General features: G+C 45.7%; 22 non-coding genes across 22 annotated transcripts; 14 read left to right on the forward strand and 8 right to left on the reverse strand.

Annotated features, from left to right (window-relative positions):
• Positions 1-542: 542 nt before the first annotated feature.
• Positions 543-624, forward strand: trnas-aga (transfer RNA serine (anticodon AGA)). Its single transcript has one exon. It is a non-coding gene; the product is annotated as a tRNA-Ser (tRNA).
• Positions 625-9,835: 9,211 nt separating this feature from the next.
• On the forward strand, positions 9,836-9,908 carry trnav-cac (transfer RNA valine (anticodon CAC)). The gene has a single exon. It is a non-coding gene; the product is annotated as a tRNA-Val (tRNA).
• A 271-nt stretch (positions 9,909-10,179) lies between these two features.
• trnad-guc (transfer RNA aspartic acid (anticodon GUC)) lies at positions 10,180-10,251 on the reverse strand. The gene has a single exon. It is a non-coding gene; the product is annotated as a tRNA-Asp (tRNA).
• Positions 10,252-11,427: 1,176 nt separating this feature from the next.
• trnav-aac (transfer RNA valine (anticodon AAC)) lies at positions 11,428-11,500 on the forward strand. The gene has a single exon. It is a non-coding gene; the product is annotated as a tRNA-Val (tRNA).
• Positions 11,501-12,074: 574 nt separating this feature from the next.
• trnah-gug (transfer RNA histidin (anticodon GUG)) lies at positions 12,075-12,146 on the reverse strand. The gene has a single exon. It is a non-coding gene; the product is annotated as a tRNA-His (tRNA).
• Positions 12,147-12,344: 198 nt separating this feature from the next.
• trnae-uuc (transfer RNA glutamic acid (anticodon UUC)) lies at positions 12,345-12,416 on the forward strand. Its single transcript has one exon. It is a non-coding gene; the product is annotated as a tRNA-Glu (tRNA).
• A 442-nt stretch (positions 12,417-12,858) lies between these two features.
• trnav-cac (transfer RNA valine (anticodon CAC)) lies at positions 12,859-12,931 on the forward strand. The gene has a single exon. It is a non-coding gene; the product is annotated as a tRNA-Val (tRNA).
• A 4,779-nt stretch (positions 12,932-17,710) lies between these two features.
• trnat-agu (transfer RNA threonine (anticodon AGU)) lies at positions 17,711-17,784 on the reverse strand. The gene has a single exon. It is a non-coding gene; the product is annotated as a tRNA-Thr (tRNA).
• A 3,599-nt stretch (positions 17,785-21,383) lies between these two features.
• Positions 21,384-21,465, forward strand: trnas-cga (transfer RNA serine (anticodon CGA)). The gene has a single exon. It is a non-coding gene; the product is annotated as a tRNA-Ser (tRNA).
• Positions 21,466-24,413: 2,948 nt separating this feature from the next.
• trnar-ucg (transfer RNA arginine (anticodon UCG)) lies at positions 24,414-24,486 on the reverse strand. Its single transcript has one exon. It is a non-coding gene; the product is annotated as a tRNA-Arg (tRNA).
• Positions 24,487-25,656: 1,170 nt separating this feature from the next.
• Positions 25,657-25,730, forward strand: trnan-auu (transfer RNA asparagine (anticodon AUU)). Its single transcript has one exon. It is a non-coding gene; the product is annotated as a tRNA-Asn (tRNA).
• A 6,251-nt stretch (positions 25,731-31,981) lies between these two features.
• LOC138231491 (U5 spliceosomal RNA) lies at positions 31,982-32,098 on the forward strand. The gene has a single exon (XR_011186742.1). It is a non-coding gene; the product is annotated as a U5 spliceosomal RNA (small nuclear RNA).
• A 230-nt stretch (positions 32,099-32,328) lies between these two features.
• On the forward strand, positions 32,329-32,470 carry LOC138231424 (U4 spliceosomal RNA). Its single transcript, XR_011186677.1, has one exon. It is a non-coding gene; the product is annotated as a U4 spliceosomal RNA (small nuclear RNA).
• A 7,428-nt stretch (positions 32,471-39,898) lies between these two features.
• On the reverse strand, positions 39,899-39,970 carry trnag-ucc (transfer RNA glycine (anticodon UCC)). The gene has a single exon. It is a non-coding gene; the product is annotated as a tRNA-Gly (tRNA).
• A 2,245-nt stretch (positions 39,971-42,215) lies between these two features.
• On the forward strand, positions 42,216-42,357 carry LOC138231433 (U4 spliceosomal RNA). Its single transcript, XR_011186685.1, has one exon. It is a non-coding gene; the product is annotated as a U4 spliceosomal RNA (small nuclear RNA).
• A 9,004-nt stretch (positions 42,358-51,361) lies between these two features.
• Positions 51,362-51,432, forward strand: trnag-gcc (transfer RNA glycine (anticodon GCC)). The gene has a single exon. It is a non-coding gene; the product is annotated as a tRNA-Gly (tRNA).
• Positions 51,433-56,832: 5,400 nt separating this feature from the next.
• On the reverse strand, positions 56,833-56,974 carry LOC138231417 (U4 spliceosomal RNA). Its single transcript, XR_011186670.1, has one exon. It is a non-coding gene; the product is annotated as a U4 spliceosomal RNA (small nuclear RNA).
• Positions 56,975-58,280: 1,306 nt separating this feature from the next.
• On the forward strand, positions 58,281-58,399 carry LOC138231522 (5S ribosomal RNA). The gene has a single exon (XR_011186770.1). It is a non-coding gene; the product is annotated as a 5S ribosomal RNA (ribosomal RNA).
• A 636-nt stretch (positions 58,400-59,035) lies between these two features.
• On the reverse strand, positions 59,036-59,199 carry LOC138231543 (U1 spliceosomal RNA). The gene has a single exon (XR_011186790.1). It is a non-coding gene; the product is annotated as a U1 spliceosomal RNA (small nuclear RNA).
• A 1,808-nt stretch (positions 59,200-61,007) lies between these two features.
• Positions 61,008-61,126, forward strand: LOC138231453 (5S ribosomal RNA). The gene has a single exon (XR_011186704.1). It is a non-coding gene; the product is annotated as a 5S ribosomal RNA (ribosomal RNA).
• Positions 61,127-61,762: 636 nt separating this feature from the next.
• On the reverse strand, positions 61,763-61,932 carry LOC138231395 (U1 spliceosomal RNA). The gene has a single exon (XR_011186649.1). It is a non-coding gene; the product is annotated as a U1 spliceosomal RNA (small nuclear RNA).
• A 5,264-nt stretch (positions 61,933-67,196) lies between these two features.
• On the forward strand, positions 67,197-67,312 carry LOC138231513 (U5 spliceosomal RNA). The gene has a single exon (XR_011186764.1). It is a non-coding gene; the product is annotated as a U5 spliceosomal RNA (small nuclear RNA).
• Positions 67,313-69,910: the final 2,598 nt, after the last annotated feature.

The following is a 69,910-nucleotide window of genomic DNA, read 5'->3' on the forward strand; positions in this document are numbered from 1 at the left end:
GCACCTTACAGCTGTAGGGAGTGATTCGAGACGATTCGTGGCGTGTGCTCGTTCCCATATACCATACGCACCGGCGTGCAGTGCTAGGATGACGTACAATACCGCTTGGGCACGTAACGGCGTTATATGCAAATGCGGGACGTGAGGGTTTTCGTTTGTTCGTTTTGTTTTGCTCTGCTTTGCTTTGTTTTGCTTTCCATCGCGTTTGTAAGAGCGTAAATAAAAAGGCGATTCCTGCGTCTACCACTAATGTAAGAGCTATTTCAAGTGCGCATGGTGCGGCTTTTCAAATGCTTGTGGGCATTTCTCTGTTGTTGATTCTTTTTTTGTGTGTAACAAAGTGGCATTTTCATGTCCGGACGGGGAGACTTTATCATTCCGACATGAAGCCACCCTTAAGTCCTCTGAGGCGTGTCTGTCTGCAAGGCTTGTATTTTGGAAATGTTTTTTTGAAACGGAGAACGACTTTGAAATAGGCTTCCGCCGGCGCCTCGCGATCCAGGTAAGATTGTAGCAAGAACGCAGCGGCAGCGGGGCTTGCTGTAGTCGTGGCCGAGTGGTTAAGGCGATGGACTAGAAATCCATTGGGGTCTCCCCGCGCAGGTTCGAATCCTGCCGACTACGTTGTCCGCCTCCAGTTGGTGTGTTCCGGCGCAAGCAAAGAAGCGCGCCTCTTTGTTGTTCCTGGTGGTTTTAAAACGCCCAATCGCTTGTACCCGCTGCCTTGAAATAAATTCTTCAGCATCCGCGAATGGCATTTTGCAGCTGGAAGCATGTCGACGCTTTTTGCACAGAGCACCAAAAAAGCGTCTTTTTTGAAGGCCCAGACACTGAGCATTGGTTGTTCAGTGGTAGAATTCTTGCCTGCCACGCGGGAGGCTTGGGTTTGATTCCCGGCCAATGCAGTGGCTTTTGCAGCGAGCGGCTCCATCACTTGCATCCCCTTGCAACTCGCAACTGAAAACCCACTGAAGCTAAGCAGGTGTGAGCCAGGTCAGTACCCGGATGAGGGTAAGCTACAGGGGAAAACAAAGCTTCCAGCTGGAAGCGGTGTTAATGGTGCCGGCGGGGGGGCGCTCACCCTGAGGTCTGTGCGGGTCCCAGTGTCCCAGCATAGTGACGGAGACGCTGTGTTGTAAAAGGGCGCTGTCTTTCGGATGAGATGTAAAACCGAGGTCATAGTGCTCTGTGGTCATTAAAAATGACATTTTAAATCAGCTGAAAAATGCTGTGAAATGGGGGGACACTTCAGGCCAGTGTAGGATTTGGGTTACAAGAACCATGAAACTGCACGAGAAAGCCCGTACACTGAATTACACGGCTTTCTATTCAAAGGAGGGCAAAAGAAATTCCCTGAGTTCGATTTTTTGCAGCACAGAGAGGACCACCGTCGTGAGGCCGGTTAGCTCAGTTGGTTAGAGCGTGGTGCTAATAACACCAAGGTCACAGGTTCGATCCCCGTACGGGCCAGGTTCTTTTCTCCTCTCTTACCAAAGCTGTTAGGTTCCTTTCCGTGGTGAGATGGGTTGTCATGCAACGCTGCCACATAGTGCCGACAGACAAGTGTTGAAGGAGAAGAGAAAAGTGTTTGAAGATTTAAGAGTCTTAGGTGGAGTCAAAATCAAGTGTCACAAATGCAAGTGGTTGGATTTCCAATGTTTAATATGGTAAAAATAAGCAGAAGTTATCTGCCGGTCATGGCACAGTCTGCCATGCTTTTGTCAGATACTGTAAAGTGGTGTCGAACTGGAGCCTCACCATTTGCATATGTGAGGCTCCAGTTATACATCGAGTGTCACATTAAATGACAAAAATGAAGAGAGTTAAAGCAGCTGGAGAGGTTTTCTTACAACTTTTGAGCTGACACAGTTTTGGAAAATGTTTCCTTCACGCTGCACTGTACAACATAGGCAGCCAAGAGTCTCCAAAACAAAACAGAATTGACAGATAGGAGAAAATTCCCACTCGTCCTGAAGTTCCCAAAATCCAGCACTGAGCGTAAACAAAGTGTCTAAGTAGCGTGGGAATGCTAACCCTAACCCTAGCTGGAGTTTGAGCAATCCAGCACTGAGCGTAAAAAGATGAGTCAAAGTAACGTCTAATCGGATTAGTTTCCTTAGAGCTGGTTCAGAGTTTGCTCAAGAGTTTACCCAGTGGGCATTGATTCGTCGAATATACGTATATTCACGGCGAAAATACGACTATACGTATATATACGTCGCCTCGACGTCGAATTGCAACCGTAAAATCGACGACATTAATAAACGCATATATAACGTCGAAAACACATCTAACACAGTGCCTGAGGCTTTTAACTGTATGTATCGTGTGTGCCGCAACTAGGAGTATACGGCACTCTGCACAGTGTACGAAGTAAATTATTTTCGCAGTAATTAATTTACACGTGTATAATAAATATAGTAAATATAATAAATTAATTACTGCGAAAATAATTTTCTTCGTAAATCCTGCAATCCAGATGATTGGGGTATTGGTGCATGGCTACAGTCTGTGCTAGGAACATGGAGAGGGTCTCTGGTTCAATACATATTTGTGGGTCTGGTATTATTCGTTATGATCATATCGTTAATATCCTGTTTGAAAAACATGTGGACTAAAGCTGCTGCTTCTGTGCTAATTGTACGCCCTGAAGGGATCATGAAGGTCAAAAAATGATTTCATGGGAAAGGTTCTCTTATCTAGTGGCAGAACCTGATGGGTAGAACAATATAGCTTTAAGGGGGGTTACCCTTGGGAGTGATTCCCCTAGATGCAAATGATTATTGTGGTTTGTTTGTTCATAATAAGATGTTTTGCAGGAACGGAACAAAGAGAAATTTTACAACTTCAGCTAGAATTGTTCTACAAAACGTCACAGCTGAGGCAGGGGAACAATGTGTAGATTTTTCTAAGAGTTATTACCCAGTTGTTGACCAATCTGTTGACCAATGTTGACCAAAAAAGCCTAGGATTATGCTGGGCTCCAGCCCACAGGGATTTACCTGTGCTGTAAGAACTAATGAGTGAATAAGGAGACTGGATTCTGGTGAAAGACTTCAGGAAAAAGAAATGGTGTTCACTCAGGTGGAGGGGGCTGTACCAGGTGCTGCTGACCACTGCCACTGCTGTGAAGGTCACAGAAATGGTGCCCTGGATTCATGCTTCCCACTGTAAAAAGGTCACAAACGAACTGAGCAAAGCGCAGGAGTGATGTCTCCACAAGGACAGATGGGGATAACCTGCTTGGGACTGATGTGCACAGCCTTTTTCCTTTTTATGTAGAAACCTGTCACCACCCCAAAAGAGGAAGAATCTAAACACGAAGCCTCTTTGTATACAAACTGGCTGAATGAAACTGATAATGAGGGGGATATGAGTAATTTGTGGTATAAATTTATAAATCATACTGTAAAGTTAAAGAAATTTAATGCATCTTGTTATATATGTGCTTTAATGCCTCATTCTACAGCCTCACCCATGCGACTTTTTATGAAATGTACTCTTTTATTAATATCACGTTAGAAGGCTTAGACGCTATCAAACAAGAATTAAGGGGAGTTAGATTAATGGCACTTCAGAACAGGTTCGTGCTGGACCTTCAAAATGCAGCATCTGGAGGAGTCTATGCTTTAGTAGGAGACTCCTGTTGTACATATATTCCAGCTAATGACTATGATTACGGAAATCTTACGCTCGCTATTCAGCATTTGAAAGAACTAAAAGACAAGGTGAATAAAGAGAGAGGCATAAAAGATACACCGGCTTTTCTCTCCTGGTTAGAATCACTGTTTGGGCCAGGGGGAATGTTTTTCTTTTAAGTTACTAACACCGATTATAGGGGCTGTGATACTTGTCTTCCTGTTTTTATGTTGCTGTATGACATGTATTATTCCAATGCTTCGAAATATGGAAATATGGTACCTAGGGGGATAAACTGTTCATCCTTCCAGTCTGGAGAATTGGCAGCTGTCTGACGTCAGTAAGTGATCCTTAAAAAATTAATAGTTCCATGACAGTGTGCATCACCAGAAAATCAATTTCAATGCATTAAAACTCTTGTTATCCTTCTGATCATTGAAGTGTCATTGCCCCAGCACTGTATACTCTTACTTTTGACGCCTGTCTGAAGTTGGATCCATTTCTAAGAATGGTGACTCACATATCCTCATGCTCAACTTTGGCTCAACCACACAAACTATGAAGTTAATCATCTGCTTTTGCTCCAAGATTTATGTTACTAGGCTCTCTCCTGGGGATCCTCGTGTTCAAATATTGCCCTTATTGTGGATGATCCATGACAGAATTCAGGGAATTCAGAAATCTGATACCTCAGCTCAGATTCTGACTGGGCAGACTGTCATTGCCTGGTGTGAATGTGTGCATATCTGTTTTTGTGCATGTTCTGTGGCCTGTTGTACAGTACATCACAAATGAAAGGGAAATGGAAAACTAAAATAAGACTCAAGTGTTTTATCTTTCATTAACAGTGTTTCATTAGTATCTGTGCTAGATCCTGTCATCCACTGCTTACCACGACAGGCTCTAGCACAGGATAGTAGCTAATACATTTAACAATCTCACTGCACAATGTTGTATATTCAAGGGCTGATCTTCTGTACTTTTTCTTTCACTTTTCATTTCCTAGAAACTCAGTCCTGCCAGGAATAATCTGAGAACAAAATCAATCTGAGTGAAAATCTAAGCAGAGGAAGATTGTTTTACAGAGTCAACAAGGTCTAATTCAAGGTCATCAGCACTAACAACATTCTCTCTGGAGACAGGCGATAAGAAAATTGAAAGTGTGTATTGTTACACAACAGCAGAGACTATGAGTTATGCTATCATGAGAGTGGTGATGGATTTTTTTCATTGCTTAGTTTTGCAGGTTCTGTACATTTGAACATTCAAAGTGACTAAAGTAAAGGAGTTTTCCCTTTTTACCACATAATTCCCAAAGATCAACACTAATAGAAAGCCTAATTCCAGCCAAGATTCAATTACTGTCTCTCAGGCATCCCAGCAGTGGATTTCATGACTTCAGACAGCCATCTTTATCAGTGGAGAACTCAATGCTCTGAGGTTTACTGGCAGAGTCTCACACTGGGTAATATGTTGGTAAATAAGGTCCTATGGAATTCTACTATTGATAAATTCTACTATGGAACTGCGATGTGTCCTGAAAAAATCTTCTATGATAGTGGTACAGTCCATCACACCCCACCTACAGCCTTTAAAAGAGAAAAAAAAACTGACAACAACAAAGTAAGTCTGTGGTGTAATCAGCTAGGTCTTGCAAACATACTTGACCTCTTCCAGCTACCAACATTACAAATGCTGTTTACACATTAGATGGTTATTTTTTGGCTTCTGATATTATGGTGGAAAAAGAGCCCTGGAATCTTTGTTGAAGGACAAAAGACGGAAAGAACGGGCAGTGTAACCATGGCGAAGGGAAGGGAAATATTGGAGAGAGCTTTTTTCATACACTTTTTATCATTGTTTTTCCAGCCCAACAATGATCAACAAATATGGGCAGGCGTCCTGTGCCAAATCCAATCTACCTTTCTTCCAAGCATACAGGAATGTCAGTGAATTAAATATTGACATATGAAAATACCCAAAAATATGCAATCGCACATATGCAGTTTGAGCAAACATAAGACAATACCCAAGTACCACAAACTACCAGGCATCATTAGCAGTTCAGGTGGGGAGCTGTGTCAGCATGCGTAGGCTGCAAAGGAACAAGTAATAGGTCTATTCCATGCTTAAAAGAGAAGAAAGAAAACACAACATTTCAGCCGTGGAGCCCTCACACCTGAAGAAGGCTCCACGGCCGAAACGTTGTGTTTTCTTTCTTCTCTTTTCATCTAGTGTCATTAGCCAGTTCCTGTCAAAATAAAATAGAAATGGATAACATTCTAGAGAGAGTTTGAAATACCAAGGTACAATTTAAAACATATTTCTTCCACTACAACCACAATATTTTGGAGAGATAGCTGAGCCTAACTGTTCTGGCATGCCCGTTAGCCTCCGTCCTGCTTCAGCAATGAATGCAACGGGGCACATTCTGAGGGAGATGCGGTCAATCAGGTTGCAGGAAAACCACGCTATGCTTTTTTTTGAGATCCTGAAAAGGACAGAGGGGCCATGTATATGTGTGCAGCTGGATATGTAATTGCAGGTGGCGTAGCAAATTCTGCTGAAGCCCCACTGCCTGGTGTGGACGGTAGCTGTGCATGTTGCAGCAGAATTGTGCATGTGAGATCAAGGGGGCATGTCATGTGTTTGAGCACTTCACTCCCTTCCGGAAGAGTCCCAAAAATTTGTAAGTTCTTTGGATGACCTGTGGACCGATCTTTCACGATGAAGAATTCCTTAAGAAGAATAGATCTCGGCCCACCATCCCAATGCCTCCATCTCAAAACAGCAACCTCCCACTGCCCTTAGTCTGCAAGGCAGTCCTTTCAAGTGCGATGATGACGCCGGGACCTTCGTTGCCTATTGTACGAGCTGAACTTTTGTGCTCATCAATTCAACGCTCTTTCCATCAACTCATCTTGTCTTTTGACGCTTTGTGTTTTGTGCTCCTTTGACTATCGGCATATCGGGTGACTGCAAACACTGAAGTTCTTGCTTACGGAGTGTGGAACAGTGTTTTCAAGTGATCGCTGTTCTGTCATGTTGACGCCGAGTGAATCTTTCTTTGGCAACATGGGCAGGCTGACAGCAGCGCGAGCGAAAGTAATGGCAAATTTCTTGACTTATTTCTGAATGTGAATGTTCTTTAGAAAAGGGATGCGGCGTTGCTTCTCCCCCGTGTAAAGGTCACGCATTCCAGACGTGGTTATGAGCGAACAGTTGCCGCAAGTGTTTGAAAAGAGCAAGAGAGGAAGCAGCCCTGCCCCGTGTGAGGATCAAACTCAGGACCTTCAGATGATGAGACTGACGTGCTACCAACTACGCCAACGAGGCCAGCTGCAGTACACAGCTGGAAAGTTTGCCTCATGGATTTCAGTCGCCCGTTCCCTAATCTTTAGACGCCCTCTGCTGGATGTTGCATTTGCCTTTTGATCTCACCGATACTTTTTTGGTCTGTTTCTGTTGCGAGTCTGTTTTTCAGATCTCACCTAGCACAAGTCTCTCTGGCTGAAGTGGCCTCTCTGCTTCAGCATCGTGCCCTCACTCAGCCATTAAAAACGTCACTCGGACTTCTGACATGCTGACATGAAATGTCAAGAGAGAGTGGCGGAGACGCTTAAGGCAGAAAGAAGATGAAGAGGGGGCGTGGCTGCGAAATGATTGACAGCTGCATGACGCTCTCCATGCAAGGCGTGACCACAGGCTAAAGGACACCTTTCGGCACATCAAGCTCTAAGCACACGGGAAATGATCCCGCTACCTCTCGCATGCAAAGCAAGCGCTGTACCATGCAAGCTAACCCCCCTCGCTGGGGCTCATGCCTCGGTGTCGCCTAGAGCCACTTGTTCCCCTCTTACCGGGTGCAGTTCACTGCCCTTCGTCTGCAAGGCAGTCGTGTAATTGCGGCTTTCTTGACTTATTGATGAAGGTCTGACTGGACGAGCGAATGACGCCTCTCCCCCTCAAGCTCGCTGACAGAATAAAATGGAAAGTGCTGCCGTGGCTCATTGGTTTAGGGGTATGATTCTTGCTTAGGGTGTGGGAGGTCCTGGGTTCAACTCGCGGATGAGCCCTTGTGTGTTCTTTTTGTCCTCGTCCACAAGACTGGGAACTGATATCCACATCACCTTGCAGCATCTGCTTATGGCAAACGATGGAATGTGACTAATGACTGAACGAGCCTGGTTAATACTCATCACGTGGCACAATGAGAGCGTGCAGTCAGCTGTCCAAGGCAGCAACCTCATTGCTCGTTCAAAAGAACACGTACTGAAAACTCATCACCACTATGTCGTAAATGAGCACCGCGATCGCTTGTTGTCATGCGTCCTTACTTGGGAAATGCAGAAGCAAAAACTGCCCTCTCTCAGCCACCGAAGCGTGTGCGGCTCGCCTTGCACTCTCTGCGCCTCGCATATTTATGGAGCTGTCTGCTCTTCTTTCTGTTGAAGTACGCAAGTTACGGGGCGTACTGCACACTATGATGTGCTCGATGACAGCTTTCAAGATTTGAAAACTATGAGCTTGATGGCTCAAGTCGAACGAATGTGGTTGTTACGCAATTGATGATCAAACGCACGTATTCTAACGATTCGTGAGAGAATGTTCTAAAGGTCCCTGGCTCGATCCCGGGTTTCAGCATTTTGTTTCATCGCGCCCTTTGTTCCTCTCTCCAGCGCCCTCTGCCTAAAGTGACGCGTCCCTTTCTCAGCCCGAAACGCAAGCGAGACACCAGCAACACTCCCTACAGGTTTCCGTAGTGTAGCGGCTATCACGTTCGCCTAACACGCGAAAGGTCCCCGGTTCGAGACTGGGTGCAAACAGCCTCTTCTTGTACACTCCTGCACTTCACAGAGGTTTTGAACCACCAGTCATTTGTTCCCAATGTATTTCGGGTGCCTTCATGCACTCTTGTACCAAACGCATGTTTTTTCTGTACCTGGAGCCGATCATTTGCAATTGGGCTGTCCCGACAGACCAAGACGAGCTCTGTCGGCTCAAAAGCAGCGCAACACCTGCGAGAACAACAGAAAGATTAGTACCCAGCGGGGGCCTCTTAGTGAGCCCAAGATCTAATCAAGAATCGACTCCAGAAACAGGGCTTGGCGCATTGTTCCATACTCCGACCACTCTTGGTGTAAACAGGTCCCCCCTGGTCTCTGCATGAAATGCACTTTCCTGCGTTTGCTTTGGTGTAACTGGCTTCCCCTGCATGGGCGAATGTGAAGAAGATCCTTAGTAAGTCATTGAAGAAACCCGAGAAGAGGTCGGAGTGGCCTCTGTCGTTCATCAACGATCCAGTCAGGCAGTACTCCTCTGTAAAGCGCCGTTCGTTCACATCGATTGGCTTTTTTTTGCCTTCATTCATGCAAGTAGTAAAAGCAGACGCCCCTATTCTGCCGTGACCCGGATTTGAACCAGGGTTGTTGCGGCCACAATGCAAAGTACTGACCACTATACGATCACGGCGAGTTACCGATACACACGTGGCAGGGCAGAAAAGGCTGTGCTCTCTTCGTGTGACATAATTCGGAAAAGTCCTGACGTTGCATTTCAACTGAGCCCCAGTATACATCGACCCTTCGACACTCTGAGTGACAACTCTCTTGCGTGTTTTCTCATATTCATGTCGTTTGCTTGCATGATGCCCGGAACAGCAGAGTTGTGCATTCCCATATGGTCTAGCGATTAGGATTCCTGGTTTTAACCCAGGCGGCCCGGTTTCGACTCCCGGTATGGGAACGTGTCAATTTTGTCTCCTGCTTTCCAAAAGATCAGCACTGTGTACGAAGAAGCCGCATTAAAACTACTCAACGTGCAAAACGTGCGAGAAGAGGGGGCGCTTGTTTCCAGCCGAAACTTCTCGCGTGTGAGACGAGCTGACCATCGCTGCAGGAGGTGGGAGGGTCACTCTGGTAGACAGGGCTGACCTTCGGCAATAGGATTTATACTCTCCAAGATGATATTTGCACTTTCTGGAGAGGCGATTTTCTCCACTTCAGTAGCCCGATTTCGTCGATTGCGTGGAGAGGGCTGTAGAATGTGGCGCCGTCTTTCCTGCTCCGTCCATGACAGGCGTGCTGGTCTCTGGAGAGAGAGCACGGTCCATCAGCGCACCCCAATAAAGGCACTGGAAGCAGCTGAATCGCATTGGCGAAGCTCAGCGCTGGGCCGCTGGGCACATCTGACCACAGTTTCCGTAGTGTAGTGGTTATCACGTTCGCCTCACACGCGAAAGGTCCCCGGATCGAAACCGGGCGGAAACAGACCAGACTTCTTCTGTCGCCACGCACAAAAGGGGATTGGGGATTCGCCTAGCGCTGTGATCGAACAAACCCACTCACCTCTTAGTGTGGCGTGATCTGCACAGTGCATGTCGCAGCGCTCCCTGCTTTCACTTCAATGTGCTTCCTGATGTCGAGCCGTGTGCCGTGCGGAGGCTCTGAAAGCGAGAGCAATGAAAAGGTGCACGACGCTGTGTTAGAAAACAGAGAAGTGAAAGGCAGTCCTTTCTCTAAGGAGGTAAAAGAAAAGCTACTCCCCGTCGGGGAATCGAACCCCGGTCTCCCGCGTGACAGGCGGGGATACTTGCCACTATACTAACGAGGAAGACATCGCACGCTCCGACCCAGCGTGCTGGAAGGCGACGCGTGCTGTGATTCCTTTACGGTGCAGAAATGACAACCGAGGAGCCGAAAGATCATTTCAGCATTTCGCGTCTGAACGGAAAACACAAACGACCAACTCGGAATGACTTGCTTTGGACGCTTTTCAAAGCGTTCTTTGTGCACGACGACTGCGCCGCCTAGCAGATACAAATGGGTTGTACAACTTTGAAGTAGCAAATGGAAGAGGGCTAAGCCTCCTCTCTTTTAGCCCAGGTTCGATCTGTCTCCCAGAATCACCAGGGCGCACGCACACACACACACCCGTGCCGTTGAAGTACTCTGCTTCATTTCTAAGGGCAACTCAACATTCACTCCTACCCCGAGTGCAGAAAAGACAGCGTCTGCAGCAACAGCAGCTCAGGTCTCTGCACAGGAGCTAAGCTGCCCCCATCTCCTCTGCTCTGCGGCTCCTACGGAGTGGAGTCCTGCCTGGAGCCGTGTTTGCAGGCGGCGGCTCCCCGCACCCTGTCTGTGCATCGTGTCCAAGAGCTCCTGGGAGGAAGAGAGAGCCCTCCCACTCGAGGGCTTTTCCACGGTCTGTGTGAGGAGGGGCGGGTGTGTCCAGCAGCTTATCGAGCGGAAGCCTGGGGCGGCGGAGAGCTGTGATCGTGCAGACCTTGAGGTGTCACCTCTTTGTCTGCTTTCCCGCCCTCCCTCCGCCCAAGCTCTGCTCCAAAGTAGCCCAGCAACCCCTCACACCTGCACGTGTCACAACCTAAGGTGTGGTCATGAGACACCCATGGGGTGTTGTTCTGTTCTTGCTAATTGTTTCCTGCCCGTCGCAGGCAGGAGTCCATGCGAGGAAGATGCGCTGGACAGAGCTCAGAGGGCGCACCTGGGTGGCTTTCCTTCTGAGTGACGTTCCTGCAACACTCTCCCGCTACTCTTGGTGCGCTCATGCCGCAACACAGGAAGGCTGGAGCAGGTGGCTGTGGGCTCTGTGCACGGCCGAAATAGCTCAGCTGGGAGAGCGTTAGACTGAAGATCTAAAGATCCCGGGTTTCGGTGTTTTGTTTCATCGCGCCCTTTGTTCCTCTCTCCAGCGCCCCCTGCCTAAAGTGACGCGTCCCTTTCTCAGCCCGAAACGCAAGCGAGACACCAGCAGCAGTCCCTGCAGGTTTCCGTGGTGTAGCGGCTATCACGTTCGCCTAACACGCGAAAGGTCCCCGGTTCGAGACCGGGCGGAAACAGCCTCATTTCGCACGCTCCTGTACTTCACAGAGGTATTGAGCGACCGGTCATTTGTTCCCAATGTATTTCCGGTGCCTTCATGCACTCTTGTACCAAACGCACGTTCCTTCTGTATGCGGAGCCGATCATTTGCAATTGGGCTGTGCCGACAGATCAGGACGAGCTCTGTCGGCTCAAAAGCAGCGCAGGACCTGCAAGAACAACAGAAAGATTAGCATCCAGCGGGGGCTTCTTAGTGAGCCCAAGATCTCATCAAGAATCGGCTCCAGCAACAGGGCTGGGCGCATTGTTCCATTCTCCGACCACTCTCGGTGTAAACAAGTCCCTCCTGGTCTCTGCTTGAATTGCACTTTCCTGCGTTTGCTTTGGTGTAACTGGCTTCCCCTGCATGGGCGAATGTGAAGAAGATCCTTAGTAAGTCATTGAAGAAACCCGAGAAGAGGTCGGAGTGGTCTCTGTCGTTCATCAACGATCCAGTCAGGCAGTACTCCTCTGTAAAGCGCCGTTCGTTCACATCAATTGGCTTTTTTTTGCCTTCATTCGTGCAAGTAGTAAAAGCAGACGCCCCTATTCTGCCGTGACCCGGATTCGAACCGGGGTTGTTGCAGCCACAACGCAAAGTACTGACCACTATACGATCACGGCGAGTTACCGACACACACGTGGCAGGGCGGAAAAGGCTGTGCTCTCTTCGTGTGACATAATTCGGGAAAGTCCTGACGCATTTCAACTGAGCCCCAGTATACATCGACCCTTCGACACTCTGAGTGACAACTCTCTTGCGTGTTTTCTCATATTTATGTAGTTAGCTTGCATGATGCCCGGAACAGCAGGGTTGTGCACTCCCATATGGTCTAGCGGTTAGGATTCCTGGTTTTCACCCAGGCGGCCCGGGTTCGACTCCTGGTATGGGAACGTGTCAATTTTGCCTCCTGCTTTCCAAAACATCAGCACTGTGTACGAAGGAGCCGCATTAAAACTACTCAACGTGCGAGAAGAGGGGGCGCTTATTTCCAGCCAAAACTTCTCGCGTGTGAGACGAGCTGACCATCGCTGCAGGAGGTGGGAGGGTCACTCTGGTAGACAGGGCTGACCTTCGGCAATAGGATTTATACTCTCCAAGATTATATTTGCACTTTCTGGAGAGGCGATTTTCTCCACTTCAGTAGCCCGATTTCGTCGATTGCGTGGAGAGGGCTGTAGAATGTGGCGCCGTCTTTCCTGCTCCGTCCATGACAGGCGTGCTGGTCTCTGGAGAGAGAGCACGGTCCATCAGCGCACCCCAATAAAGGCACTGGAAGCAGCTGAATCGCATTGGCGAAGCTCAGCGCTGGGCCGCTGGGCACATCTGACCACAGTTTCCGTAGTGTAGTGGTTATCACGTTCGCCTCACACGCGAAAGGTCCCCGGATCGAAACCGGGCGGAAACAGACCAGACTTCTTCTGTCGCCACGCACAAAAGGGGATTGGGGATTCGGCTAGCGCTGTGATCGAACAGACCCACTCACCTCTTAGTGTGGCGGGATCTGCACAGTGCATGTCGCAGCGCATCCTGCTTTCACTTCAATGCGCGTCCTGATGTACCCCGGTCTCCCGCGTGACAGGTGGGGACAGGTGACAGGTCCTATACTAACGAGGAAGACATCGCTCTCTCCGACCCCCGGCATCGTGTCCCGACCCACCGTGCTGGAAGCCGACTCGTGCTGTGATTCCTTTACGGAGCAGAAATGACAACCGAGGAGCCGAGAGATCATTTCAGCATTTCGCGTCTGAACGGAAAACACAAACGACCAACTCGGAATGACTTGCCTTTGACGCTTATATACCTCTTAGTGTGGCGGGATCTGCACAGTGCATGTCGCAGCGCTCCCTGCTTTCACTTCAATGTGCTTCATGATGTTGAGTCGTGTGCCGTGCGGAGGCTCTGAAAGCGAGAGCAATGAAAAGGTGCATGACGCTGTGAAATAAACATTAATAAACACATATATAACGTCGAAAACACATCTAACACTAGGAGTATACGGCACTCTGCACAGTGTACGAAGTAAATTATTTTCGCAGTAATTAATTATATTTATTATACACGTGTAAATTAATTACTGCGAAAATAATTTACTTCGTACACTGTGCAGAGTGCCGTATACTCCTAGTGTTAGATGTGTTTTCGACGTTATATATGCATTTATTAATGTCGTCGATTTTACGGTTGCAATTCGACGTTGATTATACGTCGAGGCGACGTATATATACGTATAGCCGTATTTTCGCCGTGAATATACTGTATTCGACGAATCAATGCCCACAGCTTGGCATACAAGGGTTTTGCGGAGGGGTCTTGCCACCTGCCTGAAAAAAAACAGTAAAATGTTTGAGTGCCTATAGAGTTTCTATTTTTATTTTCTTGAGAAAAGTTGATACCATTTCCTGGAAACCCCGTCCCCCATCAGTGCGCGGTGCCCGGGGAAAAATCTGTAGGGGGGCGTCTGAAATTCTGAGCGGGGTGATATTTCGGTTGAAACGGAGCTGTACGGTGCAGCTACCCAAATGAAATCTCGCAGCTATGCCATTGATTAGTGCTTCATGATAGAAGATATCGACTAACAATCTGGTATTTGCGATGAAGTTCAGTTTCACATTTTTCGTCACTCTCACTGGAGAGTATTGCCTGGAGCGAAAAGTACCATAAGCGTTCATTTTTGCAGCTACATGGACGTTCTGAATCGTTAAGAAAAAATGTTGTAAAACCAACAGAAAGCACAGACTGCTATAACTAGTCCTAGTTATATAACGATTTTAAGTATAATGATAAACTACTGCAAGGAATCGGTCCACCTGAGCAAACAGGATCGTAATGTTGACACTCAATAACGACACTGATATGTGCAGTTCCTGGATGGATAGCCCTCCTGCCCATCAAACAGACTGAGTGACTGTTCCTGTCATTTAGTGTTGTCTGACCATTGACAAAGTACAACTATTTTTTTAGGGCGCAAATTAAGTTAGGTAAATCTTTTTGCCCAAAACTGAAGGGGCAACATTCCCCCCTCCCCCCGTGATGCCAAGCCTGTCCCCATCCTATTCCATAATGTCATTATATATAATACCATACAACAGTGACCGATCCTTACTAACTACATGCGTTAAAATTGCACATCAGCTCATAGCAGGGGGCACATAGCCGCGATGTATTATCAATGTTATATTTCAACCATAATATCGACAACATTAATAAACGCATACGTTGAGAAAATATCGAACCCAGCATATTTTCCGGTTATATACCACAATGCATTGCTAGTATTCGTTGGTCACAATTTTGGACACGTTTTTCAAACGTAGAAGTATATCCGCAAATATCTCAGCAATCCTCTTTTGACGAGTAAGTATGAACAATAATAATACTATCTGAATACATACAGATCTTTCTTAATATTATTTTGATTAAAATAGTACTTGAATAAGCAAAAAATGGCACATAAAATAGTGTGAATGGGGAAGATGACACAAAATCGTTTTGCCGTTTCTCTATTCTTATTCTATGTTGTACTTTCAAACTTTGGGTACTCTTTAATTAGGACAGACTTAATTGCTCAACTGCTATGATGCAAGCCAAATTTTATACATTTATGTCAGTTTTGAGCTTAGTAAACGGTTCACTTTTTAGATTATACTAAAGAAGATATTAATCATCATTTATTTGGGAAGTAATATTATATAATTTTCTCCTAGCTGCGGTGCTGAAGTCCCACCCTACATCAACAGAAAAAGAAATAAAGGAGCATGCAATGTGTTACTTGAAGAATGCATATGAAAGGCAGGGGGCCAGGAGATCTGGACACTGAAAATAATAGGTTTTTGGTTCTAACTGTTAGGACAATTAGACAGGGTTTGCAAATAGTGGGAAAAAATCATCTTAACTTCCATTGTAATATTTTTTTTTCTTGGAAATATAGAAGTTGTACATTTTAAAATGTATATTTGAATCAAAATGTGGTTTTGAGTTAGTGTGTTAATGTAATTAGTTTTGTGTTTGTCATTACTATACTGTATATTGCCATATTACCAGAATTTGTAGCTAAAGTTTAAGACTAGATGTGTTTTTTATGATTATTGCCCATATGTTGATTGTTGATTGATTGTATACAATGTATAATTTGAAATACATATGTTTCAGGTGTGAATGTGTATTTTCAGAATACATTTCTAAATCTAATCATTGGCTTGGTTTACTTGTTTCTACACCTATAAAATCTATCTTTGATGTATAATAGACCTCTACCCATATACGTATAATAGACCTCTAAAGTTATGCGTATAATAGACCTCTAACCATATACGTATAATAGACCTCTAAAGTTATCCGTATAATAGACCTCTAACCATATACGTATAACAGACCTCTAACCATATACGTATAATAGACCTCTAAAGTTATACGTATAACAGACCTCTAACCATATATGTATAATAGTCCTCTAAAGTTATCCGTATAATAGACCTCTAAAGTTATCTGGAACTCCAACCATATATGTATAATAGTCCTCTAAATTTATCCGTATAATAGAACTCCAACCATTTATGTATAATGAACGTCTAAACATAGACGTATAATTGACGTATAACTTTAGACGTATATTAGAATTTCATTCTAGACGAATTGTAGACCACATTTAGACGTATAAGGTAAGCGTTTAATAGACGTATATTATACGTCTTTTGCCCACTGGGTGGGCTCCAGATGCACATGGAAGCAATCAAGTGTTTCATCCGAGCTGTTTCAAAGACTGCCCAAGAGCTTTCCTTTCACAGAGGCGCAACGATTAATGATGGGGGTGCACCCTTCAATGCGCCTTACGACTCTAGGGAGTGATTGAGACGATTCGTAGTGTGTGCTCATTTCTCTCTATTCCCCGTGTTGCAGTGGTAGGATGACGTAAATAACTGCTTTGACACGTAACGGCATTATAATCACGTGCAGGAGCTGAGGGCTTTAGTTTTGTTTCGTTTTCCATGGCGTTCGTAAGCGCGCAAATCAAAGGCAAGTCCTGCGTCTAACACGAACGTAAATGCTTTTGAAAGTGCAGTGTGGTGCAGCTTGTAAAATCCTTGTCCACATTTGTGGTTTGTTGATGTTTGTTCTGTCTGCCAAAGTTGCATTTTGACATCCGGACGGGGGGACTTTATCATTTGAACGTGAAGCCAGCCTTAAACCCTCTGAGGTGTGTCTGTCTGCCGGCACGTATCTTGTGAAAGGTATTTTTTTTTTAACGGAGAGCAACTTTAAAAAGGTATCCGCAGCCACCTCGCAGTCCGTGTTTGATTATAGGAGGAATGCGGCGGCGGCAGGCTCGCTTTTGTCGTGGTCGAGTGGTTAAGGCGATGGGCTCGAAATGCGTTGGGGACTCCCCACGCAGGTTCGAAACCTGCCGACTCTGGCGTCTGCCGCATGTCGCCTGTCGCCTTGTGCCTGCGCGGCAGAGGCGAAGTGCCGCTTCTCCTTTCCTGGTACTATAACAACGCGAAATCACTTGGCCCCGCTGCCATGGACATCAATTCTTCAGATAACCACACACTTTGCCTTCGCACCTCTGGTGCTCTGCTTATGCCTTTGAAAACCTAATGAATAAAGCTGAAAGAACCGACACGATATGTAGGTGCTGGTAAAGCACGCAGTAAAGAATTGTTAACAGCAAGGGTTTCAGTGGGTTAACTGAGGAGAAGGCGTGATCGCTAATTGTTGACTTTTTATTTGGTGTTAGAAACACTCTTACTGTGCATGACGTGCAACAAATGTAGCCACAGAAATTGCATCACGCTTTCATGTATGCTATTGCAGACACCAACGTTGCCTAGATAGAAAACCGAAATAGCCGTGGGTTTGCTTGCTGGTCTGAAGGATCTCTCTTCGAATCTCTATCATTTGTCAATGGAAGTAAAAGGCGCTGCAATCTCATACGTTCAGAATCAAACCCACAGCTGTTGTTCGACTTTATTTCTTGACTAATTACAACTGAGTGTCGCATGAGCAGTTACATAAACTTGTCTGGTATATTTGAACACAAATGCCGTTCTTCAATTAAAACTAACAGTACATTGTCAGGGACATTCAGTTCTATACAAACAAGAGACAGACAAGAGAATATTTCTACCTTTCATGTGGACTACGTGTTGACTTACTGATCGGAATAATAAGAAGACAGAACAAAAAAAGGCACCGCTGGTATTCGGACCCAGGATCTCCTGTTTACTAGACAGGCGCTTTAACCAACTAAGCCACGGCGCCCCGGGAGCGCTGTCCTTTTGCAGCCACTTGGACACACCACTCAGACACATCTGCATTCGGTGTGTGCTCCGCCTGCTCGCTGAGCAAGTTGCCACCTTTACATACAATAGCAACATCGACACCAAGAGAAAGGATGAGAAATGGCTTTTATCTGGAACTTTTCATGTCCAAGGAACTCAATGTGCTTTCTGTGTACAACAGGGCCACTGAACTCCACACTGGCCACTGAACCACAGCAGTGGCTTGCTGGCTTGATGTCTCCCAAGGAAAATGTTGAAATTGCATGTGGAACAGGAAAATGACTCTCAGGTGCCCATTGCTCATTTTCAGACACATTTATGCAATACTTTCACCATGCGTTGAGCAATAGGGATTAAAGATACCAGAGGTAAGGTTTAAAAGTGATTCTGAGGTGCAACACATCAGCGATACAGCTAGGCATCTGAAATGCAGGGTTTGAGATCCCTTCAGGGAACACCGTACCCTAAAGGTACCAGAAGTCCACTAGTATAAGCATTAAATCACTGTCACCCCTGTTACAATGTGATTGCTACATATCTTCATTTCTTTGGTTTTTAAGGAGTAAGAGTGCAGGGGGTCTAAATCTGCGATCCAGTGTGTTGAAGTATTTCACAACACTACCTATAGCCCGTCTGAAAATAAATCCTCATTCTGATTATTGCCCTGGGCATGTACCAATAAATCACTGAGCATATATATATCTCACTGTGTTGAAGCTAGAGACCTGTATGTAATAATATGATGCTAAAATGTTATTTTCACATATATTAATGTAATAAATGATTGCTTATGCTTTATAAACAAACCTAATTAAAATAAAAGCTTAAGTTTTGTATTTATCTTGTACCATAGAACATGATTTTCTTTGTATTTCAAGCCCACAAAGTGTCCAAATGACGCACTACATGATATAAGGAAGATTATCACATGCATATACTTATTATCTTTCTTATGAAAATGCATTCCTTTCATTACCTTTTACTTTTTAAAATGAACTCAAATTGTGTATAATGTAATAATTTAAGTAGAATAGATTCTAATAATATAATGATCCAGTGTGTTGCACTACTTCACTGCTTCACTGCTCTATGCCGTCTGGAAATAAATCCTCAGACTGCTTACTGCCCTGGGCATGTACCAATAAATTACAGGAGCACATCTATATATCACTGCGTTGAAGCAGGAGACACACAATCACTGCAAACACATCCTAAATACAGTGTTCCATCACCTTTGACCTCATCCAGAACATATCATTTCTTGAAAGGGATTGCTGTCCGAATTCACATCTGAATCCCAAACAGAATCTCTAGTAATATACGATCGTTTGTGAAACATGCAAATGACTGTCTCAGGGGCCCATTCCTCATTGTCAGACACATGTATGCAATGCTTTCACCGTGCATTGAGCAATAGGGATAAAAGACGCCACAGGTAAGGTTAGATGTCATGTTCTATGATCATTTCTTTCAGCATTAGGGACTAAATATACTAAACGTATGATGCTAAAATGTTATTTTCACATATATTAATGTAATAAATGATTGCTTATGCTTTATAAACAAATCTAATTAAAATAAAAGCTTAAGTTTTGTATTTATCTTGTACCATAGAACATGATTTTCTTTGTATTTCAAGCCCACAAAGTGTCCAAATGTTCTATGATCATTTCTTTCAGCATTAGGGACTAAATATACCAAACGTATGATGCTAAAATCCTGAAAAAAGGATGTGCTCCATCTTGTCAGTAGATTGGATTCCAAAACTGATTTGGGTCAATATACATTACCTTTGAAGATAAGGTACAGTCTACTGTAGGGAACCATCAACTTAGAAAGCATTGGCCTTCCCTGGGGGTCAGGTAGGTGCAAAAGATAAACCTTTATCCTATCTTTATATTAAGATAAGTGGCCAAGCAGTATTTTTCCAAGTTTCACCAAGCTCATCATGTTGCCATAGTAGACAAAGTTCTATAAAATGTCAAATAACTTTTAAAAAAAGCATCTTGGTCTTTCAGTACTGTACAAGGTGAATTAAACTGTCCCTGGTAATAAAAAGTAATTAGAAGCATCCCAGAAACTTTATCTCTAGAAACATTAGCTGTTTTATATCATGTAATTTAGTGTGATGTTGTCAGAATTCAAGGACATTATCACACACAGAAATTGGTTCAGTTAAATCTAAAAAACACAGCTAAACATGGGTTTAAATGTAAAATAGAAGTCTTACCTCTTGTCAAAAGATTTAATTCAAGAAGCGATGTAATAAATGATTGCTTATGCTTTATAAACAAATCTAATTAAAATAAAAGCTTAAGTTTTGTATTTATCTTGTACCATAGAACATGATTTTCTTTGTATTTCAAGCCCACAAAGTGTCCAAATGACGCACTACATGATATAAGGAAGATTATCACATGCATATCGGTATTATCTTTCTTATGAAAATGCATTCCTTTCATTACCTTTTACTTTTTAAAATTAACTCAAATTGTGTATAATGTAATAATTTAAGTAGAATAGATTCAGGTAGGAAATATAGAGTCATGATGTTTATGGCTGACATCATTTTGGGTGAATTTTAAGCTAAGAAACAAAAACATTTACAATGAAGATACCATTGCTTAATTTTTAATGCCTTTAAAAAATAAATACCTCCTGAGAATAATTTGCCACTCCCAGATCCTTGGTAAGGTACTGTTTGAATCCAATCAGGAGAGGAGCATCCAGGGAGTGCTTTCTATAGAGTCCAGCTTGGGCCACTCTCTTCCGGCCTGCTGATACTTTTTAACTATTCAGGGCCTGTAAGGATATAAAACACCGGTTTAAACATTTTATACCTATAAGACAAATAGAATTTTAGTAAAAAATAGATACATCTGAAAAATAAAAAGTCTTACTGCTGATAGAGTTCTTCAGAGCTCACATCTTCCCCTTCCTTATCCGCTTCTGTTTCAGTTTCTAGAGCAGCCTCTGGCATCTCTTCCTCCTGGACAGCGGCCTCTTGCTCAGGGCCGCTGGAATGCAGGTAGATTCTTTTCAACATGCTTTTACATAATATGTTGTAACAATGATTTCAAAAAGAAACTACAGAAGCCTTACAGATTAAAAATATCTCACCTTGTGCTCATTTCCCTCTATTCCCCGTGTTGCAGTGGTGGGATGACGTAAATTACTGCTTCGACACCTAACGGCATTATAATCAAGTGCAAGAGCTGAGGGCTTTAGTTTTGTTTCGTTTTCCGTGGCGTTCGTAAGCGCGCAAATCAAAGGCAATTCCTGCGTCTAACACGAATGCTTTTGAAAGTGCAATGTGGTGCAGCTTGTAAAATCCTTGTCCACATTTGTGGTTTGTTGATGTTTGTTCTGTCTGCCAAAGTTGCATTTTGACTTCTGGACGGGGAGACTTTATCATTTGAACGTGAAGCCAGCCTTAAACCCTCTGAGGCGTGTCTGTCTGCCGGCACGTATTTTCTGAAAGGTTTTTTTTTTAACGGAGAGCGACTTTGAAAACGTTTCCGCAGCCACCTCGCACTCCGTGTTAGATTATAGGAGGAATGCGGCAGCGGCGAGCTCGCTGTAGTCGTGGCCGAGTGGTTAAGGCGATGGACTCGAAATCCATTGGGGACTCCCCGCGCAGGTTCGAATCCTGCCGACTACGGCGTCTGCCGCACGTCGCTTTGTGCCTGCGCTGAAAAGGCGTAGTGCCGCTTCTCCTTTCCTCGTGCTATAAAAACGCTAAATCGCTTGTCCCCCCTGCCATGGAAATCAATTCTTCAGGTAACCACACACTTTGTGTTCGCACCTCTGGTGCTCTACTTATGCCTTTGAAAACCTAATGAATAAAGCTGAAAGAACCGACACAATATGCAGGTGCTCGTAAAGCACGCAGTAAAGAACTGTTAACAGCAAGGGTTTCAGTGGGTTAACTGAGGAGAAGGCGTGATCGCTAATTGTTGACTTTGTATTTGGTGTTAGAAACACTCTTACTGTGCATGACGTGCAACAAGTGTAGCCACAGAAATTGCATCACGCTTTCATGTATGCTATCGCAGACACCAACGTTGCCTAGATAGAAAACCGAAATAGCCGTGGGTTTGCTTGCTGGTCTGAAGGATCTCTCTTCGAATATCTATCATTTGTCAATGGAAGTAAAAGGCGCTGCAATCTCATACGTTCAGAATCAAACTCGCAGCTGTTGTTCGACTTTATTTCTTGACTAATTACAACTGAGTGTTGCATGAGCAGTTACGTAAACTTGTCTGGTATATTTGAACACAGATGCCGTTCTTCAATTAAAACTAACAGTACATTGTCAGGGACATTCAGTTCTATAAAAACAAGAGACAGACAAGAGAATATTTCTACCTTTCATGTGGACTACGTGTTGACTTACTGATCGGAATAATTGAAAAGTTCGGGTCATAGCCGATGCAGTGCGTGCTAATTAGAACAACAGCAACGCTGAGCTCTCAGCACCGTACTGAGCCCAGGTGTTTTTCTAAAGCTGTCAGGTGCAGTTCATTTACAGTACGCCCCGTGTCTCAACGGTAGGACGGAGTCAAATACTGCCTCGACACGCAACAGCATTATAATAAACCGCAGGACTTGAGGGCTGTTCTCTTTGAATGTTCCAAGGCATTCGTAAGAGCGTAGGTCAAGGGCCATTCGTGCATCTCCTGTAACTCGAGTAAAAATGCTATTCAAAGTGCAGTGACTGAAATCGTCGTCCACATGTCTCCGTTGTTGATTTCTTTCTGTCTAAGAAAGTTCTATTTTCATGTCCGAACGGGGAAACTTTATCATTCCAACTTGAAGCCACCCTTAAGTACTCTGAGGTGTGTGTCTGCTTACACGTATGGCGTAAAAGGTTTCTTAAACGGAGAGCGAACTTGAAAAAAGTTGCCGCCGCCGCCGCCGCCTCGCACTCCCTGTTCGATTGTAGCAAGAAGCCAACAGCTGGCGTATTTACTGTAATCGTGGCCGAGAGGTTAAGGCAACAAACTTGAAATCTGTTTGGGTCTCTCTGCGCAGGTTCAAATCCTGCCGACTACGGTGTCCTTTGCATTTGCTCTCGTGCGTGCATGAAAAAGGACCAGCGCTGTTTTGTTTTCGCTGGGACCTTTAACACTCTAAATCGCCTAGACCCACTGCCTTGGAAATCGATTCTTCAGCACCCACGAGTGACGCTTTGCAGCTGGACGCAGATAACGATGCTTTTCTGCAACGAGCTTTCCAGCTGAATTTTCTCGGCAGCTCCATACTGAACCTGTTCTCCATTGCAACATAGCGGAGGCTCGTCACGTCTATAGCAAGGCTGTGTAGGACCGCATACGCCACAGTGACTTGTACACAGACCACATGAAAGGCAAGCAAAATACAATTTTAAAATTCCAAAGACTCACAAGGTCAGAGGAACAGCGATGATCTGAACTGATCTGTTACAGAAGTCTAGGTTGACCTTTTAGAGCTGTAATTGCATTTTTGTTTATAGAAGATCAAATCTACTCGCATGTACCAGCACCTTACAGTTTATTGATGTTAATTCTGTTTAAGTAATAAGATTGCTAACGATGTTGGACTTTAGCCGGTGTTTTTTAGAACAAATTGCTTACACTTCTGTAAGGAATACGCAGTACGTGCCTTTGTCAGTCATTGCTCACCATACCTGTAACTTTCTTATCTAACTCACTTCCTCAAATGGTGAAGGTCCACAAACATAAATGAAAAAAAATCCCTTGTTGTAGATGAGGTGCACAAAAAAGCAGCCCCTGATAGTGTATAACACATTTATACTATTGCAGAGACACATGTAACATATATATATACTGTTTATATATATGAAACAGAAATAGAAACAGAAACAGGAATCGCTTACACACCTGGAGAATCTCTGTAGGAATATCTAGCATTTATCAATGGAAATAAAAGCTGCTTTAATACAGTGCATGTTCAAACTCAAACCCTCAGCTGCTGTTCTTGTTTGTTTTGGGACAAATTGCAACTGAGCATCGCATGAGCCGTTACGTACCCTTATCTGTTAGGGAATTTCAAGGGAGGAGTTAGGTCAGAATGGGTAGGCTGCAAAACAACAAGTAAAGATTTATTCCAAGATGAAACGTTGTGGCGGTTTTCTTATCTTTTCAGCATGGACTAAACTTTTACGTGTTCCTTATATGCTATATATGTATATATTAGCACCAATGTCGTTCTTAAAAACTAACATGAAATTGTCAGGGACATTCAGCTATATACAAAGACGAGACAGACAAACTAATAATTCTATATTAACGTGGCCTACATATTGACGCAATGATCGAACTAACTGACATGTTCTGATTCAGATTCCCTGCAGTTTATGCCAATTAGAACAATAGCAATGCTGAGTCCTCCCCACCCTACCGAGCACAAATTCAGCTGCTCTCCAGTTCTGTTCTGCATGTTTTTTCATTGCAATTGAGCTCGGAGCTGGAGATGATCTCCATACAGTTCTGTGTTAACTAGCCCGCACTTGCGTGCTAATTTACGGGTTGTGGCAAATGCTTTTCTATAGTTCATATACATGACAGCAACCTGTTACCGAGGAACCTGAGAGGTTTAAAAGCCACACGAGCCAAGCAGGATTCGAACCTACAATCTTCTGATCCGAAGTCAGATGCATTATCCATTACGCCACTGGCCCATAGAACATGTGCTTGCACTCCACCACAGAGAGCTCTACACTGCTACTAGTAGTACACTTCCCCATCTAAATTTTCACAGCAAGAAACTTGTGTTTCCTACTATTTTTATCAGGTTTAAAATATCATCTCCTTAAAAAAGAAAAAGTGTTGATGTGTCGTGCTGAAATTCCGATTGATTTTGAATTCAAAGAAAAAAGGTTTTCTTCCAAAACACCATGAAATTGTCACATCTTGCAGACAATAGGTGTATTCCATGTTGAAAAGAGAAGAAAGAAAACCATGGAGCCTTTTACAGGTGTGAGGCTTCTTCAGGTGTGAGAAGACCTCACAGCCGAAACACTGTGTTTCCGTTCTTCTCTTTTCAGCATGCAATAAACCTATTACTTGTTCCTTTGCAGCCGAGGCATGCTGACGTAGCTACCCAGCTGAACATCTTGCAGACTCTACAGTACTTCTCTCCTGTAGAAGTAAAGCAGGGCTTGCTGGGTGAGCTTTTGCTCCGGTAAATTAGGTCACGTGTCATGTTAAATCACTTCTTCTAAACACAACATTTGCTGGTGCTAGCTTTCCCCATGAAAAGAGACATTTCCCTTACAGTACATGACATATCGTTTTTATTCTATCAATAAGTATAGAAATTAAAAGAAAAAATGGTGTCGCCAAAGAATGGGAGGTGTCAAGGGCATTGAGCTCCTTGGACATGAAAAGTGCCCGATAAATGCCATTTCTCATCATTTCTCTTGGCGTCAGTTCTGCTATTAAATGGGACGGAGGCAACGGGCTCAGAGAGCAGGTTAAGTGCACACCGAACACAGATGTGTCCAAGTGTCTGTAAAAGGGCGGTGCTCTGCTGGCGCTGTTCCCTAGTGGCTTAAAGTGCCTGCCTAGTAAGCAGGCGATCCTGGGTCTGAATACCAGCGGTGCCTCTCTCCGTGTCTTGTTGTGCCGAATGTCTCATTTCAGACAAACATGTACAGCTTGGTTCAGTTTAATGCAAGAATTCATTTCCTTTCTGGAATAACTTGTTTTTGAAGAAATCCATACAGCTTGTGAAAGATGAAATCCATTTCTTGGTTGTCAGTGGAAAAAGATTGCCGGCTGCAAGAAGTGCAAGTGATTGTTTTCTTTGACCATAAACCTGCAAATGTAGGGAGCTCAAGCGGCCGTCAGTCTCTGTGGTGCAATCGGTTAGCGCATTCGGCTATTAACCGGAAGGTTGGTGGTTCAAGCCCACCCAGGGACGCATGTCTCAGTTTTTCCAATGTAAACATCATCACCGCTAAAGAAAATGGCGCAGAAGGCTCCACAGTCGAAACGTTGTGCTTCTTTTCTTCTCTTTTCAGCATGGAGCAAACCTTTGCTTGATCCTTTGCAGCCTACGCATGCTGACACAGCTACCTTTCTCTTAACGCGCCTCAATCATTATTCACCAAAACCATCAGCAGAATGTGTCGCCTTTGTGGTGATGTCACTCCTCTGCTTCACAAATGTCCTTAGTGACGGACCATTTCTTTCTGCCATTTTTCCGGAGCGGTTATTGATTGCTCCATCATTTCCCTCATACTTTCCATCCCTAGATTGAAAAAAAAAAACAGAAACAGGCTGACAGGACGACAATCAAATTGCAAAAACTCATCAAAGCACTCGATAGAGTATTTGAATCCACAAGTAGCTACGAGCAACTTTGTCCTGGCTTGCATGAAAGTCGGAAAATGTCAAAAAGAAAAAGATGGTGGCTTTTTCATATTCGTTCTTTTATTTTTAGTTTGTTGCTTCTTCTGTCCATTGTCCTCCTGCCTGGCTCTTGACCTGTGACTGTTTGAACGCACACAGTAGACTTTCATGCAGGGGATTTGTCCTGAGCCTCTGTGAAAGACCCACCCACCCCCATAAATAACTGCTCTAGAAACACATGAATGCAAAACTAAACCACAGCTTAAAGAGGAGCTTGTCATGACCGCCAGGCAGTTAAGACCAACTCTTAAGCAATCTAATCAGCACCAGCAGCGGGTGATTATTAACAAACGCCGCCGCACGAGTTAACCCACCTGCACACACTCCACCGTGCGGTACGCAGTGCTATTTTTACCATCTTTACCTGCTTCCCGCTGGTATTGAGTCTACTCCTTGAGAGCTCTACCTGGCGTTTTTTCCATTACTTCTTTTATTCTGGATATTGGACTCCCCTTCTGCCTTTTCGACTTTGGACCTCACCTCTCACCTTGGACTGTTTGCCACCAGTGTACTCCCTGGATTACAACTTACCTTACGCCTCTTGACCACGGAACAAAGCAAAGCAGAGCAAAACAAAAAGAACAAACGAAAACCCTCACGTCCCGCACTTGCATATAATGCCGTTACGTGCCCAAGCAGTATTGTACGTCATCCTGGCACTGCACCCCGGGGCGTACGGTATATGGGAACGAGCACACGCCACGAATCGTCTCAAATCACTCCCTACAGCTGTAAGGCGCCTTGAAGCATGCACCCCCAACATTCTTCTTTGCGCATCTGTGAAAGGTAAACTCTTGAGCAAACTCTGAACCAGCTCAAAGGAAACTAATCCGATTAGACGTTACTTTGACTCATCCTTTAAGGGACCCTTGTTAATTGGAGAAATCAATGATTTTGAATGAATTCTGTATGCGTTAAAAGACAGCTATACACTGAAAACATGCAGGACACTTCTCATGATGTTTCCCGAGCCGAAACACAGTGCGTTTTTAAAAGCCATCTGACAAAGCCCGCCCACTGAAAACTGCAGCAGATCGTGTAAAGACGTTCAACTTTGTAACTACTGCACGCACAGGAAGCAGAATAAATTCCTCTTTTCCGGTTTTATTTATGCGAACCATAAATAAACCAAATAAACCAAGTTGCAAGAGGCCCGCACCCACAGCACAAATTGCGCAGCCTAGGCCACCTCCTCGCCCCGCACGCCACCGCCTCCTGCTGGGCCCACTCTTTCGCACACTCACACGCCACACTAACACTCAAAAGTGTGGGCAAAACGAGAAAACGAGCGCGCCGTTTCCTACACATCTGCAGTCGCCATTGCGCATTCGCAGCATGTCCCGGGATGCAATTCGGCCTCATTTGCATAACTCCAGACCGGCAGATCGCCACGCAAGCTCGCGACGTGCGCCTGCCACACACCGAACAAACCTTTTCAGCAATTTCCAAAAAACGGGCCTGCTCGCCTGCCCACAAGGCTCCGTCTCTTACCTGCTCTCCAGAGCCTGCTGCCTTCTGTGCTTTTCTCTCGGCACCGCTGCAGCGCACACAACTCCTGCAGCGGGAGGTGGGAGAAAGTTCCCGCGCTCCGCCGCAGGGAAGGCTCGCTCCGTGCGCACACGTCCTTTCGATGCCAGTCCAACAGTTGCTCTGCATTAGCTGCGTCGGGGCTCCGGCGTGTCGCACCTCACCTCACCTCACCTCACCTCACACTGCCCCCTCCTTGAATGTCTGGCGCTGGGCATGCCCCGCTCTCCTCCGCCTTATCTTATCGCGTGTGAGCACCGACAATGGCCACAATGCCGGGGAATGGCACCTGTAAATTAATTATCTTCTCTTGCAGCCTGAGATCATGTCCTTCTTTTGGCTCCCTCCAGTTCTGATAAAAAATCTCACTCTTAGATGTGTTAATTTTTGCAGAGGAAGCCAAAGAGAACCGATCACAGCACTGCAGAGCTCTGCTAATTGAGGCATTGTCAGAGAGGAGTAGGGTGACGTCATCCATGTATAGAGATGTCTTTACCTCTCCTCCCCCACTTCCAGGCACTGGTATCCCATTAATGGCCTGATCCTGGCGCAAGGCACAGGCTAAGGGCTCCATAGCCAAAACGAATAACAAGGGGGATAATGGGCAGCCCTGCCTCACCCCTGAACAGACTTCAAAGGGGCGTGATCTATTGCCATTAACCGTTACTCTGCTGTTGCTACCTGTGTACAGCAGGTTAATCCACTTTCTCATGATGGGGCCAAACTTCATGTGCTCAAGTACCGATGTAAAGTACTGCCGGTTTAGGAGGTCAAAGGCCTTTTCTAGGTCTACACCTAAAATGCACAGAGGGAGGGAGCGATCCTCAGAGTACAGACAGACATCCCTCAACAAGGCCAGGTTGTCGCTCATCAGGCGTCCTGCTATCCCACAAGTCTGTTCTTTCCCTACCAGTGAGGCCACTACATTTTGTAGGCGCAGGAAAAGGGCTTTGGACAGGATCTTAGTGTCCACGCCTAACAGGCTGAGGGGTCTCCAGTTCTTTATGTCATTCTTTGCTCCTTTCTTAAACAAGAGAGAGATAGTGCCTTCTCTTAAGGAGTCAGGCAGCAATTCTGTCTTATAGCTTTCCTCGAATAGGAGCTGTAGCGGATCCTGAAGCAGATCCCAAAAGGTGCAATAAAATTCTTTAGGGAGCCCGTCAGCACCCGGAGTTTTCCCCTTCTGTAAGCTCTCCATAGCCTGTCTCAGCTCTTCTACTGTCAAATCCCTCTCAAGTACTTCCCTATCTTCTTCACTCAAAACGTTTTCTAGCTTTGAGGTAAAAAAATGAATTTCTTCATCCTTTAACTCTGTAGAGCTGCACAGTCTTGAGTAGAAGGCCTCGGTGCAGGAGAGGATAGCACTCGGCTCTGTTCTCTCTCGTCCCTCCTCATCAACTACACTTTCCATGACAGACTTGGAGCCTACCACTTTCCTGAAAAAGAAGCGAGTACACTTCTTATTTTCTTCCAAGAACTGCACTCTGCTTCTTAACAGCACTCCTCGACTACTTTCAACGGCTATGCTCCGGATATCCTTTTTTAAAAGGGTGATATCCTCGAGCACATCGAAGCCACTGTGCAGCATCGTGTAGAGACGCTGCAGCTGCCTCTGTTTCCTGGCTAGCACTCCTCTCCGTCTGGCAGCAGCCTTCCTTCCCTCAGCCATGAAAAAGGCCTTTGTCCTCATCTTCACCTCCTCCCACCACTCTCCTACTGACCCGTACAGACACTGCAAGGACAGCCACTGTGATAGTTTCTCCTTGTAGCGGGATACTACCCCCTCGTTCTCTAGCAGCTTTGTGTTGAGTTTCCAGAGGCCTGGGCCAAAGACAGTCCCGCCCTGGAGTTCCACTCTACACCCTAAAGCCTGATGATCTGAGAAGAAGACAGGCTGAAGAGTGACCCCAACAGCTTTCACTCTCTCTGAGACAAAGCAATAGTCAATTCTGGAGCTGCTATTCCTCCCTGACCATGTATATCCTGCTGTTGTGGGATATATACATCTATATGTGTCTGAGAGTTTAAAGTCTTGAACTAAGTTTTGCAGGGCCAGTGAGCTGGAATCCAATTTTATCGGAGAGCTAGACTGCCTGTCTGTGTGCTCTAAGATACAATTAAAATCCCCTCCCACTATCACGTCTGTGTTACTTAACAATAGGGGAGAGAGTGCCTTGAGTAGCTCCACCCTTCCTCCCACGTCAGTAGGACAATACACATTGATTAGCCGCAGGTTAACGGTGCCCCATTCCACATTCACACACAGCAACCTGCCATCTATGACCCTCTGAATACTTTTCAATTTGAAAGCCCATCCTTTGAAAAGAATGGCCACGCCAGAGGCTCTGTTGTTATTGTCCCCTGACCAAACAGAAGGCCCTTTATCCCACCTATCTTCAAAGCTTTTATACCTCTCTTGATAGGCTAAAGCACACTCCTGCAACATCAACACATCTCCCTCTCTCTGCTGGAGGTAATCAAAGACACACTGGCATTTAACTCTGTCATTGATACCTCTGGTGTTAAGAGAAATTTTGTTTAGAGCCATATTACATAAGAAAGTGGAACCAGTCTTTACAAAACACATTTCTCTTCGGTCTCACCAGTTACCTTCTTCTTTTTCTTTTTCTTCTTACCAATTTCCTGCCAGCCATCCTCTGAATGAGCCTTCATCAGGGTGGCAGCAGTAAAAGCATTCACGGAGTCCATTTCAAGGAAGGGGGTAGAAGGAGGGGTGGAGGGGTTCCAGCTGTCCCCATCGCCATGCTCTCCTTCCTCCTCGCTCGGGGAGAAAACAGAGTCATTTTTCCTTTTCCTCAAGTCCAGCTCCTGGGAGCACTGAGGGGAAAGGGGTGGAGCCGATGCACCAGTCTCCTCTTCCCCCTCACCAACCAGCTGTTGCAGATCCTCCGTGATGGACTGGATGGAGGAGAGGAGGGCATCTGTAGCACTTGCAGAGTCTGAGAAAAGCAGCTCCGCTGAATCCTGGGTATCGTCGCTGGACCCGCTCCACCTGGGGGCCCCACACTGGCCCTCGTTCTGAGGAGCAGGAGTGGGGGAGGGGTCCTCGCTGTTCTCGGGGGTTTTCAAACCCTCGTGCTTGTCTGGTGCAGTCTGCGGTTGTGGGGGCGTAGTGGATTTCTCTTCCACCGGCCCCGGAGCCACAGCAGGACTGATCCTGGCTGGAGGCTGAGACTCTTTGTCCAACAAGGGTTCTTTGTTTGACTTGTTGTTTGCTTTGGTTTTTCGGGCCGGTTTGGCTGAAACAAGCACTGCCTCATCCTTTCTCATTTTGAGTTTATTGGCGTAGGTGTGAGGGCAGTTCTTAAAAACGTGTCCTTCCGAGCCACATAAATTGCACTTTGGCAGCATTGAACAGTCAAAGGCTAAATGTCCCTGTTTGCCACAGGTCTTGCAGCATTTCACAGTGCAGGACGATGCCAGGTGTCCCACAGCACCACAGCGCCGACACACCTTTGGTTGTCCCACATAAAAAACATAGCCATTGCAGGCGCCCAGCTGGATTGTAGAGGGCAGGTGCCTTAAGCCTCCATTGACATTGTCCGGTAGCAAGCGAACCTCGAATTTCCTTGCTCCTGTTTTTATACCGTCAACATCTCTAACCTCAGTTCCATGGTGGACGGTGCAGTACTGCTTAAGCCAGGTGTGAATGTCCTCCGTCTTTGCCAGTTCCGAGAACATAACAACATGCACCGTTTTCCTCTCTCTCTGTGTCAGAGGCTGCAAGTTGATCTTCTCAAGGGCAGGAACTTTCCCTCTTTTTGCCTCAAACACATCCACACATTGTTCAAACGGAGAATAGGTAGCAAAAACAACCTCAAATGCTTTCTGACCTGGGAGAGCGAAGATGAAATCCAAGTGCCGAGGTTCAAAGCCAAGTTCCTTCTGTAACACTTTTCTGCTGAACTGCATACGATCCATGAAGAGGTCATCCAAAAGCTCAAAACGTACAGCATTCTTGCGGGATCCAAAGGTTGCCATCTCAAACTGCAAAACAAACACTGCTTCCACAAAACAAGAAAACAATCCAACTACTCCAACTACAGGCTGATCAAGGTATCTCCCCTGCCAGGTAAGCCGAGAGCCGCAGGCGATGAGCCCGGAGCTGAACGGGCCCCACTGGCTCGTTTGTAAGGCCAGGTGCATTGCCAACCACGACCGGCAGGGCAGAGGCCTTGAAGGCAGCCTGGGCTCCTGCAGCTGTCCAGCCACGCACTCTGGTTTCTCTTCATCTCGTACAAATCTTTTGCCTTTTACTAAAGATTTCCATGGAGAGGAGCATGAATGAGTTCCATACAATTTTTGTGCTTCCCTGCCTTCGGGTGGGGCACAGCTGGGCTGGTCAAAGAGAGAAAACAAAACCACTCACAATCGCTCTTATTACGGCGACTGTGGCCGTCTGCTCTGCGAGTCCTCGGTCTCCGCCTGTCTGATTGGCGCTCTTTTCTTTGGGGGGCGGGAAGTGTCCGGCCGCAAATATGAAGCGTTACAGCAACGACATGCCATGAGACGATTGATAACGATTTCCATAAGATCCCCGCGGTTGCCTGGCAACCGTCAGCTTTGCGCAGTGGCAGTATCGTAGCCTGTGAGGTTTAGCTGAGGCGCGATTATTGCTAGTTGAAAACTTTTCCCAATACCCCGCTTCCGCCGGTTTGCAATACAATCGGCGAAAGCAATTTTTGACAGTCTCGTCAGAGACTGAGCAAGGTGTTTAAAGACAGATTTGGTCATGGTGACATCATGGTAGAAAGAAACGAGCTTGTTACGTCTCAACAGAAACGCTCTTTAGCTCTTTCAGCGTTATGCAGAGAACAGCGTCTGTCGAGATCACTTTTGAGTCAGCGCGAAACGCCGTGTGCTGTCAGTTTGATTTCATATTGCTCGTAGCGGCGCCCGGCTTTTGTCTGTCAAATGTTAGGTTGCGCTTCTTCATGCTGCATTGTCGGCATGAGTGGAGCTTTTTAAACGTCTGTATTTACTGCGCCCCATAAGAAATCGTTTGTCCCCATTCAAAAGAGATTGTGCGATGTCCTGCAGCGTTCGCAAAGCAAACATTTGACAGTTTGAAAAGAGGAATTTATTCTGCTTCCTGTGCGTGCAGTAGTTACAAAGTTGAACGTCTTTACACGATCTGCTGCAGTTTTCAGTGGGCGGGCTTTGTCAGATGGCTTGGAAAAACGCACTGTGTTTCGGCTCGGGAAACATCATGAGCAGTGTCCTGCATGTTTTCTGTGTATAGCTGTCTTTTAACGCATACAGAATTCATTCGAAATCATTGATTTCTCCAATTAACAAGGGGCCCTTTTTGAACCTGCCAGAAGCATTCTTTCAATGTAACAGATTTACTCCGGGGAAAGGCAGCATGATATTGAGAGTAGCTCAAGCTTTCAGCACCCGTATCGGACTGCGTGTATGCAGACACTGCTCAGAATCCCCTGTAAGATTCTCCTTCAATTCCGTTTTGCAGTGCTTTAGCTCTTTCAAAAGGCTTCGCTTTGCTAGTCACAATCCAAGGCTCATGACAGCATTTGAAACCAATCGCCACTGCGTTGGCTGGGAATCGAACGCGGGTCAACTGCTTGGAAGGTAGCTATGCTCACCACTATACCACCAACGCACGCCCACAGGCGCCCTGCAGGACACCACCAGAGAATGCTCACAATTTCGGAAGCTGTCTCCGGGACGTGCTGATTCCACACATCCTGAATAAATCATGATATTGTTAGTTGCTGTAGCTAGACGTTCAAATGAGTTTCATGGCCAGATGGACTGTTTCCTCCAGCGGTATAGTATTGCAGTGAGACAGCACGATGCCTGCAAGACTATGTCATGCTAAACGCCACAGATTGTGTTTGTGTTGGACAGTTGGACCCTACAGTTGGACCCTCGTCGACAACCTGAATAGCTTATTCAGAAGCAGTGCTGGACCGGGAACGAACCAGCTTCTTCCCAGGCACAAGAGTGACTTGTGAGGACTCGCGGTCACACTCTGTGCATAGAGACTTTCTATCAGCCAGCCGGACTGCTGGTAGATCCCCTCGGAGCAACGACTGCCCTGCGCGCCGCAGTCAGATTCCTCCGCCCGTCCTACTCCGAGCTGCACCTTGACTGGTTGGCCGGTAGCCAGAGGACGCCGGGACAACACCCATTGGACAACCGCTGGAACAGAGGCTGCAACTGGTTTGGTGTTCATGCCGGGAAATTCCAAATCCATACACAGTGGATAAGTAAACCCCATGTTCTACATTGCGTCTCGAGAATTTAATTGTACCTCAACACAAGTTGTTATCAATTTAATTCATGAGTAATGTATTTACTTCCGAGTTTAGAGTAACAGTGGGTAATAACACTGATTAGCGATTTGGTAACCGAACGATTTATATTGACATATATTCTCTGTTGTGTATCTCTTTGTGTTTGCATCTCTTCGGGATTATATACCTTGTATATTGATAACCCTCACAGTAAGGTCTGCCACTCGTATCCAGGCAGACTAGTATATGTTTGGTGCACAATTTATATTAATAAATGTATCTAGTGTATTGAACCTCTGTGTGTGCGTTGTTAGTTGTTCTGACGATTGATTTTCTAAAAGCCCCAACAAACAACCTTGTGATTACTGCTACAATTAATAATTGTCTCAGTAAACCCATCAAACCATTACATTTAATGGCGTCCCTGGGTGGGCGAGTTTAGAATGAAATGAGAATCCGCGGCTTCTATACGCGAATACCGGGTGTGCTGATAACTGCGTAAAGAAATCCCCCTGTTTTCTAGCGTTTAGTGTAACGTGTGCTGATTGGAAATCCATCTGCTCGGGTGTCTAGATTCCATACTGTATTTTGGAAAAAGAAAAAAAAAAGTAATACTCTTAAAGTTTCTCTGACGTAATGACAATGGCTGCTAAAATGTCTGAAGTGGAGTCGCTTATAAGTACTATTTCTAGCGACGACAATCCTGGTTACTGGAGTGGTATCGAAAAGTTGAACTTTGATGATATTGAGAAGCTGCAAGTAGATTTAGTAGCTAAGGTAGCGAACCAGCTTAACACAGGAGTGTCTGTGAACGCAGTTCTGGTCCTATCGAGTTTCACCTTAAATCTAGCTAAACAGCTGGAACTGTCTTTGTCCGAGCTGACAAAGTTTCAAAAGCTTCAGGGAACGCTAGAAAGATATAAGGCGGAGCGAGTCGAGTTGTTGGATATAATCAGAGAAAAGAGAGTGAAAAATGAGGAAAGTGAAGACTGACTCAGGGAAGTTTTAGGTAAATTAGATGACTTGTCTGCTAGAGAAACTGCGGCTGAGGTAGCTAGGAGAGACCTGGAAGCGAGCTCGAAAGAAAAAGAAAAAGAAATTGTGAGTTTAAATGAGCTCAGCCAGGAAAGGCAAAAGGAGTCAGATGCTGCCGTACTGGAAGCAAAATAGACTAGATCCCACTTGCATGCCAGCCCACCTAGCAGCCCGGAGCGCTCACCCAGCGCGCCGGGAGGAGGTTTCTCCCGGCCAGGGTCTGTGGTCGGATCGGCATGGGGGAGATCGCTGAGTCCTGCGCGAAACGCAAGGGCGAGTCAATTCAGGCATAGACCCCCTGCTCCTGATCACGGCCGTCTCCCTGCCCGCGGAGAAACCGTAAAAATTAACCTCCACTCCCTGAGGCAGTTAGCCAAAGATGTAGAAAGGTTTGACCCGTCAGTGTCAGGGAATAATGTGGAGACCTACATCGATGAGCTGAGATATACTTTGCAGTTTATGCCCGAAGCGTCCGAACAGGAAAAGGCTATGTAAGTAAGGAAAACTACCAGCCGAGCGGTCCACGAGTGGATGTCTAGACAAGGACCGGAGGTCTGTAATAGCTTTGAGGAGCTGTGTCAGGCAATGATCGGAGAATTTTCGGCTTTTATCGATCCCATAGCTGCCGTGGCTGCTGTGCACCATATTAAGCACGAAAAAGCTGAAGCCCCTCGCGACTATTATCAGAGGCTTAGGCGCACTTATTTTGCAGGGCGGAATGAAGAGGGTTGCGAAGAGAACGTGAATTTCAAAGGTTTATTCATTGCTAATCTGCATCCCTCAGTCAGGAAAATGATTGTGATGCACACTGATGCAAAAGCGATGAAAATGGCTGACATTAGAAGGTTGGCTCAAAAAGCCTGGGGAGCTGAAGTCTCTGCTTCCTCAGAGCGAAAACCTGCTAAAACGGCCGTGTTCGCCACTAAAGCCAGCAGGGTTGACGACTCGCCTCAGCTCGAGGCAGCTGAGGTTCCTGAGCTCGCTAAGCCCCGGCGCAAAATAGGCAGGCAGGACCGCACTAAGCGTCAGAGCCGCCGTGAGCGCTACGGGGAAGGCAAGGGCTCAGGCAGAGTCTATCATAAGACTGGACGAAGGGAGTCGACTGCAGCCCGCCTGGCCAGGCTTGAACAAGCCCTGCCTGAGAGATCAGGACAGGGTAAACCTTCCGCACCGAATGCCAGAAGTGTGAATGAGCTTAGGGGGACCACGCCCCTTCTCACTGGAGGAGGCGGGGATCCGTCCCAAGCCCCTTCCTCAGTCTATCTGATTGGGTGGGAGGGTTCCTGCCTGGAAGAAGGCTGTGACTCTGAGTTGGGCGCTGACCCCGCCCCTGAAGTCAAAGAAAAGGCAGGCTTCCAACAATTCTTAGGGAATCTCAGCCAGAAAGGCAAAGCAAGGCGTATTTATATCAAGGTTTCTCTTGAAAACGTCTTAGATAGAGAAGCACTGATTGACACTGGGGCTGAAATTAGTTTGATGTCAGCCGATCTACTCAGCGAGCTCAAACGAGTAGCGAAAGGAAAAGGCATCAGACTTAAGGTAGAACCGTGTAAAATAGATATTTCCAGCTATACCCAGGATCATGCCAGGATCACACACCGAGTGTGGGTGGCACTTAGGTTCGGGCCAATGAACGTGGTGCATCCTGTTTACATCTCTAGGTTAAAAACAGAGCCACTACTCATTGGCCAAGACCTGCTTGACAGGCTGGAGCCTCTGGTGGACTGCCAGCGTGGAAAATTGTGGGCTCAGGTCAAAAACCCTAAGCCTGTTGCACAGCAAAAAGGGGGATTCAGTGGTTATGCTGTGATCACACAGTGCCCACTGAACACTATAGCTGAGTTGGAGGTTCCTCCTGGTTCCTCTGGACGAGAATAAATGTCTCTTCTTGCTTTCCAAAACTACAGGGAAGTCCTGCCCAGGCCAGCACTCCCACGGTCTCCCAACTACAGGAGCAGTGCTCCGAGCAGCTGCTTGACCCGCCAGGTAAAGCACACCCCCTTTTCATCCCTGAAGAAGAGTGGATCTCCCTGTCCGGTAATGAATGGGAGTCCTTTCTGTGCACCCTGGTACCTCAGGGGGTACAGGACTACCACCCCATGGTGGTGGGAGGGGGTCCAGGTGGCAGAAGTGCAGGTTGATGATGTAATTCTTAGCCTCAGCTCTGAGAAGTCCATAATCAGTGAAGGTCTGTTCGAGGACCTGTCGCGAAGCTGTCAGGTGACCCTGGTGACGCAGTCACAGGTTCTGTGGTGGGCACCCCCACCTCATAGGTCCATTTGGAGCAAAGGAAGCTGTGTAGCTTCCATCTCCATCGGAAAAAGGAAGTTTGCTCACTACTTCCAGGTAGCACCTCAGCTGACCCATTCGGTCTGCATTGGTGCAGACCTATTGGTTCGACTGGGCGCCCAGCTGGACACAGTAAACAGTGTGCTGTGGAAACGGGTGGACCCAGATGCCCACTCTCTAAGCGGTGACCCCGAGAACATTCGGTCAGGTCAGACGATTCCTCAGGCCTGCCAGGTAGTAAACGAATCGGACCTGATCGTTCCTGCGTCAACAGCAGGGTTTCCGGTACGCCTTGTCCTAAAGAAGGGACAGAGAATGGACGCTGAGATGGTTTTCTTCCAACCATCAGCTCAGTTTATCAGACTGAACCTAGCAGTCTGTTGTACCCCCAGACTGGAACGGAATGGCCGAGCCACCTGCCTGTTGGTGCAGAACATAGCAAAACAAGATGTCAAAATCCCTGCTCGCACTGACATGGGACTGGAATTGACAATAGTTTCTATGATTTCGAACTGGCCATCCCAGTACTGGGGCAGCTCCCTGGTCCCTTGGCTTCATAAAAGCGCCCCTGTAATAAAGAAATTAAATCCAAAATCAAGAGGGCAGTTGCCTACTGAAATACAAGAAGTCATCAATTTTAACCTAGCAACACATTAAAGGCTGCATCTATACAAGTGCGATTCCAGAAATGCTCACCAGATTACGTTTTAAGAAGGAACTGCGCCTCAGGTTCCGCCGAGATCTTAACTCGGATGGCAGGATTCAGAGTCCGGAGTGTGGACTGATGGCGAAGGAGGGTCCACATACTGTGGATCCCTCAGTGATCTTCCGCGTATTCAAACCGCCAGCGTGTGACTCCCCTGTCCCTGTGACCTCATTGCTCTGCTCTTTCCTCTGTGCAGCCGAGCCCGACTCACGGTAAAGTGAAAAAAAAGATGCCCTCAACGTGAGATTTACTCTGGAGCGAGGATAGATGTTACCTTTTTATCATTTAACAGGATGTATGTGATGTGGCGACTACGTTCAATTTTGTATCCTCTTTAAAAGATTAAGGACTGGGGTGAGCGTGATTTACCACCCTTTCAGCTAAGAACCCGACTTGCGCACCGTTTAAGCTGCATAGACTCGGTCGTTTAACTCTTCTCCGTTAGCAGGGTTAAGGTTAAAGAAAAAAAAATAGCTGACTCCTTTTTTTTGCCAGCCGCTAGCGCTGATTAGCAAGGCTTGTATTTCATGTTTTGCAAGTTGCATCCATTTTAAGAAAAACAAGTCGCGTTAAAGACAGGAAATGAATACTTGCATTTAATTAAGTCTAGCCATAGGCGGGGATCTCCTGTTTACTAGACAGGCGCTTTAACCAACTAAGCCACGGCGCCCCGGGAGTGTTGTCCTTTTGCAGCCACTTGGACACACCACTCAGACACATCTGCATTCGGTGTGTGCTCCGCCTGCTCGCTGAGCAAGTTGCCACCTTTACATACAATAGCAACATCGACACCAAGAGAAAGGATGACAAATGGCTTTTATCTGGAACTTTTCATGTCCAAGGAGCTCAATGTGCTTTCTGTGTACAACAGGGCCACTGAACTCCACACTGGCCACTGAACCACAGCAGTGGCTTGCTGGCTTGACATCTCCCAAGGAAAATGTTGAAATCACATGTGGAACAGGAAAATGACCCTCGAGTACGTGGGGAAAAAAAGAAAAAGATCATCTGGAGCGCGCCAACCCATGTCCGGACAGCCCAGTTTCGTCGACAAGGTGGCTGAGTGGTTAAGGTGATGGACTGCTAATCCATTGTGCTCTGCAGGCATGGGTTCGAATCCCATTCTCATCGCTCTCCATGTCTGACATGTGTGCCTGTTCGACATCGGCCCTCCTGTTGTTTGCTCCGGTGCTAGAGCCGTACATTTTCTAGCAGTGGCTGAACATGGTATAGTAGGCCAACGTCGGTATCGAGCAGTGACAGTAACAGTACTTACTGCGCCCCATAAGAAATCGTTTGTCCCTGTTCAAAAGAGATTGTGCGATGTCCTGCGGCGTTCGTAAAGCAAACCTTTGACAGTTTGAAAAGAGGAATTTATTCTGCTTCCTGTGCGTGCAGTAGTTACAAAGTTGAACGTCTTTACACGATCTGCTGCAGTTTTCAGTGGGCGGGCTTTGTCAGATGGCTTGAAAAAACGCACTGTGTTTCGGCTCGGGAAACATCATAAGCAGTGTCCTGCATGTTTTCTGTGTAAAGCTGTCTTTTAACGCATACAGAATTCATTCGAAATCATTGATTTCTCCAATTAACAAGGGTCCCTTTTTGAACCTGCGAGAAGCATTCTTTCAATGTAACAGATTTACTCCGGGGAAAGCCAGCATGACATTAAGAGTAGCTCAAGCTTTCAGCACCCGTATCGGACTGCGTGTATGCAGACACCGCTCAGAATCCCCTGTAAGATTCTCCCTCAATTCCGTTTTTCAGTGCTTTAGCTCTTTCAAAAGGCTTCGCTTTGCTAGTCACAGTCCAAGGCTCATGACAGCATTTGAAAACATTCGCCACTGCGTTGGCCGGGAATCGAACCCGGGTCAACTGCTTGGAAGGCAGCTATGCTCACCACTATACCACCAACGCACACCCACAGGAAGCCTGCAGGACACCACCAGAGAATGCTTTTTTAATTTTTTTTTTATTAAACATAGAATTTACAAATACAAATACAACAAGAGGATCAGAGTCATGTACAAGAGAAAAAAAACGCAGCAGAAAAAAGCATTTAACTACCAGAGGTAATTAAGTAATTATGTGATCAAATTGTATATTTTACACGTATCATATTTTCCTTGCTTTAATATTTCTCAATTATTTATAAACTTTAGTTTCAACATGCATGCGTTTCCTGTAAAAAATAAAACTCAGCACACAGTTTTTCTTTTAACAACATTTCGAGTACCTCTGGCATTCATGAAAAAGACATACACAAAAGCAAATAACTAACTCTAAGACTGTCTAAACTATTGAGTTTTTCAAAGAACCAGAACTATAACAGTCCTTAACACTTAACTACACCATTCCAAACTAACACTAAAGAAACACTAGTATATACTGGTATAACAAATATAACCAAACATAATCATTAACTGAGCAGTCACTGGGAGCAAATCTCCTTCCCGTCCACAAAGGCCCTCGCTCCCACAAAGTAGGCTCTCCTCCCCTCTCTTCTGGCAGCTTCAACCTGGGGCCACAGCTGGTTCCTGGTGCTCCTGTCCGCGGCAGACAGGTCCTCTGCAAACCTCAGTTTGTTCCCATTCAAATACTCATTCCCCCTCGCCGCTCGCCACAGCATGTCCCTCGCCGTCCTCTTGGTGAACTGTATTATAATCGATCTGGGGCGCACTTGCCCAGACATGTTCGCTCTCCCGAGCCTGTGAACAAAGTCAATGGCCGATATTACGTCCTCCTGGTCCGGCAGGGTCCTTTTACAGATACCCTTCACTGTTGCAACAAGGTCCTTATCACGTTCCTCTTTAACTCCAAATAATTTTAAATTCCATCATCGACGGTATCTATCTACATCGTTCACTTTCAATTCAAGTTCTTTAATATGCTTTTCTTGTTTGGTATTTACTTGTTTAAGAACTTTTACTTCACTCTTTAAGTCTTCAACCTCTTTAAACACACAGTCCATGGACTTTTTAAGACTTTCGATTTCGACTGTATTAGATCAAATCATTTCCTTCAGCTCACCCATGCTCTGTGCCATCATGTTGAAGATGTTGGTCTGGAGCTCCTCCAGCGTCAGGTCGCCCCTTCCTCTCTTGGCTGCCGGGGTTTTCACAGGTGTGCTGGGCAGGGACTCCGGCTCTTCCTCTGGCAGCTGAGTCTCACTTGGGCTGCGAACGCTCGCGTACGAGCGCATCTCCAGCACTCTTTCCACGTCCCCTCCAGCTGCTTCACTTTTCCCTTTAGTTGCCATCAATTTTCTTGTAGTGCTATACATATACGATTGAGGTTTCTTAGACTTCTCCTTCGAAGACCCAGCACTCTCTTTTGTTTTCCCAGTGTTACTCATATCGAAATTCTTAAACCTAAAAAAAATCGTTTTTTTTTCTTTCAATTATAACTGAAGTTTAAACAAGTAGTGTTAAGTCCTTATTTTTCTGTAGTCAAAAAAAGCAAAAATTAACATTCAGGTCATGAAAAACTCAAAAAAAATCCTCAACCACTAAACTTTACCTCCCACCTGAGCGCCATCTTGAACGCCCCTACCACCAGAGAATGCTCACGATTTCGGAAGCTGTCTCCGGGACGTGCTGATTCCACACATCCTGAATAAATCATGATATTGTTAGTTGCTGTAGCTAGACGTTCAAATGAGTTTCATGGCCAGATGGACTGTTTCCTCCAGCGGTATAGTATTGCAGTGAGACAGCACGATGCCTGCAAGACTATGTCACGCTAAACGCCACAGATTGTGTTTGTCCGTTCATGTCAGTCATCCTGCAGCCACGGGAAGTGGGACACAAACATGCCGCAATGCTTTCAAGACGTTAGGATTTGTTTGTGCAACATCCGAGAAGAGTACTTGTGGCTTGAATGTGAACTGTACGTGCCCGCCCCCTTTCCTCTGTAGTGCATGAGTTCTTCCCGGCATGCCCTTCGTCATTGTTCTGTCATCTTGTATTTAAAGGGTTGTATTTCTGCTGCTGAAAAGAATCAACGGGTTTCTTTGTTCCCAACGGAGCCCTTGTCTGTCATGAAATTCTTCAAAACCTCAAGCTAGAAGAAGACGACAAATATGAAGCGTTACAGCAACGACATGCCATGAGACGATTGATAACGATTTCCATAGGATCCCCGCGGTTGCCTGGCAACCGTCAGCTTTGCGCAGTGGCAGTATCGTAGCCTGTGAGGTTTAGCCGAGGCGGGATTATTGCTAGTTGAAAACTTTTCCCAATACCCCGCTTCCGCCGGTTTGCAATACAATCGGCGAAAGCAATTTTTGACAGTCTCGTTAGAGACTGAGCAAGGTGTTTAAAGACAGATTTGGTCATGGTGACATCATGGTAGAAAGAAGCGAGCTTGTTCCCAGTGGGCATTGATTCGTCGAATATACGTATATTTACGGTGAAATTACGGCTATACGTATATATACGTCGCCTCGAAGTATAATCAACGTCGAATTGCAACCGTAAAATTGACGACATTAACAAACGCATATATAACGTCGAAAACACATCTAACACAGTGCCTGAGGCTTTTTACTGTATGTATCGTGTGTGCCGCAACTAGGAGTATACGGCACTCTGCACAGTGTACGAAGTAAATTATTTTCGCAGCAATTAATTTACACGTGTATAATAAATATAGTAAATATAATAAATTAATTACTGCGAAAATAATTTACTTCGTACACTGTGCAGAGTGCCGTATACTCCTAGTTGCGGCACACACGATACATACAGTAAAAAGCCTCAGGCACTGTGTTAGATGTTTTTTCGACGTTATATATGCGTTTATTCATGTCGTCGATTTTACGGTTGCAATTCGACGTTGATTATACGTCGAGGCGACGTATATATACGTATAGCCGTAATTTCGCCGTAAATATACGTATATTCGACGAATCAATGCCCACAGCTTGGCATACAAGGGTTTTGCTGAGGGGGTCTTGCCACCTGCCTGAAAAAAAACAGTAAAATGTTTGAGTGCCTATAGAGTTTCTATTTTTATTTTCTTGACAAAAGTCCCCCATCAGTGCGCGGTGCCCGAGGAAAAATCTGTAGGGGGGCGTCTGAAATTCTGAGGGGGGAGTGATATTTCGGTTGAAACGGAGCTGTACGGTGCAGCTACCCAAATGAAATCTCGCAGCTATGCCATTGATTAGTGCTTCATGATAGAAGATAACGACTAGCAATCTGGTATTTGCGATGAAGTTCAGTTTCACATTTTTCGTCACTCTCAAGGTTTGTATTGCCTGGAGCGAAAAGTACCATAAGCGTTCATTTTTGCAGCTACATGGACGTTCTGAATCGTTAAGAAAAAAATGTTGTAAAACCAACAGAAAGCACAGACTGCTATAACTAGTCCTAGTTATATAACGATTTTAAGTATAATGATAAACTACTGCAAGGAATCGGTCCACCTGAGCAAACAGGATCGTAATGTTGACACTCAATAATATGTGCAGTTCCTGGACGGATAGCCCTCCTGCCCATCAAACAGACTGAGTGACTGTTCGTGTCATTTAGTGTTGTCTGACCATTGACAAAGTACAACTATTTTTTTAGGGTGCAAATTAAGTTAGGTAAATCTTTTTGCCCAAAACTGAAGGGGCGACATTCCCCCCTCCCCCTGTGATGCCAGGCCTGTCCCCATCCTATTCCATAATGTCATTATATATAATACCATACAACAGTGACCGATCCTTAATATTTGCATGCGTTAAAATTGCACATCAGCTCATAGCAGCGATGTATTATCAATGTTAAATTTCAACCATAATATCGACAACATTAATAAACGCATACGTTGAGAAAATATCGAACCCATCATATTTTCCGGTTATATACCACAATGCATTGCTAGTATTCGTTGGTCACCATTTTGGACACGTTTTTCAAACGTAGAAGTATATCCGAAAATATCTCAGCAATCCTCTTTTGACGAGTAAGTATGAACAATAATAATACTATCTGAATACATACAGATCTTTCTTAATATTATTTTGATTAAAATAGTATGTGAATAAGCAAAAAAAATGGCACATAAAATAGTGTGAATGGGGAAGATGACACAAAATCGTTTTGCCGTTTCTCTTATTCTTATTCTATGTTGTACTTTCAAACTTTGGGTACTCTTTAATTAGGACAGACTTTATTGCTCAACTGCTATGATGCAAGCCAAATTTTATACATTTATTTCAGCTTTGAGCTTAGTAAACCGTTCATTTTTTAGATTATACTAAAGAAGATATTAATCATTATTTATTTGGGAAGTAATATTATATAATTTTCTCCTAGCTGCGGTGCTGAAGTCCCACCCTACATCAACAGAAAAAGAAATAAAGGAGCATGCAATGTGTTACTTGAAGAATGCATATGCAAGGCAGGGGGCCAAGAGATCTGGACTCTGAAAATAATAGGTTTTTGGTTCTAACTGTTAGGACAATTAGACAGGGTTTGCAAATAGTGGACAAAAATCGTCTTAACTTCCATTGTAATATTTTATATTTTATGTAATATTTTTTTCTTGGAAATATAGAAGTTGTACATTTTAAAATGTATATTTGAATCAAAATGTGGTTTTGAGTTAGTGTGTTAATGTAATTAGTTTTCTGTTTGTCATTACTATACTGTATATTGCCATGTTACCAGAATTTGTAGCTGAAGTTTAAGACTAGTTGTGTTTTTATGATTATTGCCCATATGTTGATTGTTGATTGATTGTATACAATGTATAATTTGAAATACATATGTTTCAGGTGTGAATGTGTATTTTCAGAATACATTTCTAAACCTAATCATTGGCTTGTTTTACTTGTTTCTACACCTATAAAATCTATCTTTGATGTATAATAGACCTCTACCCATATACGTATAATAGACCTCTAATGTTATCCGTATAATAGACCTCTAACCATATACGTATAATAGACCTCTAAAGTTATCCGGAACTCCAACCATATATGTATAATAGTCCTCTAAATTTATCCGTATAATAGAACTCCAACCATTTATGTATAATGAACGTCTAAATATAGACGTATAATTGACGTTTAACTTTAGACGTATATTAGAATTTCATTCTAGACGAATTGTAGACCACATTTAGACGTCTAAGATATGCGTTTAATAGACGTATATTATACGTCTTTTGCCCAATGGGTTACGTCTCAACAGAAACGCTCTTTAGCTCTTTCAGCGTTATGCAGAGAACATCGTCTGTCGAGATCACTTTTGAGTCAGCGCGAAACGCCGTGTGCTGTCAGTTTGATTTCATATTGCTCGTAGCGGCGCCCGGCTTTTGTCTGTCAAACGTTAGGTTGCGCTTCTTCATGCTGCATCGTCGGCATGAGTGGAGCTTTATAAACGTCTGTACTTACTGCGCCCCATAAGAAATCGTTTGTCCCCGTTCAAAAGAGATTGTGCGATGTCCTGCAGCAAACCTTTGACAGTTTGAAAAGAGGAATTTATTCTGCTTCCTGTGCGTGCAGTAGTTACAAAGTTGAACGCCTTTACACGATCTGCTGCAGTTTTCAGTGGGCGGGCTTTGTCAAATGGCTTGGAAAAACGCACTGTGTTTCGGCTCGGGAAACATCATGAGCAGTGTCCTGCATGTTTTCTGTGTATAGCTGTCTTTTAACGCATACAGAATTCATTCGAAATCATTGATTTCTCCAATTAACAAGGGTCCCTTAAAGGATGAGTCAAAGTAACGTCTAATCGGATTAGTTTCCTTAGAGCTGGTTCAGAGTTTGCTCAAGAGTTTACCTTTCACAGATGCGCAAAGAAGAATGTTGGGGGTGCACGCTTCAAGGCGCCTTACAGCTATAGGGAGTGATTCGAGACGATTCGTGGCGTACCGGGGTAAAGTTAGCTCGAAGTTCGAAAACGATTTTGGCACGCCTGTAGCGCTTTCACGAAATCTCTTAGAGTTGCGAGAATGCTTGTTTTGTGTATAAAATACATTGTGGATGCTTTCTCAGCCTTTACTTTTTCGATTTTATGACATTTTTTTGACCATGCACGAATATTATTTTGTCCATATCTTCGCAATGGAAGCACAGAACGCCGTCAAACCAAATGCATTTTAAAGACCACGACTTGTGGATATTTCCACAGCCTTTACATCAAACTATCAGTGAGCTAATTATCTTTTTTTAAACCTCCGGTTTTTCATCGATGCGTAATTACGCACGAACTGGAACCCGGGGGACCGCTGTGTGCACACGTTCACAACGCGAGAAATACTGTTCAATACGGCTTCATGCGAAAAACCCGTATATGACCATAGGAAGCAGAACAGCGCAGTCTCCCATTACCCAGACTGTAAGCACGGGAATAAAGCTTTGTTTGATTTCTGAAACCCTTCCTTTACGCCCTGTTTTAATTCAGGTAAGGGTCAACTATATTCACAATACTACTGACAGCAGGAAGATTAAAATATTCTTTTCTCAGCAGCTTATTAAAAACAGCTCCCATGATGTTCAAACCGATTTTTTACACAGAACACTGACACAGCTTTGCATTCTGAATCTCTTTTTCTCAGGCTTTTATTTAATATGGCACAATGCACTGGGATAGGGGTATTCTGTTCACAAACCAATAGCATTTAAACCACATCACCCACAATGCAGCAAGTGTTTTGCACACTAAGCAGGTCCTCTGACTTTTCCCAGCTTTGTTTTGGGTTGTGGAACCTTTCTTTATATTTTTTAGGATTTTCTGAAGATAACACTACAGGTAATACACTGGGATAGGTGGGTCATCTTCATGGCTCAATAGCATTTCAAATACAGCACCCACACTGTTGAAACCAAGTGTTTTACACACCAGACAGGCCCCCTAACTTTATATAACCTTGCTGTGGCTGTGGCCCCTTTCTTTAATTTTTTATGATTTTTTGAAGATAACACTACAGGTAATACACTGGGATAGGTGGGTCGTCTTCATGGCTCAATAGCATTTCAAATACAGCACCCACACTGCTGAAACCAAGTGTTTTACACACCAGACAGGCCCCCGAACCTCATACAACCTTACTGTGGCTGTGGCCCCTGTCTTTATTTTGTAATGAGTTTCTGAAGATAACACTACAGGTAATACACTTGGACAGGTGGGTCGTCTTCATGGCTCAATAGCATTTCAAATACAGCACCCACTCTGCTGAAACCAAGTGTTTTACACACCAGACAGGCCCCCAAACCTCATACAACCTTACTGTAGCTGTGGCCCCTTTCTTTAATTTTTTATGATTTTCTGAAGATTACACTACAGGTAATACACTGGGACGGGTGGGTCGTCTTCATGGCTCAATAGCATTTCAGATACAGCACCCACTCTGCTGAAACCAAGTGTTTTACACACCAGACAGGCCCCCAAACCTCATACAACCTTACTGTAGCTGTGGCCCCTTTCTTTAATTTTTTATGATTTTCTGAAGATTACACTACAGGTAATACACTGGGACAGGTGGGTCATCTTCATGGCTCAATAGCATTTCAAATACAACAGCCACACTGCTGAAACCAGGTGTTTTACACACCAGACAGCCCCCAGAACCTTATACAACCTTGCTGTGGTTGTGGCCCCTTTCTTTATTTTTTTAATAAGAATTTTAGTTTTTCAATATGGCACCATTAGACAGGCGGTACATGGGGATTGGGGGGTGCTATTCATGAGTCAATAGCTCTTCAAGCACAACAGCCACAGTCCTGCAACCAGGTGTTTTACACACCAGACAGCTCCCCTAACCTTATACAACCTCGCTTTGAGTTGTTTAACATTTCTTTCAAATCACTTGGGTTCATCAATCATTTGATCATTTTTCAGCGTGGAATAAACCTATTACTTGTTCCTTGGAGATTACCATCTGCTGATAAGATATGATCGCTATATTGACCATATACAATTTCTTGCATAAGGAATTCATATTTTGCATACACCGATCCCCCCGGAGTCCCAAGTGATTCTGGTTTTGGAAAGCTAAAGGACAATGAGCTTCACGATACCAGGGGGACAGTGGGTGGTCAAGTCTCCCCTAAACAATGGATCTTGTCAGATTATGATGTCAGTGCATTTAATAAATGTTGTTGAACTCTCTTTAGCCCAAATACAGAGGAGCCCAGACCCAGAATGTTACACATACTGACAGAGAGTGATCTCATTATGTGTGTTTGGATTTTAACAACTATTTTTATTGTTTGCTAGAACCAAAACAATCTATGTTAGACATTTTCATCTTCAGCCAAAAATACAAACCTGTGTACGTTGTGTGGTGCAGGTTCTTGTCCCATCCTGCTCTTGGTCCAGGTTGGTGGGTTGCACCGATTCTGAATCTTGTTAGCTGGTATGGATGGGTTTGGGGGTGTTGATACCAGAGTGGTCCAGGAGGGGGATTCAGGTGTCTCGGGGGCATTCTTGTTTTTCTATGAGTTCAGGTTGATTCTGTTGGTTCTGTCATGAATCTCCCTCACGCAGGCAAGCGCTCCCGCATTCCCTCGAGCTCTCCCCATACCAAACGTGCACATGTCAATCAGTCCTCTACTTAAACCCTCATCTGTCCCCCGGTCATTGCTCACGATTGAGATTCTCTCCCGGAGCTTACCTACTAACTACGCCTTTGCCTTACTATGACTTCTCCCCTGGACCTCGACCCCGCTTTTCCGACAACTGCTTTAGCCACTCGATTTTGTACCTTCGCCTGTTTTACGCTTTCTCGGATCCTGACCCCAGCCTGTCTCTTCATTTACGCCTCTGCCTACCGACGCAACTTCTACGCCTTCCCGGACTCGGGCCCCTGCCTGTTTACTCCGACTACGCCTGCGTCTCGCGCCAACCCTACCAAGGGCACCGCATTGGATCCCTATCCTCAGCAGTCAGCCCCTGCGTGACAGGTTCTGAGTGTCTTGGTTACATCCGTTTGTGTGTATAGATGAAAAAGCTATTGAAGAGCACCCCCACACCCCCCACCCGTCTCGGTGGAAGTTGCCATGTTCAAAAAATCCTAAAAAGATAATTAAAGTTGCACACAACAAAGCATGACTGTGAAAGGTCAGGAGGCCTGCCTAGTGAGCACAACACTTGATTACAGTAAAAAAAAACATTAAAAAATAAAGAAATGTTCCACAACTCAAAGCAAGGTTGTATAAGGTTAGGGGAAATGTCTGGTGTAAAACACCTGGTTGCAGCACTGTGGCTGTTGTGCTTGAAGAGCTATTGACTCATGAATAGCACCCCCCAATCCCCATGTACCGCCTGTCTAATGGTGCCATATTGAAAAACTAAAATTCTTATTAAAAAAATAAAGAAAGGGGCCACAACCACAGAAAGGTTGTATAAGGTTAGGGGACCTGTGTGGTGTGTAAAACACTTGGTTTCAGCAGAGTGGGTGCTGTATTTGAAATGCTATTGAGCCATGAAGATGACCCACCTGTCCCAGTGTATTACCTGTAGTGTTATCTTCAAAAAATCATAAAAAATTAAAGAAAGGGGCCACAGCCACAGCAAGGTTATATAAAGTTAGGGGGCCTGTCTGGTGTGTAAAACACTTGGTTTCAGCAGTGTGGGTGCTGTATTTGAAATGCTATTGAGCCATGAAGACAACCCACCCATCCCACCTGTAGTGTTATCTTCAGAAAATCCTAAAAAATATAAAGAAAGGTTCCACAACCCAAAATAAAGCTGGGAAAAGTCAGAGGACCTGCTTAGTGTGCAAAACACTTGCAGCATTGTGGGTGCTGTGGTTTAAATGCTATTGGTTTGTGAACAGAATACCCCTATCCCAGTGCATTGTGCCATATTAAATAAAAGCATGAGAAAAAGAGATTCAGAATGCAAAGCTGTGTCAGTGTTCTGTGTAAAAAATCGGTTTGAACATCATGGGAGCTGTTTTTAATAAGATGCTGAGTAAAGAATATTTTAATCTTCCTGCTGTCAGTAGTATTTTCAATATAGTTGACCCTTACCTGAATGAAAACAGGACGTAAAGGAAGGGTTTCAGAAATCAGACAAAGCTTTATTCCCGTGCTTACAGTCTGGGTAATTGGAGACCGCGCTGTTCTGCTTCCTATGGTCATATACGGGTTTTTCGCATGAAGCCGTACTGAACAGTATTTCTCGCGTTGTGAACGTGTGCACACAGCGGTCCCCCGGGTTCCAGTTCGTGCGTAATTACGCATCGATGAAAAACCGGAGGTTTAAAAAAAGATAATTAGCTCACCGATAGATTGATGTAAAGGCTGTGGAAATATCCACAAGTCGTGGTCTTTAAAATGCTTTTGGTTTGAAGGCGTTCTGTGCTTCCATTGCGGAGATATGGTCAAAAGCATATTCGTGCTTGGTCAAAAAAATGTCATAAAAACGAAAAAGTAAAGGCTGAGAAAGCATCCACAATGTATTTTATACACAAAGCAAGTGTTTTTGTAACTCTAAGAGATTTCGTGAAAGCGCTACGGGCGTGCCAAAATCGTTTTCGAACTTCAAGCTAACTTTACCCCGGTTCATGGCGTGTGCTCGTTCCCATATATCGTACGACCCGGGATGCAGTGCTAGGATGACGTACAATACCGCTTGGGCACGTAACGGCGTTATATGCAAGTGCAGGACGTGAGGGTTTTCGTTTGTTTGTTTTGTTTTGCTCTGCTTTGCTTTGTTTTGCTTTCCATCGCGTTGGTAAGAGCGTAAATAAAAAGGCGATTCCTGCATCTACCACTAATGTAAGAGCTATTTCAAGTGCGACGTGGTGCGGCTTTTCAAATGCTTGTGGGCATTTCTCTGTTGTTGATTCTTTTTTTGTGTGTAACAAAGTGGCATTTTCATGTCCGGACGGGGAGACTTTATCATTCCGACATGAAGCCACCCTTAAGTCCTCTGAGGCGTGTCTGTCTGCAAGGCTTGTATTTTGGAAATGTTTTTTTGAAACGGAGAACGACTTTGAAATAGGCTTCCGCCGGCGCCTCGCGATCCAGGTAAGATTGTAGCAAGAACGCAGCTGCGGTGGGGCTTGCTGTAGTCGTGGCTGAGTTGTTAAGGCGATGGACTAGAAATCCATTGGGGTCTCCCCGCACAGGTTCCAATCCTGCCGACTACGTTGTCCGCCTTCAGTCGGTGTGTTTCGGCACAAGCAAAGAAGCGCGCCTCTTTGCTGTTCCTGGTGGTTTTAAAACGCCCAATCGCTTGTACCCGCTGCCTTGGAAATAAGTTCTTCAGCGTCCGCAAATGGCATTTTGCAGCTGGAAGCATATGTCGACGCGTTTTGCACAGAGCACCAAAAAAGCGTCTTTTTTGAAGGCCCAGGCACTGAGCATTGGTGGTTCAGTGGTAGAATTCTCGCCTGCCACGCGGGAGGCTCGGGTTCGATTCCCGGCCAATGCAGTGGCTTTTGCAGCGAGCGGCTCCATCACTTGCATCCCCTTGCAACTCGCAACTGAAAACCCACTGAAGCTAAGCAGGTGTGAGCCAGGTCAGTACCTGGATGAGGATGAGCTACAGGGAAAAACAAAGCTTCCAGCTGGAAGCGGTGTTAATGGTGCCGGCGGGGGGGCGCTCACCCTGAGGTCTGTGCGGGTCCCAATGCCCCAGTATAGTGACGGAGATGCTGTGTTGTAAAAGGGCGCTGTCTTTTGGATGAGATGTAAAACCGAGGTCACAGCGCTCTGTGGTCATTCAAAATGACCACCAAAACCTTTGACAAAAGCTCTTGGTAATTGATGGTCTTCAATAATGCTTCTCCTTTAGGTACATTTTAAATCAGCTGAAAAATGCTGTGAAATGGGGGGGCACTTCAGGCCAGTGTAGGATTTGGGTTACAAGAACCATGAAACTGCACGAGAAAGCCCGTACACTGAATTACACGGCTTTCTATTCAAAGGAGGACAAAAGAAATTCCCTGAGTTTGATTTTTTGCAGCACAGAGAGGAGCACTGTCGTGAGGCCGGTTAGCTCAGTTGGTTAGAGCGTGGTGCTAATAACGCCAAGGTCGCGGGTTTGAGCCCTGTACGGGCCAGGTCTAGGTCCAGGTCCCTGTTTGTGAAACAGGCAAATGACTGTCTCAGGGGCCCATTCCTCATTCTCAAGACACATGTATGCACTATGTACACCGTGCATTGAGCAATAGGGACTGAGTACACCACAGGTAAGGTTAGAAGTCATTCTGAGGTGCCACATGTGAGGGATACAGCTAGGCATCCGAAATGTAGGGTTTGAGACCCTTCAGGAGTACTGCATCCTCTGAGACAGACCCTGTTAAACAAATGATCATTTCTTTCGGCATTAGGGACTAAATATACTAAACATATGATGCTAAAATGTTATTTTCACATATATTAATGTAATAAATGATTGCTTATGCTTTATAAACAAATCTAATTCAAATAAAAGCTTAAGTTTTGTATTTATCTTGTACCATAGAACATGATTTTCTTTGTATTTCAAGCCCACAAAGTGTCCAAATGACGCACTACATGATATAAGGAAGATTATCACATGCATATCGGTATTATCTTTCTTATGAAAATGCATTCCTTTCATTACCTTTTACTTTTTAAAATGAACTCAAATTGAGTATAATGTAATAATTTAAGTAGAATAGATTCTAATAATATAATGATCCAGTGTTTTGCACTACTTCACTGCTTCACTGCTCTATGCCATCTGGAAATAAATCCTCAGACTGCTTACTGCCGTGGGCATGTACCAATAAATTAAAGGAGCACATCTGTTTATCACTGCGTTGAAGCAGGAGACACACAGTCTCTGCAAACACATCCTAGATACAGTGTTCCAGCACCTTTGACCTCATCCAGAACGTATCATTTCTTGAAAGGGATTGCTGTCCGAATGCACATCTGAATCCCAAACAGAATCTCTAGTAAAATACGATCATTTGTGAAACAGGCAAATGACTGTCTCAGGGGCCCATTCCTCATTGTCAGACACATGTATGGAATGCTTTCACCGTGCATTGAGCAATAGGGATTAAAAACACCGCAGGTAAGGTTAGATGTCATGTTCTATGATCATTTCTTTCAGCATTAGGGACTAAATATACTAAACGTATGATGCTAAAATGTTATTTTCACATATATTAATGTAATAAATGATTGCTTATGCTTTATAAACAAATCTAATTAAAATAAAAGCTTAAGTTTTGTATTTATCTTGTACCATAGAACATGATTTGCTTTGTATTTCAAGCCCACAAAGTGTCCAAATGTTCTATGATCATTTCTTTCATCATTAGGGACTAAATATACCAAACGTATGATGCTAAAATCCTGAAAAAAGGATGTGCTCCATCTCGTCAGTAGATTGGATTCCAAAACTGATTTGGGTCAATATACATTACCTTTGAAATTAAAGTACAGTCTACTGTAGGGAACCATCAACTTAGAAAGCATTGGCCTTCCCTGGGGGTCAGGTAGGTGCAAAAGATAAACCTTTATCCTATCTTTATCTTAAGATAAGTGGCCAAGCAGTATTTTTCCAAGTTTCACCAAGCACATCATGTTGCCATAGTAGACAAAGTTCTATAAAATGTTAAATAACTTTTAAAAAAAGTATCTTGGTCTTACAGTACTGTACAAGGTGAATTAAACTGTCCCTGGTAATAAAAAGTAATTAGAAGCATCTCAGAAACTTTATCTCTAGAAACATTAGCTGTTTTATATCATGTAATTTAGTGTGATGTTGTCAGAATTCAAGGACATTATCACACACAGAAATTGGTTCAGTTAAATCTAAAAAACACAGCTAAACATGGGTTTAAATGTAACAGAAGTCTCACCTCTTGTCAAAAGATTTAATTCAAGAAGCGATGTAATAAATGATTGCTTATGCTTTATAAAGAAGCTTAAGTTTTGTATTTATCTTGTACCATAGAACATGATTTTCTTTGTATTTGAAGCCCACAAAGTGTCCAAATGATGCACTACATGATATAAGGAAGATTATCACATGCATGTCGGTATTATCTTTCTTATGAAAATGCATTCCTTTCATTACCTTTTACTTTTTAAAATGAACTCAAATTGTGTATAATGTAATAATTTAAGTAGAATAGATTCAGGTAGGAAATATAGAGTCATGATGTTTATGGCTGACATCATTTCACATGGGTGAATTTTAAGCTAAGAAATAAAAACATTTACAATGAAGATACCATTGCTTAATTTTAAATGCCTTTAAAAAATAAATACCTCCTGAGAATAATTTGCCACTCCCAGATCCTTGATAAGGTACTGTTTGAATCCAATCAGGAGAGGAGCATCCAGGGAGTGCTTTCTATAGAGTCCAGCTTGGGCCACTCTCTTCCGGCCTGCTGATACTTTTTAACTACTCAGGGCCTGTAAGGATATAAAACACCGGTTTAAACATTTTATACCTATAAGACAAATTAGAATTTTAGTAAAAAATAGATACATCTGAAAAATAAAAAAGTCTTACTGCTGATAGAGTTCTTCAGAGCTCACATCTTCCCCTTCCTTATCCGCTTCTGTTTCAGTTTCTAGAGCAGCCTCTGGCATCTCTTCCTCCTGGACAGCGGCCTCTTGCTCAGGGCCGCTGGAATGCAGGTAGATTCTTTTCAACATGCTTTTACATAATATGTTGTAACAATGATTTCAAAAAGAAACTACAGAAGCCTTACAGATTAAAAATATCTCACCTTGCCAATGTGTCTTCAGGCTTCCCATGTACAAAAAGGCCCAAGGACTCTAGCAGTCTTACAACCACTATCCTGTTTGCCTCACCAGACACGATCTCTATTCTGTGGTAATCCACGATGACCCCGTTCTTCAGGTGATTCATCATGTCCTCCCTCGCCTGTTGAGAGGCCATCCTGATCTTTTCTGCCGTGGCGTGCTTCATACACGCCCTCTTCAAGTGAGCAGGAAGCTGATCAAGAGTATTCAGGTACATCTTGCACACCAGGGGAATCCGTGCGGGTTTCCTTTGAAAATAAATAATACCATCTGTGTATAGAAACAAGACTGATTTCTTAAATTATCCTTAATTTTCTCTCTCATAGTTTGAGCATAATGATTTTATTGCATTTATATAAAATGCAATAAATAAATAATGGTTTCATAAAAAAGTGAACACTTACTTGGTCTCAGTCACAGACTTTCCAATAGAAGCCATTGTGGAGTTCAGCAACTGCAGGTCCTAGAAGTGGGGAAAGAATTTTAAAAGAGAAATTGAATTACAATACAGAAGGAATGGCTGAGGGTTCACTGAAATATATAAATATACAAATTCCAAAGACTGAGTCCATATAGAAACAACTACCTTTCATTTTCAGTATAAGAAAAAAAAAACATTATCTTCCAAAGCATCATAAAATTGTCCCTTCTTCCAGACTCTACTTCTCTCTTGTAGTAGTATAGCAGACCTTTCCAGGTGAGCAGATCACAGAGTCCGAAATGAGCTTCCTCCATCAAGCAAAGTACCTGAACATGACTCTGTCATCATAAAAGCGCCCCTGTAATAAAGAAATTAAATCCGAAATCAAGAGGGCAGTTGCCTACTGAAATACAAGAAGTCATCAATTTTAACCTAGCAACACATTAAAGGCTGCATCTATACAAGTACGATTCTAGAAATGCTCACCAGATTACGTTTTAAGAAGGAACTGCGCCTCAGGTTCCGCCGAGATCTTAACTCGGATGGCAGGATTCAGAGTCCGGAGTGCGGACTGATGGCGCACGGAGGGTCCATATACTGTGGATCCCTCAGTGATCTTCCGCGTATTCAAACCGCCAGCGTGTGACTCCCCTGTCCCCGTAACCTCATTGCTCTGCTCTCTCCTCTGTGCAGCTGAGCCCGACTCACGGTAAAATGGAAAAAAATATGCCCTCGACGTGAGATTTATTCTGGAGCGAGCCAGTGTTGCGCATAGCTGCCTTCAAAGCAGTTAACCCAGGTTCGATTCCCGGCCAACGCAGTTGCGAATGTTTTCAAATGCTGTCATGAGCCTTGGATTGTGACTAGCAAAGCGAAGCCTTTTGAAAGAGCTAAAGCACTGCAAAACGGAATTGAAGGAGAATCTTACAGGGGATTCTGAGCAGTGTCTGCATACATGCAGTCAGATAAAGGTGCTGAAAGCTTGAGCTACTCTCAATGTCATGCTGCCCTTCCCCGGAGTAAATCTGTTACATTGAAAGAATGCTTCTGGCAGGTTCAAAAAGGGACCCTTGTTAATTGGAGAAATCAATGATTTCGAATGAATTCTGTATGCGTTAAAAGACAGCTATACACAGAAAACATGCAGGACACTGCTCATGATGTCTCAGTGCGTTTTTCAAAGCCATCTGACAAAGCCCGCCCACTGAAAACTGCAGCACATCGTGTAAAGACGTTCATCTTTGTAACTACTGCACGCACAGGAAGCAGAATAAATTCCTCTTTTCAAACTGTCAAAGGTTTGCTTTGCGAACGCTGCAGGACATCGCACAATCTCTTTTGAATGGGGACAAACGATTTCTTATGGGGCGCAGTAAGTACAGACGTTTAAAATGCTCCACTCATGTCGACGATGCAGCATGAAGAAGCGCAACCTAACGTTTGACAGACAAAAGTCAGGCGCCGCTATGAGCAATATGAAATCATACTGACAGCACACGGCGTTTCGCGCTGACACAAAAGTAATCTCGACAGACGCTGTTCTCTGCATAAAGCTGAAAGAGCTAAAGAGCGTTTCTGTTGACACGTAACAAGCTCGTTTCTTTCTACCATGATATCACCGTGACCAAATCTGTCTTTAAACACCTTGCTCAGTCTCTGACGAGACTGTCAAAAATTGCTTTCGCCGATTGTATTGCAAACCGGCGGAAGCGGGGTATTGGGAAAAGTTTTCAACTAGCAATAATCGCGCCTCGGCTAAACCTCACAGGCTACGATACTGCCACTGCGCAAAGCTGACGGTTGCCAGGCAACCGCGGGGATCCTATGGAAATCGTTATCGATCGTCTCATGGCATGTCGTTGCTATAACGCTTCATATTTGTCGTCTTCTTCTTCTTCTAGCTTGAGGTTTTGAAGAATTTCATGACAGACAAGGGCTCCGTTGGGAACAAAGGGCGTTGTGAGAAAACCGTTGCTTATTTTCAGCAGCAGAGATACAACCCTTTAAATACAAGATGACAGAACAATGACGAAGGGCATGCCGGGAGGAACTCATGCACTACAGAGGAAAGGGGGCGGGCACGTACAGTTCACATTCAAGCCACAAGTACTCTTCTTGGATGTTGCACAAACAAATCCTAACGTCTTGAAAGCATTGCAGCATGTTTGTGTCCCACTTCCCGTGGCTGCGGGACGACTGACACGAACGGACAAACACAATCTGTGGCGTTTAGCGTGACATAGTCTTGCAGGCATCGTGCTGTCTCACTGCCATATTATACCGCTGGAGGAAACAGTCCATCTGGCCATGAAACTCATTTGAACGTCTAGCTACAGCAACTAACAATATCATGATTTATTCAGGATGTGTGGAATCAGCACGTCCCGGAGACAGCTTCCGAAATCGTGAGCATTCTCTGGTGGTAGGGGCGTTCAAGATGGCGCTCAGGTGGGAGGTAAAGTTTAGTGGTTGGGGAGGTTTTTTGGGGTTTTCATGACCTGAATGTTAATTTTTGCTTTTTTTGACTACAGAAAAAGAAGGACTTAACACTAGTTGTTTAAACTTCAGTTATAATTGAAAGAAAAAACGATTTTTTTTTAGGTTTAAAAAGTCCGATATGAGTAACACTGGGAAAAGAAAAGAGAGTGCTGGGTCTTCGAAGGAGAACTCTAAGATACCTCAATCGTATATGTATAGCACTACAAAAAAATCGATGGCAACTAAAGGGAAAAGTGAAGCAGCTGCAGGGGCAGCAACAGGGCGGAGGCGCCGCGCGCCCGGCCGACGTGTTGGACCGGTGCGCTTTACGTGCTGAAATAAACACGCGAAAGCCCCGAAATGTTTCCAGAGTGCTGTGCACTGGAGGTTTTTGTCTGGTGAAGACTTGCCTGGTGCTCCTCCGTGCAGATTGTTTGTCCTCCTCCAGTGCGGGACGAGCCAACACAAGGGAGCGCATTCGCCAACATCCAGGCACGCAATGCGATTTGGAAAGCAGCTCCTTTCCAAAGAGTTGCACACGAACGATCCTTCAGTCCCGCTCGGGGGGCACGGAACCCCCGCCACACACAGCTTCAAGTAGCGAGTCAGTCGCCAGGGCTTTCGCTTACGGCCACACCACCCTGAACACGCCCGATCTCGTCTGATCTTGGAAGCTAAGCAGCGTCGGGCCTGGTTAGTACTTGGATGGGAGACTGCCTGGGAATACCAGGTGCTGTAAGCTTTTGCTCTCCCGGCCAGCAGGGGTCGCCGTTGGTGCCGTAGGCTTTGGGAGGAAAACCTGCAGGATGGAAAGGTGATCTATAGCCTCATCTCTAGAGACGTTTTGTTGCTGTGGCATGTGTGTGACCCATATTCAAAAAAAAAAACCCGTCTGTAAAACGAATATCGAAGCTGCCTCTAAATCTGCAAATGAAGATGAGTCGATAAACCACTCGTTTTTCGTATAACTAGACATATATTCGTTTGTTACCGATTTCATTCATTGAGCACGGATACAATAGAGGTACAGCCATTCACTGTTTGACATGTCTGCACTGGTACAGAACCGAGCAATCAGAAAACGGGTGAAACTGTCTTTAGACTCAGCATACAGTACCGAGGCCCCCCATGACCAAATAAAGGCTAACCTCGATAATCAGCCTAAAGAACGCAGACTACAGCAAAACGACTGACTTTGAAAAGGGAATGAACGTCCGGAAGGAGTAGTGGAACTAGCTTGAGATGCTTCTCCGGACCCCTAACTAAAAGCCAGCGAGAACCAGCAGCGGCGTCCACTCCTGTCGAACCGGGATCCTTCCGCAGCCACGCAGCTCGTGGTGTCCTAACCCTCCCGTATCTGATTTTGGTCCAAGCACATCAGGGGAGAGCGCGAACGCAGTCCCCCACTACCAGAAATTATGCAGTCGAGATTCCCACATTTGGGGAATTCGCAGGGGTCAGCACAGCCGGAGTGCAATGGCCGAGCCTCGCCCTGGGTGAACCTCCTTCTTGATCAAGGTATCTCCCCTGCCAGGTAAGTATGAGTTAAACAGGCCCCTGCAAGCGGCCCGCACCCACAGCACAAATCGCGCAGCCTTGGCCACCTCCTCGCCCCGCACGCCACCGCCTCCTGCTGGGCCCACTCTTTCACACACTCACACGCCACACTTACACTCAAAAGTGTGGGCAAAACGAGAAAACGAGCGCGCCGTTTCCTACACATCTGCAGTCGCCGTTGCGCATTCGCAGCATGTCCCGGGATGCAATTCGGCCTCATTTGCATAACTCCAGACCGGCAGATCGCCACGCAAGCTCGCGACGTGCGCCTGCCACACACCGAACAAACCTTTTCAGCAATTTCCAAAAAACGGGCCTGCTCGCCTGCCCACAAGGCTCCGTCTCTTACCTGCTCTCCAGAGCCTGCTGTCTTCTGTGCTTTTCTCTCGGCACCGCTGCAGTGCACACAACTCCTGCAGCGGGAGGGGGGGAGAAAGTTCCCGCGCTCCGCCGCAGGGAAGGCTCGCTCCGTGCGCACACGTCCTTTCGATGCCAGTCCAACAAGTGCTCCGCATTAGCTGCGTCGGGGCTCCGGCGTGTCGCACCTCACCTCACCTTGCACTGCCCCCTCCTTGAATGTCTGCCGCTGGGCATGCCCCGCTCTCCTCCGCCTTATCTTATCGCGTGTGAGCACCGACAATGGCCACAATGCCGGGGAATGGCACCTGTAAAGTGTTAATTGGGGCACAGGAACAGCCCGTCTCGTCTCGGGGGGGCCGGCTTCAGAGACAATACAGCAAACACAGCGGGGCGGGGGAAGAAGACGACACCACACATGCGGGTACATTCAGCTCCGGCGGGAACGAGACATTTGTCGGTCTTTTCAAGTGCCGAGAGCCGAGCAATCCTTCACTTGTATCGTTTCTCCCCGGTGACTAGATCTGGCCCTGCGACTCTCGACTGGGCTCACCCCCGGGGCAGCCCAGCAGGTGTGAGCCTGGCCGGCACCCGGATGGGAGATTCCACCCCGGAAAAGCTCCGGTTGCTGCTGCTCCTGCAAGAGGTGTGACTGGGACCAGTAGGGAGCGCTCACCCTGCGGGCTGTGTGGCTCTCTTACGCCCCAGCCTCCTGATGGCGACACTCTGCTGCACAAACAGGCGCCGTCCTTCGGGGGAGGCGTCAAACCGAGGTCCCGACCCTCCTTGGCCATTAGGAAACCCCAGGGCGTCTCTCAAAAAGAGACGCCGTGGGTGTCCCTCTGGTGTTAGTGCTCCCCTTTACCCATCAGTCGGGGTCTCCTCCTAATCCCCGTCTCACCTGTAACAATCAATGACGAGGCCCCCCTGTCCGTGAGATTTAGTACTCGCGCAAGAGACCGGGGGCAGAGCGCGAAAGCGGTCCCCCGCCCCCAACAAAGTTGGCGCTCCGGGTTCCCTCTCGGGGCCCTGCAACACAGCGGAAGGGCAGCGAGAAGGAGCCTCTTGCTCTGACGCCGCAAGGCCACAAGAGGGCGGAGGCGCCGCGCGCCCGGCCGACGTGTTGGACCGGTGCGCTTTACGTGCTGAAATAAACACGCGAAAGCCCCGAAATGTTTCCAGAGTGCTGTGCACTGGAGGTTTTTGTCTGGTGAAGACTTGCCTGGTGCTCCTCCGTGCAGATTGTTTGTCCTCCTCCAGTGCGGGACGAGCCAACACAAGGGAGCGCATTCGCCAACATCCAGGCACGCAATGCGATTTGGAAAGCAGCTCCTTTCCAAAGAGTTGCACACGAACTATCCTTCAGTCCCGCTCGGGGGGGCACGGAACCCCCGCCACACACAGCTTCAAGTAGCGAGTCAGGCGCCAGGGCTTTCGCTTACGGCCACACCACCCTGAACACGCCCGATCTCGTCTGATCTCGGAAGCTAAGCAGCGTCGGGCCTGGTTAGTACTTGGATGGGAGACTGCCTGGGAATACCAGGTGCTGTAAGCTTTTGCTCTCCCGGCCAGCAGGGGTCGCCGTTGGTGCCGTAGGCTTTGGGAGGAAAACCTGCAGGATGGAAAGGTGATCTATAGCCTCATCTCTAGAGATGTTTTGTTGCTGTGGCATGTGTGTGACCCATATTCCAAAAAAAAAACCCGTCTGTAAAACGAATATCGAAGCTGCCTCTAAATCTGCAAATGAAGATGAGTCGATAAACCACTCGTTTTTCGTATAACTAGACATATATTCATTTGTTACCGATTTCATTCATTGAGCACGGATACAATAGAGGTACAGCCATTCACTGTTTGACATGTCTGCACTGGTACAGAACCGAGCAATCAGAAAACGGGTGAAACTGTCTTTAGACTCAGCATACAGTACCGAGGCCCCCCATGACCAAATAAAGGCTAACCTCGATAATCAGCCTAAAGAACGCAGACTACAGCAAAACGACTGACTTTGAAAAGGGAATGAACGTCCGGAAGGAGTAGTGGAACTAGCTTGAGATGCTTCTCCGGACCCCTAACTAAAAGCCAGCGAGAACCAGCAGCGGCGTCCACTCCTGTCGAACCGGGATCCTTCCGCAGCCACGCAGCTCGTGGTGTCCTAACCCTCCCGTATCTGATTTTGGACCAAGCACATCAGGGGAGAGCGCGAACGCAGTCCCCCACTACCAGAAATTATGCAGTCGAGATTCCCTCATTTGGGGAATTCGCAGGGGTCAGCACAGCCGGAGTGCAATGGCCGAGCCTCGCCCTGGGTGAACTGATTTCGATTTTTAAGAACTTTATTTTCTTTTCACAAAAAAATACAGGACATCACAAATCAGAAAGCTTTACATTCATATACATACTTAAAACAGTATATATGATCACATCTCATTACATTTTGACATGGTAACAGTTACATAGCAACAATTTTCTTTTTTTCTGGTGCAAATCACATTCTTTACTTAAACTTGATAATGTTTTTCACAGTTTCTTGAGATATTGACCTATGCTCTCTATTTCCCACAGATTTTCTGCTTCCTCCCTCCCTTCTCTCCACAGATCTCTGAGGTAATAGTTCTCTCGGGTGATGAACAGGGCCAGGCTACCTGCTGCCTTGACTGGGATCTCGATGCCTTTGAACAGCCCCATGTTCCTCACTCTCCACAGGGCAACTTTCCCACTGTTCACCACGGCCCAGATCCTGTCAAACACGTCAGGAGGAAGTTTGACAGGAGAGATGCCGTATATGACGAAAGCAGCGGTCAGGGTAAATTGGGGCGAGAGAGCCTGCAACCAATCTTCAAACTGTGCCCAGAAGGCCTTAGCAAAAAAGCAGGACCACAGGAGATGGGATACAGTCTCCTCCTCGCCGCAGCCCACCCTAACGCAGCGAGGGCTGGGGGTGAGGCCCCTACGGTACAAGAAAGTTCGTACCGGTAAGCACTGGTGGACGACACTCCAGGCTAAATCTCTGTGAATGTTGCACAGAAACTTAGAGGATGTGTGTTTCCACACCTTCCTTGTTTGGGCTGATGTTAAAATGCCCACATGGGTCTGCCTATTGTTCTGGGGTGCAATGAAATCTTCCAGTTTTTGGACGCTGACATCTCGGAGGGGAATATGGCCAATTGGGTGAGATCTTAGAAAACTTTTAACTGTCCCATAAATTGCAGGGCATGTGTCAGAGAGTGGGACGTCCAGCTTGGGTCTGACACCCCACACTCTGAACACCTCCCTACCTACCCAGAGCCTGGAAAAATAAGTCCAGGTACGCGCTGCAGGTGCTGTTGCAAAGCCTCTCAGCACAGAGGCCAGGAAAATGCACAGCAGCTTCGTAGCAATATCTGGGACAGACTTCCCCCCTGAGGGTAGCGGCCTGTACATTATTTCCCTTCTGAGTCTTTCCTGCTTCCCACCCCATAGAAATTGAAACATCAATCTCCTCATCACCGCCGCAACACGGTGTGGGATTGGGAAGGTAGAAGCCAGAAAATTCAAGACAGGCAAGAGCTCGGCTTTGATGACCAGCACCTTCCCTGTCATGGTGAGGTCTCGGTCCTTCCATTGCATCAGTTTTTTGTTTAAGATTGGCAATTTGTTCTGCCAATTTACTGTTCCCATCTCTTCTCCAAAATACACCCCCAGGACCTTAATTCTCTTCTCTTGCAGCCTGAGATCATGTCCTTCTTTTGGCTCCCTCCAGTTCTGATAAAAAATCTCACTCTTAGATTTGTTAATTTTTGCGGAGGAAGCCAAAGAGAAACGATCACAGCACTGCAGAGCTCTGCTAATTGAGGCATTGTCAGAGAGGAGCAGGGTGACGTCATCCATGTATAGAGATGTCTTTACCTCTCCTCCCCCACTTCCAGGCACTGGTATCCCATTAATGGCCTGATCCTGGCGCAAGGCACAGGCTAAGGGCTCCATAGCCAAAACGCATAACAAGGGGGATAATGGGCAGCCCTGCCTCACCCCTGAACAGACTTCAAAGGGGCGTGATCTATTGCCATTAACCATGACTCTGCTGTTGCTACCTGTGTACAGCAGGTTAATCCACTTTCTCATGATGGGGCCAAACTTCATGTGCTCAAGTCCCGATGTTAAGTACTGCCGGTTTAGGCGGTCAAAGGCCTTTTCTAGGTCTACACCTAAAATGCAAAGAGGGAGGGAGCGATCCTCAGAGTACAGACAGACATCCCTCAACAAGGCCAGGTTGTCGCTCATCAGGCGTCCTGCTATCCCACAAGTCTGTTCTTTCCCTACCAGTGAGGCCACTACATTTTGTAGGTGCAGGAAAAGGGCTTTGGACAGGATCTTAGTGTCCACGCCTAACAGGCTGAGGGGTCTCCAGTTCTTTATGTCATTTTTTGCTCCTTTCTTAAACAAGAGAGAAATAGTGCCTTCTCTTAAGGAGTCAGGCAGCAATTCTGTCTTATATCTTTCCTCGAATAGGACCAGTAGCGGATCCTGAAGCAGATCCCAAAAGGTGCAATAAAATTCTTTAGGGAGCCCGTCAGCACCTGGAGTTTTCCCCTTCTGTAAGCTCTCCATAGCCTGTCTCAGCTCTTCTACTGTGAAATCCCTCTCAAGTACTTCCCTATCTTCTTCACTCAAAACGTTTTCTAGCTTTGAGGTAAAAAAATGAATTTCTTCATCCTTTACCTCTGTAGAGCTGTACAGTCTTGAGTAGAAGGCCTTGGTGCAGGAGAGGATAGCACTCGGCTCTGTTCTCTCTCGTCCCTCCTCATCAACTACACTTTCCATGACAGACTTGGAGCCTACCACTTTCCTGAAAAAGAAGCGAGTACACTTCTCATTTTCTTCCAAGAACTGCACTCTGCCTCTTAACAGCACTCCTCGACTACTTTCTTCGGCTATGCTCCGGATGTCCTTTTTTAAAAGGGTGATATCCTCGAGCACATCGAAGCCACTGTGCAGCATCGTGTAGAGACGCTGCAGCTGCCTCTGTTTCCTGGCTAGCACTCCTCTCCGTCTGGCAGCAGCCTTCCTTCCCTCAGCCATGAAAAAGGCCTTTGTCCTCATCTTCACCTCCTCCCACCACTCTCCTACTGACCCGTACAGACACTGCAAGGACAGCCACTGTGATAGTTTCTCCTTGTAGCGGGATACTACCCCCTCGTTCTCTAGCAGCTTTGTGTTGAGTTTCCAGAGGCCTGGGCCAAAGACAGTCCCGCCCTGGAGTTCCACTCTACACCCTAAAGCCTGATGATCTGAGAAGAAGACAGGCTGAAGAGTGACCCCAACAACTTTCACTCTCTCTGAGACAAAGCAATAGTCAATTCTGGAGCTGCTATTCCTCCCTGACCATGCATATCCTGCTGTTGTGGGATATATACATCTATATGTGTCTGAGAGTTTAAAGTCTTGAACTAAGTTTTGCAGGGCCAGTGAGCTGGAATCCAATTTTATCGGAGAGCTAGACTGCCTGTCTGTGTGCTCTAAGATACAATTAAAATCCCCTCCCACTATCACGTCTGTGCTACTTAACAATAGGGGAGAGAGTGCCTTGAGTAGCTCCACCCTTCCTCCCACGTCAGTAGGACCATACACATTGATTAGCCGCAGGTTAACGGTCCCCCATTCCACATCCACACACAGCAACCTGCCATCTATGACCCTCTGAATACTTTTCAATTTGAAAGCCCATCCTTTGAAAAGAATGGCCACGCCAGAGGCTCTGTTGTTATTGTCCCCTGACCAAACAGAAGGCCCTTTATCCCACCTATCTTCAAAGCTTTTATACCTCTCTTGATAGGCTAAAGCACACTCCTGCAACATCAACACATCTCCCTCTCTCTGCTGGAGGTAATCAAAGACAGACTGGCATTTAACTCTGTCATTGATACCTCTGGTGTTAAGAGAAATTATGTTTAGAGCCATATTACATAAGAAAGTGGAACCAGTCTTTACAAAACACATTTCTCTTCGGTCTCACCTGTTACCTTCTTCTTTTTCTTTTTCTTCTTACCAATTTCCTGCCAGCCATCCTCTGAATGAGCCTTCATCAGGGTGGCAGCAGTAAAAGCATTCACGGAGTCCATTTCAAGGAAGGGGGTAGAGGGAGGGGTGGAGGGGTTCCAGCTGTCCCCATCGCCATGCTCTCCTTCCTCCTCGCTCGGGTAGAAAACAGAGTCATTTTTCCTTTTCCTCAAGTCCAGCTCCTGGGAGCACTGAGGGGAAAGGGGTGCAGCCGATGCACCAGTCTCCTCTTCCCCCTCACCCACCAGCTGTTGCAGATCCTCCGTGATGGACTGGATGGAGGAGAGGAGGGCATCTGTAGCACTTGCAGAGTCTGAGAAAAGCAGCTCCGCTGAATCCTGGGTATCGTCGCTGGACCCGCTCCACCGGGGGGCCCCACACTGGCCCTCGTTCTGAGGAGCAGGAGTGGGGGAGGGGTCCTCGCTGTTCTCGGGGGTTTTCAAACCCTCGTGCTTGTCTGGTGCAGTCTGCGGTTGTGGGGGGGTAGTGGATTTCTCTTCCACCGGCCCCGGAGCCACAGCAGGACTGATCCTGGCTGGAGGCTGAGACTCTTTGTCCAACAAGGGTTCTTTGTTTGACTTGTTGTTTGCTTTGGCTTTTCGGGCCGGTTTGGCTGAAACAAGCACTGCCTCATCCTTTCTCATTTTGAGTTTATTGGCGTAGGCGTGAGGGCAGTTCTTAAAAACGTGTCCTTCCGAGCCACATAAATTGCACTTTGGCAGCATTGAACAGTCAGAGGCTAAATGTCCCTGTTTGCCACAGGTCTTGCAGCATTTCACAGTGCAGGACGATGCCAGGTGTCCCACAGCACCACAGCACCGACACACCTTTGGTTGTCCCACATAAAAAACATAGCCATTGCAGGCGCCCAGCCGGATTGTAGAGGGCAGGTGCCTTAAGCCTCCATTTACATTGTCCGGTAGCAAGCGAACCTCGAATTTCCTTGCTCCTGTTTTTATACCGTCAACATCTCTAACCTCAGTTCCATGGTGGACGGTGCAGTACTGGTTAAGCCAGGTGTGAATGTCCTCCGTCTTTGCCAGTTCCGAGAACATAACAACATGCACCGTTTTCCTCTCTCTCTGTGTCAGAGGCTGCAAGCTGATCTTCTCAAGGGCAGGAACTTTCCCTCTTTTTGCCTCAAACACATCCACGCATTGTTCAAACAGAGAATAGGTAGCAAAAACAACCTCAAATGCTTTCTGACCTGGGAGAGCGAAGATGAAATCCAAGTGCCGAGGTTCAAAGCCAAGTTCCTTCTGTAACACTTTTCTGCTGAACTGCATACGATCCATGAAGAGGTCATCCAAAAGCTCAAAACGTACAGCATTCTTGCGGGATCCAAAGGTTGCCATCTCAAACTGCAAAACAAACACTGCTTCCACAAAACAAGAAAACAATCCAACTACTCCAACTACAGGCTGATCAAGGTATCTCCCCTGCCAGGTGAGCTGAGAGCCGCAGGCGATGAGCCCGGAGCTGAACGGGCCCCACTGGCTCGTTTGTAAGGCCAGGTGCATTGCCAACCACGACTGGCAGGGCAGAGGACTTGAAGGCGGCCTGGGCTCCTGCAGCTGTCCAGCCACGCACTCTGGTTTCTCTTCATCTCGTACAAATCTTTTGCCTTTTACTAAAGATTTCATGGAGAGGAGCATGAATGAGTTCCATACAATTTTTGTGCTTCCCTGCCTTCGGGTGGGGCGCAGCTGGGCTGGTCAAAGAGAGAAAACAAAACCGCTCACAATCGCTCTTACAATGCAGTAAGTAGCACAGGCTACTTAGGGAGTAGGCTGATGTGTTTAAAAACAACCAGCGCCAGGCAGGAGTCAAACCTCCAAACTCCTAATCCATAGTCAGACACATTATCCATTGCACCACTGGCCCTGGTGTGACACTGCAGGACTGTAACCCAGTGAGCTTAGCACTGCAACTAGTAAAATATTACCCCTGGTCCATTCTTTTCCAAAAGTGAGAAACACCTGTTTTCTACATTTTGTCTGTTTTAAAACCATATCTCTTTAAACCAAACCAAGAGTTTGTCTTTTGCACTGATATTCTGATTCATTTCGATTTCAAAGAAAAAAAAAACATTACCTTCCAAAGCATCATAAAATTGTCCCCTCCTCCAGACTCTACTTCTCTCTTGTAGTAGTACAGCAGACCTTTCCAGGTGAGCAGATCACAGAGTCCGAAATGAGCTTCCTCCATCAAGCAAAGTACCTGAACATGACTCTTTCATCATAAAAGCGCCCCTGTAATAAAGAAATTAAATCCGAAATCAAGAGGGCAGTTGCCTACTGAAGTTCAAGAAGTCATAAATTTTAACCTAGCAACACATTAAAGGCTGCACCTATACAAGTACGATTCTAGAAATGCTCACCAGATTACGTTTTAAGAAAGAACTGCGCCTCAGGTTCCGCCGAGATCTTAACTCAGATGGCAGGATTCAGAGTCTGGAGTGTGGAATGATGGCGCACGGAGGGTCCACATACTGTGGATCCCTCAGTGATCTTCCGCGTGTTCAAACCGCCAGCGTGTGACTCCCCTGTCCCCGTGACCTCATTGCTCTGCTCTCGCCTCTGTGCAGCTGAGCCCGACTCATGGTAAAGTGGAAAGTCAGAGACTGAGCAAGGTGTTTAAAGACAGATTGTGTCATGGTGACATCATGGTAGAAAGAAACGAGCTTGTTACGTCTCAACAGAAACGCTCTTTAGCTCTTTCAGCGTTATGCAAAGAACAGCGACTGTCGAGATCACTTTTGAGTCAGCGCGAAACGCCGTGTGCTGTCAGTTTGATTTCATATTGCTCGTAGCGGCGCCCGGCTTTTGTCTGTCAAACGTTAGGTTGCGCTTCTTCATGCTGCATCGTCGGCATGAGTGGAGCTTTTTAAACGTCTGTACTTACTGCGCCCCATAAGAAATCGTTTGTCCCCGTTCAAAAGAGATTGTGCGATGTCCTGCAGCGTTCGCAAAGCAAACCTTTGACAGTTTGATAAGAGCGTAAATAAAAAGGCGATTCCTGCGTCTACCACTAATGTAAGAGCTATTTCAAGTGCGGCGTGGTGCGGCTTTTCAAGTGCTTGTGGGCATTTCTCTGTTGTTGATTCTTTTTTTGTGTGTAACAAAGTGGCATTTTCATGTCCGGACGGGTAGACTTTATCATTCCGATATGAAGCCACCTTTAAGTCCTCTGAGGCGTGTCTGTCTGCAAGGCTTGTATTTTGGAAATGTTTTTTTGAAACGGAGAATGACTTTGAAATAGGCTTCCGCCGGCGCCCCGCGATCCAGGTAAGATTGTAGCAAGAACGCAGCGGCGGTGGGGCTTTCTGTAGTCGTGGCCGAGTGGTTAAGGCGATGAACTAGAAATCCATTGGGTTCTTCCCGCGTAGCTCCGAATCCTGCCAACTACGTTGTCCACCTCCTGTCGTTGTGTTCCGGCGCAAGCAAAGAAGCGCGCCTCTTTGCTGGTGGTTTTAAAACACCAAATAGCTTGTACCCACTGCCTTGGAAATAAATTCTTCAGCGTCCGCGAATGGCATTTTGCAGCTGGAAGCATGTCGACGCTTTTTGCACAGAGCACCAAAAAAGCGTCTTTTTTGAAAGCCCAGGCACCGAGCATTGGTGGTTTAGTGGTAGAATTCTCGCCTGCCACGCGGGAGGCTCGGGTTCGATTCCTGGCCACTGCAGTGGCTTTTGCAGCGAGCGGCTCCATCACTTGCATCCCCTTGCAACTCGCAACTGAAAACCCACTGAAGCTAAGCAGGTGTGAGCCAGGTCAGTACCCGGATGAGGGTGAGCTACAGGGAAAAACAAAGCTTCCAGCTGGAAGCGGTGTTAATGGTGCCGGCGGGGGGGCGCTCACCCTGAGGTCTGTGCGGGTCCCAATTCCCCAGCATAGTGACGGAGACGCTGTGTTGTAAAAGGGCGCTGTCTTTTGGATGAGATGTAAAACCGAGGTCACAGCGCTCTGTGGTCATTAAAAATTAAAAATGACCACCAAAACCTTTGACAAAAGTTCTTGGTAATTGATGGTCTTCAATAATGCTTCTCCTTTAGGTACATTTTAAATCAGCTGAAAAATGCTGTGAAATGGGGGGGCACTTCAGGCCAGTGTAGGATTTGGGTTACAAGAACCATGAAACTGCGTGAGAAAGCCCTGTTGTAACAGAAGGAATAAGGTTCTTGATCCCGAGATGAAGTAAAACAGATGAGTTTATTGCATGCAAAGAACAATAAAGCCAAAGTCTTGTTTCCCGCAAGAAACAACAAAACCGAAGTATTGTTCGATGTGCCGGTACAAA

Source organism: Lepisosteus oculatus, unplaced genomic scaffold (assembly GCF_040954835.1).
Source record: "Lepisosteus oculatus isolate fLepOcu1 unplaced genomic scaffold, fLepOcu1.hap2 HAP2_SCAFFOLD_60, whole genome shotgun sequence".
Classification (NCBI taxonomy): Eukaryota; Metazoa; Chordata; class Actinopteri; order Semionotiformes; family Lepisosteidae; genus Lepisosteus; species Lepisosteus oculatus.